General features: G+C 42.1%; 2 protein-coding genes and 2 pseudogenes across 16 annotated transcripts in view; 3 read left to right on the top strand and 1 right to left on the bottom strand.

Annotated features, from left to right (window-relative positions):
* The window catches only part of ZNF350 (zinc finger protein 350), a 31,188-nt gene extending 8,758 nt beyond the window's left edge, over nt 1-22,430 (top strand). For 3 of the 13 annotated variants that reach the window (XM_060289192.2, XM_060289193.2, XM_060289191.2), the window contains 3 exons: nt 843-969; nt 2,781-2,873; nt 8,044-9,882. In XM_060289192.2, the coding sequence (XP_060145175.1) occupies nt 843-969; nt 2,781-2,873; nt 8,044-9,404 (1,581 nt within the window). In that variant the 3' untranslated portion in view covers nt 9,405-9,882. Of the gene's footprint in view, nt 1-842; nt 970-2,780; nt 2,874-8,043; nt 12,238-16,267; nt 17,594-18,148; nt 18,276-18,499; nt 18,645-20,851 lie in introns of those variants that run through there. The other 10 variants (XM_060289199.1, XM_060289198.1, XM_060289204.1 and 7 more) reach the window with 10 other exon arrangements.
* A 5,333-nt stretch (nt 22,431-27,763) lies between these two features.
* LOC115847702 (zinc finger protein 350-like) lies at nt 27,764-49,986 on the top strand. 3 transcript variants are annotated; one of them, XM_030847812.2, is made up of 5 exons: nt 27,764-28,551; nt 33,756-33,935; nt 42,128-42,254; nt 42,990-43,085; nt 47,006-49,986. In XM_030847812.2, exons 2-5 carry the CDS (start codon nt 33,921-33,923, stop codon nt 48,346-48,348), a joined length of 1,581 nt encoding a protein of 526 aa, XP_030703672.1. In that variant the 5' UTR covers nt 27,764-28,551; nt 33,756-33,920; the 3' UTR covers nt 48,349-49,986. The 3 variants fall into 3 exon arrangements, with proteins under 3 accessions (XP_030703672.1, XP_060145177.1, XP_060145178.1); XM_060289194.1 differs by having other exon boundaries at nt 33,749-33,935; XM_060289195.1 differs by lacking the exon at nt 33,756-33,935.
* LOC115847718 (translation machinery-associated protein 16-like) lies at nt 39,360-40,988 on the bottom strand (annotated as a pseudogene).
* On the top strand, nt 48,481-51,411 carry LOC115847762 (ferritin heavy chain pseudogene; annotated as a pseudogene).
* The last annotated feature ends 20,358 nt before the right edge of the window (nt 51,412-71,769 follow it).

Here is a 71,769-nt window from a genome sequence, read left to right as displayed (position 1 = left end):
GCCACCAGGGAAGTCCCCAAATCTGAATTCTTAATCTACAGTTTTCTTTTCTTTTGTTTCTTTTTTTTCCCCACACCACATGGCTTGCAGATCTTAGTTCCCTGACCAGGGTTGGAACTGGTACCCGCTGCAGTGGAAGTGTGGAGTCCTAACTACTGGACTGCCAGGGAATTCCTGGCAGTTTATTTCCTGGCAAAATCAATATATTGCATTTATTTTTGTTCATTACACAACTGACTTAATATATTTAAAGGCTGAAATCATAACAAAGTACACATATCAAAAAATAAGTTTCTTCTTCATACACTTTAAACATGCTTATTAAACATTTAGTTTCTCATAATTCTGGCTTCTTGAGTCGCTTCCCAGAAGATTCTGATTGACTGGCTCTAAAGACACAGTCATCCCGATTCCACTGGCATATATGTTTGTCCCATACATATATATGTATGAATGTGGTGTTTTCGAGGTTAACAAGATGATTTAACTTCTACATATTATAGAAACGTCTATGAGAGACTTCACTGGTGGTCCAGTGGTTAAGACTCTGTGCTTCTACTGTAGGGAGCACAGGTTCAATCCCTGGTTGGGGAAATGAGATCCCGCAAGCCACGCGACGCGGCCAAAAAAAAAAAAAAAAGAAATGGCTAATGATAAATGGATGGATGACTGACTACACAATTACAGTTAATTGAATCCTAGTATTTTATTAGGCTTTTGCTTCTTCCATGTGTCTAGATATACAGATCTAGCCTATAAAGTGGAAATGAGAAGACAAACTTTAACATTTCTTCCATATCATCAAAAAGAGATCAGTTCATTAAACACCACTGTTATTACAGGAAACCCTGACATTTGAGGATGTGGCAGTGGACTTCACATGGGAGGAGTGGCAGCTCCTGGCCCCTCCTCAGAAGGACCTGTATCGGGATGTGATGCTGGAGAACTACAGCAACCTGCTCTCCGTGGGTGAGGACGGCTCCCCTGGGTCCCTGAGAGGGTCCCCAGTCAGTGAGGTTTCCTTTCTCAGCTTCTGAAAGCTTTGGATTGTCTGTGATTCTCTGAAGCAGTAGATTCTCGGTCCTGTCTCTGACCCAAGAGAAGTGGGTATATTCTCCTTTCTCTTGAGAGAAACGCCTCTATTTTGTAGCTGTGTATAATGCTGTGATTTATATTAAGAAATATATATATTTGGTCTTCATCCCCAATTCTGGCACAGAGCTCCTAAAATCCATGGAATTTCCTAAGTTATAAGAGGGTAAAGGAGAAATGGGTGTCTTTTGTTATTAATATAAGGGACTCTTACCACGGCATGTGAGTTTATGTTAATGAGGTGATTTTGGGAAGGCCACTCGATAACCTAAGATTGCGGGCTGGTCGCTGAGCTCACCACCCATGATTTAGAGGGTTGCAAATTTCAGTCCCGCCTCCACCCCACCTCTGGGGAGAACAAATGGCTGGAGATTAAATCATAATCACCAAAGCCCGATGTTTTTTTGTTTTTTTGACAATTAGAACATAGTTTAATAAGTCCTTGGTCAGAGGAGTTTGATTCTTCTCTGCATACCTGTATATGCATACTGCAAACAGCAATGCTTTAAAAATGATCAACACAGTGACCACAGCTTGTACCATTTTAACTACAATAATGAATAATTTCCATATCTGCTGCAACATATAGAGTTTCTACTAAACAATCAGTCATTTATAATTAAAAATTCAGCAGCAGCTGTGAGGGTCTCTTGTCACACCCATCTTCTCTGTGCATTTACCATTTTCCAGCTCTCTCCCCCGTTAAGTCAGTGGTTCTCAACTGGGGCCAATTTGGTTCCCAGGGGACATTTGACAATGTCTGGAAATATTTCAAAGCCTCATGATTTAATCCATCATGGCTATATAGTGAAGCCTCCATGAAACCCCACAGGGGCAGGCTCGGAGAGCTTTCAGATTGGTGGCCACTTGGCGGTGCCAGGGGAGGGGTGCCCCCAGAGAGAGCATGGAAGCTCTGTGGCCTTTCCCACATGCCTTGTACTGTATTCTCTTCCATCTGGCTGTTCCTGAGTTGTATCCTTTTATTTTTTTATTGATTTATTTTTAAGTTTTTAATTTTTATTTATTTTTTTATTGTAGTAGAATTGCTTTACAATGTTGTGTTAGTTTCTGCTGTACAATGAAGTGAATCAGCACTGTGTATACCTATATCCCCTCCCTCTTGGACCTCCCCCCCTTCCCCACCACATATAGGTCATCACAGAGCACTGAGCTGAGCTCCCTGTGTATCCTTTTATAATAAACTGGTGACCTAGTAAGTAAACTGTCTTCTTGATTTCTGTCTGCTGCTCTAGTGAATTAATCGAACCTGAGAAAGGGAGTCATGGGAACTTCTGATCTATTCATGGTTGATCAGAAGCCCAGGAAACAGCCTGAATTTACAGTTGGTGCCAGAAGTGCAGGAGCGGAGCCGAAGTCTTATGGGAGTGTACCCCTAACCTGTATTATCTGACCCTATCACCAGGTAGATCGTGTCAGAATTGAATTAAATCGGAGGACACCCCGTCAGTGTCAGTTGGTGTTGCAGAATTCCTTGATGTGTGGAAAACCCACATATCTGGTGTCAGAAGTGAAGTAGAAGGATTGACAGGAGAGGAGACTCACAGAGGGGTGTGTTTTTCCTTCAAAATGTGAAAACCGTATTGTCCTCAGAGGTAGGATTCTGTGGTTTTCATCGACCCCATGCGCCATTCACTGCGTCTAAATCTTGTATCATTTTCCATGAATAGGTTTTCAAGCCAGCAAACCAAATGTACTGTCCAAGTTGGGTCAAGGAGAACCATGGACGATGGAAGATGAAATCCACTGTCAAACCCGTTCAGGTGAGTGAGAGACCAGCAAGGTGACAGGCCGTGGAAATCCCGGTGCCAGACCTCTTTTTCTTTGTAGGAGTTTAGAGAAAAATGTATCCCATCTTAGGGAAGATTCTATCTTTTCTGGGATTTGTTCCTTCTTTATTTTACCCCCATCTTGTTTTTTGTTTGCATAGTTTTCTTTTTCCTAGGGTTCTCATATCTTTTTTTTTAAATAAACTTATTTATTTTTTGGCTGCACTGGATCTTCGTTGCTGCATGCAGGGTTTCTCTAGTTGCGGCAAGTGGGAGCTATGCTTCGTTGCTTCATGCAGGGTTTCTCTAGTTGCGGCGAGTGGGGGTTACTCTTCGTTGCAGTGCATGTGCTTCTCATTCAGCTTCTCTTGTTGCGGAGCACGGGCTCTAGGCACGTGGGCTTCAGTAGTTGTGGCACACAGACTCAGTAGTTGTGGTTCGCGGGCTCTAGAGCACAGGCTCAGTAGTTGTGGCGCACGGTCTTAGTTGCTCTGTGGCATGTGGGATCTTCTCGGACTGGGGCTCGAACCCGTGTTCCCTGCATTGGCAGGCAGATCCTTAACCAATGCATCACCAGGGAAGTCCCCGGATTCTCATATCTTTTCCTTCTTCTTCATACACTTCCACCTCCTTTTCTATGAAATTCCACCTTCCAAGGCCTCTCTCCAAAGAGAAAACTTTTGAATTCCTCAGTGTCTTCTGGTTACTGCACCTTTCTGCCCCACTGGTAATGTTGATTTCCTTCCTCACATCCACCCCATCTTGGATGCCGAGCCCCAAAGTAAACTGGTCTTCACTGTGCCTTGTCCCCGCTCTGAGGTTTTCCAAAGGTTTTGTTTTCCATTTTACTCAATGATCTCCTAACCTTCCAAGTTTTCTTCATTCTAACAAGCTAATAAACTCCTTCGGTTCCCTGGAGAAGACTCCCAAATTGATCTCTCCCCCATGTTCTCCACCACAGACTTGGCTTCTATATAATTTACTCATCTCAATGGCAGCTCTCCTGAGTTTCCAGTAGCTGCAAGGACCTAAGATAATCTTCCCTCCCAGGAAACCCTAGAGGTTTAGGTTCTCCCTTATTCCTGTGCATCCTCCATCCTGGCCATTCAGGCATTACCTCACATGTTCCCCACCAGCAGAGCTCTCTTCTGTTAAGGGATCTGCTGCTCATGATGAATTTTTTTTTTTTTTTTTTTTGTGGTACGCGGGCCTCTCACTGTTGTGGCCTCTCCCGTTGCGGAGCACAGGCTCCGGACGCGCAGGCTCAGCGGCCCAGCCGCTCCACGGCATGTGGGATCCTCCCGGACCGGGGCACGAACCCACGTCCCCTGCATCGGCAGGCGGACTCTCAACCACTGCGCCACCAGGGAAGCCCCATGATGAATTTTTAACTAGAAATGTTATTTTAACATCCTGTGTTCTCAGTTCCAACCTCAACACAATCATAACTCTTGCCTACTTTGAATTATTAATTCCTTTGTGTATTTACTGATTTTGAACTTTCTTCTCGTTGATTGTTGACATTACTATTGTCTTCATTTCCCTAAAATTTTCATTTTTCTTCCCACTGGATCCTGATGACATTTAGTCTCCACTAACCACATTTTCTGGCAGTTAAAATTCTTCTTTCCATGATCTCCATGATATGATATCATCTTGCTCAGAAAGAGATAGATTTCCATCTTCTTTCCTAAATTCTCCCCAATGTGTTCCATACATGTAATTGCTTCTTTGATTCATTCCTCTATTTTTCAAAATCTTGTTTCTTTTCTTTTTTTCATTCCTCTGTATTTTCTGATTGCCTAGTGCATGCTGGAAGGTAAGAACAGTGGAAAAAAGTATAAAAATGATCACGAGTTTTTAGTCTATGAGAAAGGAGGTAAGGAATTGATAACAATAAAGAAATAATATACCTAGGGAGTGAAAAGTGCTGTGATAAAACTTTAGTCAGCATTATGGAAGAGTAGATGCTGGGGCTCCTCTTTTAGGCAGGGAACACCTCTCAGGTAAGGTGCCTCTGAGCCAAGAAATGCGGGAAGTTAGTAGGCTGCCGGGTTAGGAGTTTTCCAAGTACAGCGGCTAGCAAACTTAAAAGGCCACGCCACGAATGAGTTTAAGAGATATTAAGGAGCCCATGTGGACAGAGCAGAGTGTGCTTTCAGGAACGTGATGGGAATAAGCCGAAGAGGCAGTAGCAGTGGGGACAGGCAGGAGCGGGGGGTGGTGGATAAGGTTGGTCATGTACTCAATTTCAAGAAATCGAGATTTTATTCCTAATAAGATGAGAAAACACGAGGAGTTCTTGAGTACTGGAATGACATGAAATAATTTACATTTTTCAAGAAATCCCTTTGGCTTCTGTGTAGAAAGCAGACCATAGTGGGCAGGGGGCAAGCAGGAAAGCCTTGTAGCAGGCTATTGCAAAAAACATGGTGACAGGGAGAATGGTTGACTGCAGCATGGGTGGAGGGGTGAGTGTTTGTTGGATTCTGGATATGCTGCTTATAGAGGGCAAATGAGAGTTGACATTTAAATAAATATGGGCTGAGCGGAAAAAACAGATGAAGGTTGATGTTAAGGTTTTGGGGTCAAAATTACTTTCAGGGATGTAAAGCAGCATGACTACATCATGAGTGCTTGGACTTGGCCCTGTGCTTTAGGAATAAGAAGTCTTGATTTTTTTTTTAAATTGAAGTATGGTTGATTTGTATTAATTTCTTTTTTTATTAATTTATTTAATTTTTTAATTTTAATTTTATTTTTGGCTGTGTTGGGTTTTGGTTGCTGTACGCGGGCTTTCTCTATTGCAGCGAGCAGGGGCTACTCTTCATTGCAGTGCACAGGCTTCTCATTGCAGTGGCTTCTCTTGTTGAGGAGCTCGGGCTCTAGGCGCGCAGGCTTCAGTAGTTGTGTCTCGCGGGCTCTAGAGCGCAGGCTCAGTAGTTGTGGCTTACAGGCTTAGTTGGTCCGTGGCATGTGGGGGTCTTCCCGGACCAGGGCTCGAACCCGTGTCCCCTACATTGGCAGGCGGATTCTTAACCACTGCGCCATCAGGGAAGTCCCTATCACAGGATATTGAATATAGTTCCCTGTGCTATACGGTAGGACCTTGTGGTTTATCCATTCTATATGTAATAGTTTGCATCTGCTAATCCCAGACTCCCAATCCATCCCTCCCTAAAATCTTGTTTGTTAAGGTGAGTTGAGCAGGTCGATGAGGGATGCAAGCAGTAGTTTCCCTGGGTGAGGAGTGTTCCAAAATAAACCTGGAAATTTCAAAGGCTTGAAGCAAGAGCATGTCTGAAGAACTTTCGGAAGCCTTGTTTGGATGGAACATAGAGAGCATGACTGGAGACATAGGGTCAGTGGGGTAGAGGCTGGGGGCTGGGGAGCAGGTCACGTAAGGGCCTTTCAAGGATACATCAAGACCTTGATTTTTTAACAAATTAATTTATTTTTTATTGGAGTATAGTTGATTTACAATGTTATGTTTGTTTCAGGTGTACAGCAAAGCAATTCAGCTATCTGTCGATCTATCTATATTCTTTTTCAGATTCTTTTCCTTTATAGGTTATTACAAAATATTGACTATCGTTCCCTGTGCTGTACAGTAGGTCCTTGTTGTTTATCTATTTTATATGTCGTAGTGTGTATATGTTACTCCCAAATTCCTAGTTTATCCCTTCCCCCCACCTTTCCCCTTTGGTAACCATAGTTTGTTGTCTATGTCAAGACCTTGATTTTATTCATAATGAGATGAGAAAAGATTAGGGAGTTTTGAGTAGAGGAGGCTTGATGTGATATAATTGGTGCTAAAAGGTTCCGTTTGGCTAATGTGTAGAAAATAGACAGGCACTGGCAGGGGAGGGACAAGAAAGCCAGGGAGGAGGCTACAGCTGTGGTGTGAGAGAGAGTGATTGGCTTCGTGAGGGTGGAAGGAGTGGGTGCCTGTCCCTTTCTGGGTGTATCTTAAAGGAGGCCAGGCAGGATTGATCATTGTGCTGGATATTGTGTGTGAGCGAGAGAAACAAATGCTGAGGAGTTTTGTCATGGTGAAGGAGAAGAGTGGAGTTGGCAGTGACTGTGCCGGAGGTGGAGGAGACCTAGCCTGGGAAACCAGTTCTGTTTTGGAGATTGTAAGTTAGATGTGCTTGGAGTTCTGTGCTGTGTCATTTTCTTCATTCCCCTCATGGAGACCACAACAATGGATCCATGGGGAGGCCTGTCTCCCTCCAAAATGAGCCCTGGTTTCCTCCACCTCTCTCCCTCTCCATTGCTCCTTCCCACCAGGTTTTCCAACCTGCAGCTGTTTTCCTTGTGTCTATCTCTGCCCTGTAAAGTGGTTTTACCCACCTATAGTATGGGCTCCGTGAACACGAGGAGTACGTTTGCGAATCCCCAACACTAGCACCGTTCCTGGTACACAGAGGTGATCAGTAAGGATCTGTGGAATGAATGAGTCCATCCCTCCCCAGTTTGGATGAGGTGGCCCTGCAACCTGTGGTCTCCTGCTCACAGGAAATTGCGTGTATTTTACAGTCTCTCCATGTTTTGCAAGGTTAGTATTTAGAAAGTATTCAAATCTATATTTATTCATTTTGAATTGTCCAACCCTGTGTTTTACACAAACTACGTTTACCTTTTGGTTGGTTTGTATTGTTTGTTCCAATGTGCAGGGAACATTAAACATGGAATTTTATTTACACTTATATAATAGGAACATCACTAAAACGACTCCTCGCATCAAGGTTTTTTTTTTTAATTAATTAATTAATTTTTGGCTGTGTTGGGTCTTTGTTGCTGTGTGTGGGCTTTCTCTAGTTGCGGCTAGCGGGGGCTACTCTTCATTGCAGTGTGAGGGCTTCTTATATGTGGTTTTTGTTCATTTACAGTGTCTTCTCTTGCTGCAGAGCATGGGTTATAGGTGCACAGCCTTCAGCAGTTGTGGCCCATGGGCTCAGTAGTTGTGGCTCGCAGGTTCCAGAGCACAGGCTTGGTAGTTGTGGCGCATGGGCTTAGCTGCTCCGCGGCATATGGGATCTTCCCGGACCAGGAATTGAACCTGTGTCCCCTGCGTTGGCAGGAGGATTCTTAACCACTGCACCACCAGGGAAGCCCTGCATCAAGGTATTTTTAAGAAATTCATTGTTCTTCTCTTTCCTAGAAATCTGGAAAGTTGATGATCACCTACTGGAGCACTTACAAAATGAGAGCATGGAGAAGAGACTAGAACAATGGCATGAACAGAACCCACTGGAATATTTTGTTCATCAGAGCAGAACTCATTTTCTGTTCAGGCAAAATCATGATGTGTTTGACTTACATGGAAAAAGTATGAAATCAGATTTAACTTTACTTCCCCAGAGCAGGAGCTATGAAATAAAGATCCCTGCTGAGTTTACTGGCGATGGGAAATCCTATCTCCATGCTGACAATGAACAATTTCATACTGAAATTAAATCTCCCGAAAGCCAAAAACCCATCAGCTCTAAGACCCAATTCAGCAAGCATCAGAAAACCCCAAAAATAGAGAAGCCTCATGTATGTGGTGAATGTGGGAAAGCTTTCATCAAAAAGTCTTGGCTCACTGATCACCAGATAATTCATACAGGAGAGAAGCCCCATCGATGTAACATGTGTGGGAAAGCATTCTCTAGAAAGTTCATGCTCACTGAACATCAGAGAACACATACAGGAGAGAAACCTTATGAATGCACTGAATGTGGCAAAGCCTTCCTCAAGAAATCACGGCTCAATATACATCAGAAAACCCATACCGGAGAGAAACCGTATATATGCAGTGACTGTGGGAAAGGCTTCATCCAGAAGGGAAATCTCATTGTACATCAGCGAATTCACACAGGCGAGAAACCTTACATATGCAATGAATGTGGAAAAGGCTTCATCCAGAAGACTTGCCTCATTGCACATCAGAGATTTCACACAGGAAAGACTCCTTTTGTGTGCAATGAATGTGGAAAATCCTGTTCCCAGAAGTCGGGTCTCATTAAACATCAAAGAATTCACACAGGAGAGAAACCCTTTGAATGCAGTGAATGTGGGAAAGCCTTCACTACAAAGCAAAAGCTCATTGTTCATCAAAGAACTCATACAGGAGAGAGACCCTATATCTGCAATGAGTGTGGGAAAGCTTTTGCCTACATGTCTTGCCTCGTTAAACATAAGATAATACACACAAGAGAGAAACGTGGAGATTCAGCCAAGGTGGAAAATCATCCCTCAGAGAGTCACAGCTCCTCACAGACTAGTGATGTTATGCAGGAGAAAACCCCTGTAAATTCAGTGACTATGCAGGTGCCTTCAGTGGCCCCTCAGACATCAGTAAACATAAGTGAACTCCTAGCAAATAGGAATGTAGTCATAGTGGGACAACCTGTGGCCAGATGTGCACCCACAGGAGATAACAGAGGTTTTGCACAGGAGAGAACCCTTATGAATGCATTGAATGTAGTCGTGCCTTCAGTGGTCAATTACATCTTATTTTATGTCACAGAAAACCAGTAGAAAAAAAACTCAGAGACATACTATGTGAAAAAGATATAAATTATTGAGCAAAAAATTTTAGCTTATATGGTGGCTGAAAAAGTATATACTGAGAGAAATTGTATAAATGCTGAGACTGGGAACGCATGATGTACCCATCCAATTAGATACATGCATTGATACAGAGACATAATCTGATGTTAACCCAAATACATACACATCAATTGCTCTGTTGTGTCAGTCGAATGAATGAAAGAAGGCTGAGTTCAACTAAGTGGAGAAAATAGTTGAAGTTTTTAAACATATAATTTGTATGTGGAAGGTTGTTATGAAAAAAAAAACACAACAGGGCTAATATTGGATTGGTGGGATACTGGGCGTGTATATATCAATTCAGTTTCTGGAAGGCCAAGGTGAAGCATTAATTGAAAACTGGGATGTCTGTCTTAAACTCTGAGAAATTTACATTGTGCAAATAGATTGAGCCTGTTTGATTGAGTCTCAGATTGAGTCATTTTGTTCATTTACTGAGTATTTTTCGAATACTTCCTTTTTACTGGGTCCTGTTCTAGGAGCTGAGGATACAGTGGTGACCAAACCCAAAAAAGCCCATGGTCTCCTGGAGAGAGCTTTGAGGTAACTGGATTATCTTTAAGTGGTACCTTTACACACCAGGTAATCTAATAAGAGGATGTAAATAGGTACACAAGGTGAAATAGACATTTTCTTAGTCCCTTCTGGTTACTATAAGAGAATACCATAGCCTGGGTAGCTTATAAAAACAGAAATTTATTTCTCACAGTTCTGGAAGCTACAAAGTCCCAGATTAAGGTGCCAGCAGATTCGGTATCTAATGAGGGTTCCTGGTTCATAGAAGACAGTCATCCCACTGTATCCTCACATAGGGGAAAGGGCAAAGGAGCTGTCTGGGATGTCTTTTATAAAGGCACTAATCCAGTCATGAGGGCTCCACCCTCTTGAACCAGTCACCTCTCAAAGGCCCCACTTCTTAATACCATCATATTTTGGGTTTTGTTTTTAATATTTTAATTTTATTGGAGTATAGTTGATTTACAATGCTGTGTTAGTTTCAGGTGTACAGCAAAGTGATTCAGTTATACATATACATATATTCATTCTTTTTTAGATTCTTTTCTTCTATAAGTTGTCACAGAATATTGAGTAGAGTTCCCTGTGCTATACAATAGGTCCTTGTTGGTTATCTATCTTATTTATAGTAGTGTGTGTGTGTTCATCCCAAGCTCCTGATTTATCCCTCCCACCCCCCCACATTTCCCCTTTGAATACCGTCATATTTTGGATTAGGCCTCCAAATATGAATTTTGGGAGGCATAAACATTCAGTCCTTAGCAGATATGGAGTATTGGTTCAAGGGGTTATGATAATTTCTTGTTTAAGTTGTATATTATTTTGAGGGACGGCAAGGGGTACTCTTAACGGACTTTAAGCACTTCAGGATACAAGTTATTTTTTTAATGCCCAAGTCTTATCCCCCCAGTAGATTAAAAATCCCTTGATTTTGCTATTTAAATGTTAAAGTTTTAACAACAGTCTGTTCCTCAGTTGCACTAAACCACATTTCAGGTGGTCACAATGTAACTAGTGGGTACCACATTGGACAGCACAGACAATGAGCAAAACTTTGTAGCTGACTATGTGGCCGAAAAGTATATACTGAGAAATCTGTCATCATTTCCATCATCCTAGAAAGTTATACTGGAGAGCCCTGGTTTACATGATTTTATATTTCCCAGCACAGAAAAATAAAAACCAATTATCTATTGATTTGGAAAGTGAATGAATGAGCTAGTGGACTAATCAGAGTGTTCTGTCACTGAAGGGAATGAGCCATTGGAAGGCAGTCCTAAAGAACACAGCTGTCTTCCCCAAATTGTATGTGATTAGAGACCCAATAACAATATAAACTGGGCAAAGCAAAAAAGGAAAAAGGATCTTCAGAATACAAAGGATAGGAATCTTAGTCTCTAAGAATGGAGGAGAAAATAGGAGATGGGAGGTGACATTCTTTTTTTTTTTGCGGTACGCGGGCCTTTCACTGTTGTGGCCTCTCCCATTGCGGAGCACAGGCTCCCGACGCGCAGGCTCAGCGGCCATGGCTCACGGGCCTAGCCGCTCCGCGCCATATGGGATCTTCCCGGACCGGGCAAGAACCCGCGTCCCCTGCATCGGCAGGCGGACTCTCAACCACTGCGCCACCAGGGAAGCCCTTTTTCTGTTATTAAAAACAACTTTCTACAAACTATTTTCCGGTCAGAAGCTTTCCGTGGCGTCCGTTTACCGGAGGTTATTATCTTTTCCCTCTCTAGGAGTGCGTTCTCCGCTGCCATGCCAACAACTCATACTTGTCCGTTTGGAAACTTTTTTTTTTTTTTTTTAATACAAAGTAGATAATACACGCCGCGGCCGTATTACTTGTCTGCCTAGCCTGCTGAAAGCAACTTAGCCTTGCATCATTTTTGCCTCGCGAAGCTTGAGACTGAAAATTTACCTATTTTCTGCAGGAGTCGGAGTACCAGGAAATTAGATAATTTCACTGGCTTCTCACCTTCCCGGCCATCCCTGGCTCCTGGTACCCAAACCCGCCCCTTGGCTTTCTGTACGTCAGGTGTCCCAACATGGCCTCCCCCTGGCGCCGCGGAGAGCTGGGCGCGGACATATTGCCTCTCTAGGAAATCCCGGAAATCCGGTCGTCTCGTTTCCTCAAACACCGCATATCCACTTCGGCTGCCGTAGAAGGAGCCGGACAGGTCTATACGTCAAAGCAGTTCACAGAAGTACGACGTTTAGGCTCCTTGTAGGTTGGGGAAATCAGGTTAGTGTGTGGTTTTGTCCCTGGATTTTTTTGTGTGTGTGTCACAGTGGTGCTTTTGTTTCGCCCAAGGGTGACGCGTGGACTTGGTGCAATCTGGACCCATGAGATTTTTGCCGGATGGCAGAGGGGGAGGGTAGAAGTGCGGAGGTGGATGTATTTAACGCGAACCAGGAGAGTACCTGCTTTGAGGTACTTGAAGGGAACCGGACGCGGGTTTTGTCTATGGTTTATGTTGGGGAGTGTCCTGGGAGTCAGTACGATTAGCTTCTGTAGAGATCATTGCTCTTCCAGCTGTCAGGGCTTGCGGTTCTGCAGATCACTCCGCTTGCAGGGCTTACGTGTGGCATTGACGATGATCGCAGTGTCGGGTTCAGGCTGGCGATTTAATTTGGGGCTCAGTGGTGTTGGGGCCTGGCTGGATGGTCATCATATGAGGGTGTCTGGCCCAGATTTCAGATTAATAAGGAAGTGTGTAGTCAGTGTCTGTGGTACAGAGAGGCTGTGAGGGTTGAGGCTTTGGACGCCGAGGACCCCTGGCAGTAGTTTTTGGGTTGAGGTTCCAACTTCGGCTGCTGGGAGGGAAGATGGTACAGCCCAGGGCAGTATTTCGAGACCATCTGGTTTTCAGCTTTTTTGTGTGGGGTTTTTTTCTTTTTTAATACATTTTATTGAAGTATAGTTGATTTACAATGTGTTAATTTCTACTGTACAGCAAAGTGATTCAGTTATACATATATGTACATTCCTTTTCGTATTCTTTTCCATTATGATTTATCACAGGATATTGAACATCCCTGTGCTATACAGTAGGGCCTTGTTGTTTATCCTGGGCTTTTAGCTTTTAATCAAGGAGTTGATTACAGACTGAGAGACTAAACCAGCAATTTCAATCTGTTTTGTATCGTCTCTGATGCTTTCGCACAGCAAAGGCAGAATATAGTCGTGACAGAGACATTTTGGCCTGCAAATTTGAAAATCTGTGTCTGTTCTCTTTGCAGAAAATGTTTGCCAACACCTGCACTCACCTTCTAATATTGATATATTGTAACAGCACCGTTACTTGCTTCCCTGACATACATGAACACTTTGTTCTTTGCTAACAGAATCTCCATTTTGTTTAATTATGTATCCCTATGGCATGGTGACCTATATCCCAGTTTATTAGTAAGTCCCGGTTGGTCTTAGTCAGTCATGTGGTTCGAGTTCCCATTGCTAGTGATTGAATTAGTACTAAGAAATGAGCTTATGTATATGGGGCATTTCTAGCCAACTGTGTATGTAAAAATCTGCTTTGGGGTTTCTGGGGGAGCATTTTCTCTTTTAAATAAGTAATGCCTTGAATCTCTTTTTTCGTGTTGATAACGATACTGATGAAAATTTTCTGCCCTATTTTCTAATGTTACCTTATTCTTATTTCAATGCATTGGCTCAACTCTGCAATACAAAATTGAAAAGTGGGGTGGTAATGGACATTTTTGTCTTGTTGCTTACTTATAAATTCACTTGCTATATTTTCTGAAGTCAACATGTTTTCAAGAGGGTAAATCTAGTATTTCAAATTTAATGACAGGAAGGTATTCATAGTATTCTTTCAGGCAAAAAAAAAATCTGTATTTTATCTGAGTCATAACTCCCATTAATTCCTTTTTCTTTTTCTTTTCTTTCTTTCTTTCTTTTTTTTTTTGCCCACGTGTAGCATGTGGGATCTTAGTTCCCCGACCAGGGATCAAACCCGTGCCCCCTGCAGTGGAAGTGCAGAGTCTTAACCACTGGACCACCATGGAAGTCCCTCCCATTAATTCCTTCTGTCCTTTATTTGCACTTTCTGTTTTGACTCTAAATATTTATATATTATTGGTCTTTTCAAACAACAGGCTTTTAGTATTTTTGAGCTCTTCCATTTCTTTGTTAAATTAAAAGCTCTACAAATGAGTCAGTATAAAAGGAATATATAAATATAGGGACTTTCCTGGCGGTCCAGTGGTTAAGACTCTGCGCTTCTACTGCAGGGGGCGAAGGTTCAATCCCTGGTTATGGAACTAAGATCTCACATGCCACACAGCATGGCCAAAAAAAAAAAAAAAGAGGAATATATACATATATACAGACATAACCTACATCGAAAACAGAGCATTGCCAGCACCCCAGTGGTGTTCTGTGAACCTCTTCCCAATTATATTACATCCTCACACCCGAAGGTGAATACCATCTTCTCTATTAGCAAGCACTTTCAGACTTTTCTTTATGGTGTTATAACAATCATTCATTCCTCATCATTATGGTTTATTTAGTTTTGCGTATTTTCAACTGTGTTTCAATGTAATTATACATCATGCATTTTTAAAAACTGAGTGTAGGGCTTCCCTGGTGGCACAGTGGTTGAGAGTCCGCCTACCGATGCAGGGGACACGGGTTCGTGCACCGGTCCGGGAAGAACCCACATGCCGCGGAGCGGCTGGGCCCGTGAGCCATGGCCGCTGAGCCTGCGTGTCCGGAGCCTGTGCTCCGCAATGGGAGAGGCCACAACAGTGAGAGGCCCGCGTACCGCAAAAAAAAAAAAAAAAGAGGAAAAAAACCCCAAAACTGAAGTGTAGTTGATTTACAGTGTGTGTTAGCTTCAGGTGTACAGCAAAGTGATTCAGTTATACAGAATCTTTTTCAGATTCTTTTCCATTATAGGTTATAAGACATTGAGTATAATTCCCTGTGCTATGCAGTAGGTCCTTATTGTTTGTCTCTTTTATACACAGTAGTGTGTACATGTTCATCCCAAACTGTTAATTTATCTACCCACCCCCCATCCCCTCTGGTAACCATAAGTTTGTTCTCTATGTCTGTGAGTCTATTTCTGTTTTGTAAATAAGTTCATTTATATCAGTTTTTTAGATTGCACATATAAGTGATATCATATGATAGTTGTCTTTTTCTGATTTACTTCACTTAATATGATAATCTCTAAGTCCATCCATGTTGCTGCAGATGGCGTTATTTCCTTCTTTTTATGGCTGAGTAATATTCCATTGTATGTATACATACCACATCTTCTTTATCCATTCATCTTTTTTTTTTTTTTTTTGCGGTACGTGGGCCTCTCACTATTGTGGCCTCTCCCGTTGCAGAGCACAGGCTCTGGACGCGCAGGCTCAGCGGCCATGGCTCACGGGCCTAGCCGCTCCACGGCATGTGGGATCTTCCCGGACTGGGGCACGAACCCGTGTCCCCTGCATCGGCAGGCGGACTCTCAACCACTGCGCCACCAGGGAAGCCCTCCATTCATCTATTGATGGACACTTGGGTTGCATCCACGTCTTGGCTATTGTAAATAGTGCTGCTATGAACATTGGGGTGCATGTATCTTTTCAAATTAGAGTTTTCTCCACATCATGCATTTTTTATGTCAGGCTCAGTATTTCTGAGAAGTATTCACGTTTTTGCACGTAGGTGTACTTTTTCTTCCCCTCTGTAACAAGGGTCAGACAAATATATAAATATACACACAGTAAATATTTTAGGATTTGTAAGCCACAGTTCTCTCACATATACTTCTTTATTTTTGTTTTACAGTCCTTTAAAAACAAAAAAGTCATTCTTAGCTTGAAAGCTGTGCAAAGACTGTAGTTTTTCCACAGCATTCCATTGTTTGAATATTTGGGTTTTCCTAGTATTTATTAAACTTGTGTTGTTTGCATTTTGGTTTATTATGAGTAATGGTGCTATGGAAATTATTGAGCTGGTTCAAATATGCCCATATTTTTGGAGGGATGTATTTCTTAGATGTATTCTCAGAGTGAAATTGTTTCTGGCTTGGTGAACATGTGGAGATGCAGGGAGAGTGACGCTCCTATAGGGGTCACTCCTTGCCCTTACACACATACCCTGCCCTAGGCATCTCTTCCATCTGGCTGTTCCTGAGTTACATCCTTTTATAATAAGTAAATATAATAACTAAAATGTTTCTCTGAGTTCTGTGAACCGTTCTGGAAAATTTTTGGTTTTTGTTTTGTGTTTCGTTTTTTTGTTTGTTTTTTAGGTCATGCTGCGCGGCATGTGGGATCTTAGTTCCCCGACCAGGGATCAAATCCATGCCCCCTGCAGTGGAAGCACGGAGTCCTAACCACTGGACCACCAGGGAATTCCCTGCTCTAGCAAATTAATCAACCCAAGGAGGGGGGTCATTGGAACCTGCCATCTGTGGCTGGTTGCTTAGAAGTACACGTGACAATCTGGACTTGTGTTTGCACATGAAGTAGGAGGTAAAAGCCAGTCTCATAGGACTGAGCCTTCAACCGGTGGGATATGATATTATCTCCAGGTACATAGCGACCGAATTGAGATAAACTGTCGGACACCCAGCCAGTGTTGTAGCATTGCTTGGTGGTGTGTTCAAAAAACCCACATATTCAAATTGGTGTCAGAATCGTACCTTCTTCTGGATGAGTTTCTTGTTATTACGTTTCCCTCTTCTGGTAGCACTGCAAATTATGTACTTTAAGAAAATTATTAGTGTTCATTACGACACTAGAGATTACACATCACATGTAATTATTCTTTGTCAAATTCTTACGTTAATTAGTACTTCTGCACTTTCCTCTGACAATACAGTAGTCTTAGAGCACCTCAACTTCATTTCCCACCTTCTAATTTATGCACTGTTATTTTGTATTTTAGTTTTTTATGTATTTAAAACCTCCTAAGATATTACCATTATTGCTTACAAGACATTGCTTCTGGTTTGCCCAGTACATTGGTTTTTAAACTGAAGTGTGTGTACTCACAGGGTGTATAAAAACGCTTGAGGAGGTTCCTGAGCGCACACGGTTTAAAGGAAAGCAGTGCCCAGCGCCTCTCCTCCCATACGGTCCCTTTTGTATAATTGAGCTGCCTGAGAGTCTCCTGCTCCTGAGGCCTGCTGCTGGGATGATTCTCTTTTCCCTCATTCCCTCTGACAGTCACCGCACTTCAACTTCACGAAATAAAGGAATACCCCCACCACAGTCAGAATCTTAGGCTTTTTGGGCAGAGGAATAAAGTCGTCTGGGGCAACAGTCTTCTGGGGACACTCAGCAATGCTGTGGACATTGGGCTAAGGTGAGCGCCCAGAAGCAGCGTTAGCATCTGAGCCCAGAAGAAATGTACCCTCAGTTTGAATTTTCTCCTCAACCCACAGGTCCTGACTCTCTAGGAGCAAAAGAATCAGTAGAAGGAGGAAGAAGTTACAGGATTTGGTATCAGCATTTCTTGGGACACACTTGATTGAAGACAGAACAGAATTTAGAGCAGATCCAGAAGACACAGCGACAGAACCTCCCTGTTGCCAGCTGTTTTCAGAAAACCGAAGAAAATGATCAAGGCCCAGGTGACTCTTGTTCTGTTTTATTCTTTCCTTTGTTCCCTGATGGATTTGTAGAGGCCTGTAAAAAATCACTTCCATTATTCTGTAAAGTATAAATATGTGTATCTTTTGTCTGTCATTCATATATATATATATGTCAGACCTCTTTTTCTTTGTAGGAGTTTAGAGAAAAATATATCCCTTCTTAGGGAAGACTCTTTTCTTTTCTGGGATCTGTTTCTTCTTTATTTTACCCCCATCTTGATTTTTGTTTGCAGAGTTTTCTTTTCCCTTTCTTTTCATATATATATATATATGAGAATGTGGTGTTTCTAGCTTAACAAGAAGATTTAACTTCTACACGTTATAGAAACTTCTAATTGGATAAATGGATGGGTGGCTGACTACACAATTAGAGAATATTTTATTAGACATTTGCTTCTTCAGTGGTTTATTAAAATAAAAACCCTGCTAGATATCTCGATGCAGCCTATAAAGTGGAAATGAGCAGAAAAACTTTAACATTTCTTCCATATCATCAAAAGGACATCACTTCATTAAACACCACTGTTATTCCAGGAGACCCTGACATTTGACGATGTGGCCGTGGACTTCACGTGGGAGGAGTGGCAGTTCCTGGCCCCTCCTCAGAAGGACCTGTACCGGGACGTGATGCTGGAGAACTATAGCAACCTGTTGTCTGTGGGTGAGGACGGCTCCCCTGGGTCCCTCAGAGGGTCCCCAATCAGTGGCCTTTCCTTTCTCAGCTTCTGAAAGCTCTGGAGTGTCTGTGATGCTCTGAAGCAATAGATTCTTAGCCCCTTACCCAGATACGAGGGTATATTCTCCCTTCTCCTGAGAGAAAAGCCTTTACCTTGTAGGTTGTAACATTGTTTTGTCCTCAAATGTAACACTCTGCTGTCTTCACAGATCCCAAGCCCAATTCAGTGGGTCTAAATCTGCTGTCATTTACCACGAATAGGTTATCAAGCCAGCAAACTAGACATACTCTCCAAGTTGGATCAAGGAGAACCATGGACGATGGAAGATGAAATCCACTGTCGAACCCATTCAGGTGAGTGAGAGACCAGCAAGGTGACAGGCGTGGAAATCACACTGTAGTTGGTCAGAGAAGAGTCACAGCTGTGAGGGGGTTGGACGCTGGGTGAGCAGTGCCTCCGTGCATCTCTCTCCCGATGTCAGACCTCTTTTTCTTTGTAGGAGTTTAGAGAAAAATATATCCCTTCTTAGGGAAGACTCTTGTCTTTTCCGGGATCTGTTTCTTCTTTATTTTACCCCCATCTTGATTTTTGTTTACATAGTTTTCTTTTCCCTGGATTCTCGTATCTTTTCCTTCTTCTTCGTACACTTCTACCTCGTTTTCTATGAAATTCCACCTTCCAAGGCCTCTCTCCAAAGAGAAAACTTTGAATTCCTCACTGCCTTCTGACTACTGCGCCTTTCTGCTCCACAAGTAATGTTGATTTCCTTTGTCACATCCACCCCATCTTGGATGCCGGGCCCCAAAGTAGACTGGTCTTCACTGTGCCTTATTCCCGCTCTGAGGTTCTCCAAAGATTTTGTTTTCCATTTTCTCCAATGACCTTTTAACCTTCAAAGTTTTCTTCATCGTAATAAGCTAAGCTCCTTAGGGTCACTGGAGAAGACTCCCAAATTGATCTCTCCCCAGTGTGCTCCACCACAGACTTGGCTTCTATATAACTTATCTTGATGGCAGCTCTCCTGAGTTCCCAGTAACTGCAAGGACCTAAGATCATCTTCCCTCCCAGGAAACCCTAGAAGTTTAGGTTCTGCCTTACTCCTGTGCATCCTCCATCCTGGCCATTCAGGCATTACCTCAAATGTCCCCCACCTGCAGAGCTCTTTTCTGTTAAGGGGTCTGCTGTTCATGATGAATTTTTAACCAGGAAAGTTATTTTAACATCCTACATTCTCAGTTCCAGCCTCAACCAGACCGTAACTCTTGGCTACTTTGAATTGATTCCTTTGTGTATTTACTGATTTTGAACTTTCTTCTTGTTCACTGTAGACCTTACCATTGTATTCACTTCCTGAAAGCTTTCATTTCTTTCCCCTCATCTTCTGATAACATTAAGTCCCAGGTAGGGACTTCCCTGGCAGCCCAATGGTTAAGACTCCACGCTTCCACTGCAGGGCGCGTGGGTTCAATCCCTGTTCGGGGAGCTAAGATCCCATGTGCCATGTGGCACAGCCAAAAAAAAAAGTCCTAGGTAACCATGTTACCTGTCACATGACACAAAAATTCTTCTTTTAGTGATCACCATGACATATCATCTTGTTCACACAGAGATTTCCATCTTCTTTCCTAAACCTCCCAATCTGTTCCATACGTGTGATTGCTTCCCTGATTCATTCCTCTATGAATTATTTTTTTTGATAGTCTAGTGTAAGCTGGAAGGTAACAGTAGTTGAAAAAACAAATAGACCAAGAGCTTTCATTCTAAGAGGACGAGACATCAATTTAATCAAAATTTAAAATAAATAATATGTCTAGGGGGTGAAACGTGCCGTGATGGAATTAAGTTGCATACTGGATCTCTCTGAGGTGCGCATTGTAAGTTAAATGTGCTTGGAGTTCTCTACTGCGTCATTTTCTTTTCTTTTTTTTTTTTCTTTTCTTTTTTTTTTTTTTTGTCTTCTAGTTTTTTCTTTCTTTCTTTTTCTGCCGTGTCATATTCTTCATTCCCCTCATGCAGACTAGCACAATGGATCCTTGGGGAGGCCTGTCTTCCTCCAGAATGAGCCCTGGTTTCCTCCACCTCTCTTCCTCTCCATCGTTCCTTCCCGCCAGGTTTTCCAACCTGCAGCTGTTTTCCTTGTGTCTATCTCTGCCCTGTAAAGTGGTTTTACCCACCTACAGTATACGCTCCTTGAACACGAGGAGTATGTTTGCGAATCCCCAACACTAGCACCATTCCTGGTACACAGAGGTGATCAGTAAGGATCTGTGGAATGAATGAGTCCATCCCTCCCCAGTTTGGATGAGGTGGCCCTGCAACCTGTGGTCTCCTGCTCACAGGAAATTGCTCGTATTTTACAGTATTTAGAAAGTAACCAAATCTGTATTTATTCATTATGACTGTTTTTTTCCAATGTATAAAGATCATTAAACATGGAGTTTTATTAACATTCATACCATAGGGTCATCACTAAAAAGACACCTCACATCAAAGTATTTTTAAAAATACCTTTATTCCAAATCTGAAAGATGGAGGAATTCATTCTTCTTCTCTTTCCTAGAAGTCTGGAAAGTTGATAATCACCTGCTGGAGCACTTACAAAATGAGAGCATGGAGAAGAGACTAGAACAATGGCATGAACAGAACCCACTGGAATATTCTGTTCATCGGAGCAGAACTCATTTTCTGTTCAGGCAAAATCATGGTATGTTTGACTTACATGGAAAAAGTATGAAATCAAATTTAACTTTACTTTCCGAGAGCAGGAGCTATGAAATAAAGAGCCCTGCTGAGTTTACTGGAGAAGTCAGATCCTGTCTCCATGCTGACAATGAACGGTTTCATACTGAAATTAAATTCCCCAAAAGCCAAAAACTCATCAGTACTAATTCCCAATTCATCAAGCATCAGAAGACTCAAAAAATAAAGAAATCTCATGTATGTGGTGAATGTGGGAAAGCTTTCATCAAAAAGTCTTGGCTCACTGATCACCAGAATCTTCATACAGGAGAGAAGCCCCATCGATGTAATCTATGTGGGAAAGCCTTCTTCAGAAAGTTCAAGCTCACTGAACATCAGAGAACGCATACAGGAGAGAAACCTTATGAATGCAATGAATGTGGCAAAGCCTTCCTCAAGAAATCAGGGCTCAGTGTCCATCAGAAAACCCATACTGGGGAGAAACCATTTATATGCAGTGAATGTGGAAAGGGCTTCATCCAGAAGGGAAATCTTATGGTGCATCAACGGATTCACACAGGCGAGAAACCTTATATATGCAATGAATGTGGAAAAGGCTTCAGCCAAAAGACGTGCCTCACAGCACACCAGAGATTTCACACAGGAACGACTCCCTTTGTGTGTGGGGAATGTGGAAAAACCCTTTCCCAGAAGACAGGTCTCATTAAACACCAAAGGACTCACACAGGAGAGAAACCCTTTGAATGCAGCGATTGTGGGAAAGGCTTTATCGAGAAGCCGCAGCTCGTTATCCATCAGAGAATCCATACAGGGGAGAAACCCTATAGATGTAGTGAATGTGGGAAATCATTCAGAGGGAAGTCAGTCCTCAATAAACATCAGAAAACTCACTCAGTCAAGGTGGAAAATCCTCCCTCAGAGGGTCACAGGTCCTCACAGAGTAGTGTTGTCCTCCAAGAGAAAAACCTGAATACAGTGACAATGCAAGTACCTTCTGTGGTCCCTCAGACATCAGTCAACATCAGTGGGCTCCTAGCAAACAGGAATGTAGTCATAGTGGGACAGCCTGTGACCAGATGTGCACCCGCAGGAGAAAGCAGAGGGTTGGCACAGGAGAGAACCCTTATGAATGCAGTGAATGTGGTTGTGCCTTCAGTGGTCAATTATATTTTATTTTATGTCACAGAAAACCAGTAGGGAAAAAATTAAGACATTCTCTGAGGAAAAGGGTTGAGTGAAAATTTCTAGTTCATATGGTGGCTGAAAAGTATACACTGAGAGAAACTGTATAAATGCTGAGACTGGGAGCACGTGACCTACTCATCCAATTACATATATGCCTTGATACAGAGGCATAATCTGATGTTAACCCAAACACACAAACGTCAGTTGCTCTGTTGTGTCAGTTAAATAAATGAAGGAAGCCTGTGTTCAACTAAGTGGAGGAAATAAGGAGGTGAATTTTTAAAACATATAATTTGTTTCTGGAAGGTTGCTATGGAGGAAAAATCACCAGAGGGCTAATATTGGATTGGTGGGATATGGGGCGTGTATATATCAATTCAGTTTCCCCAGGCCAAGGTGAACAATGAATCTGAAACTGGGATGTCTTCCTTAAACTTTCAGAAGTTTATATTATGCAGATGGGCTAATGAAACAACGGCCTTAGACTGAGTCAGTTTGGTCTTTCACAGAGTATTTGTCAAATACATCCTTGGTATATGGTTCTGTTCCAAAAGCTGAGGATATTGTGGTGATCAGGATAGAGAAAACTCATGGTTCCCTAGAGAGACCATTGAGGTAGTCGGATTATCTTTAAGTGGCATCTCTACACTCAAGCTAATTTAGTGAGAGGATGTAAGTATCCATAGTAAGTGAAATGGACCTGGACTAACTGGCTCAAGGGAATATGACAATTTGTTGTTGAAGGAGCATATCATTTGGGAGTTGGGGAAGGAGTTAATAATGGTATTTAAGCACCATAGAACACAAATAAGTTTTTTCTTTAATTTATTTTATTGAAGTATAGTTGATGTACAATGTTAATTTCTGCTGTACAGCAAAGTGACTCAGTTATATGTATGTATATATATTCTTTTTCATATTTTTTTCATTATGGTTTATCACAGAATAATGAGTATAGTCCCCTGTGCTATACAGTAGGATCTCGTTGTTTCAAGTAAGTTATTTTTTATTTTTGTTTATGTATTTATTTGGCCACATCACACGGCTTGTGGGATCTTAGTTCCCTAAACAGGGATTGAACCAGGGCCCTCAGCAGTGAAAGTGCGGAGTCCTAACCACTGGATCACCAGGGAATTCCCCAAATAAGTTTGTTTTTTTTTAATGCCTATTTGTTATCTCCACGAGGAAATTACAAATTCCTTAATTTTAGTGGCTTTCTTTAAATTTTAATGTTTAAAAAAATTGAAAACCAATAAGATGAAATATCAGTTCTTCAGTTACACTAGTCACATTTCAAGTGCTCGACAGTCATGTGACTCGTGGCAATAGAATTGGACAGCACAGACAGCAAAGTGGTGAGACAATGGGAAGATGCTCTACCGTCATTTCCATTGTACCAGAAAGTTATATTGGAGAGTGCTGGTTTCCATGATTTTCGGTTTCCCAGCACAGAGGGGGGAAAAATAATTATCAGCTCCAGATTTGGAAAGTGAATGAATAAACTAATGGGCTAATCAAAATGTATTCTGTCACTCAAGGGACAGTTCTAAAGACCAAAATTGACACCCCAAACTGTTTGAGGTTAGAGAGACTTAACTGATTATAAAGGGACAAAGCAGAAAAGGAAAATGATTCCTAGAATAAATAGAACAAATGCAAAATGAGAGCCTTAGTCTTTAAGAATGGTGGAGTGTATAGGGAGTGGGAGGAGGTGAGATCTTGGAATGTCTTGGAAATGAATCCTGAGATTTGTCCACAGGCCTAACACCTGTGAAGAGTTGCCATTTAAAGATCCTGGCTCCTCTGTGACCTGCTGAATTGAGACAGGTGTCTTCTATCTCCCTCATTCCTTCCGGCTGTCCTCAAAGTGGGGTCTTTGCTTTCTCCTTTATCCAGAGTTCTTTCCCATGATCCCATGAGGATATAAGATCCCAATTACAAACAGTCCTACGCATAAAAGACATGGAAATTTGCCGTGCTGTGGCCCACTCAGAATTCAACCAAAATCCTTTGTCTGGGTAATTTACTCCTCCAGAAACGTTTTAAAGCACCATCACTGTGCAAATCACTGTTTTACACAGTGAGAAAACATCAGTGAGCAAAACAGGCAAAGGAACAGCCTTTATGATGGACCATATAATCTAGTAAAGGAGAGAGATGGTGAGATTACAAAATGTCAGGAAGTGATAAATCCTATGAGGAGAAATGAAGTCTAATAATAGATAGTAATTTATAGTAATCTGTAGGTAGTAATGAGGGAGATTTCCCCCTCCCCAATGAAAGGCTTTTCTGGATATAATTTGAGCCAAAATCGAAGTACTGAGGGGACTCACCCTTCAGAATATTTGTAACCAGAGAACATTCCAGGACTGTTTGTAATAATTGTCTATAACAAACTTCCTGCCTCAGATTCTCTGAGAAACTTAATGCAATTCCTGAGTCACACCCCACACCTCCTAAACCAGAACCTCTGGGGCTGGAGTCCCGGACTCTGCATTTTTAACAAGGGCCTGATGCACACCTAATTTTGAACATATTTGTCCTAAATCCTGGGCTACGGTCCCCATCACCACCCTCACATTATAATGGGATGGATTCAGGACAGAGAGTCTCCAGCAAAGAATCAGTCACGAGGGTTCCAGCAACCTGACCCTCAGCTCCCCTCCACTTCCTCTCCTGTGACTCTCCACTTCCAGCCAAGGCATGGTCAGGCGGGCTCACTCCTGGAACTGATCAGTTGGGGCCTGGGACGGGCTGGCTGGGCTGCCCTGAGCTTTGAGGGCCACGTGCTGAGCTTACCTTTCAGAACTTGGCATCCCCAGGTAAAGGAGGCCCAGTGCATGCCTAAGCCTGCTTCCACACCCAGATCATCCTTCACCTCAAACAGTGGTTAGGAGTGGGCAATGAAGTCATACTGCCTGATTTTTTAAAAAGAAATTTATTTATTTATTTTTGACTGCATTTGGTCTTTGTTGCTGTGCCCGGGCTTTCTCTAGTTGTGGCGATCGGGGGCTACTCTTTGTTGCGGTATGCAAGCTTCTCATTGCGGTGGCTTCTCTTGTTGCGGGCACAGGCTCCAGGCATGCGGGCTCAGTAGTTGTGGCTCCAGGCTCTAGAGCACAGGCTCAGTAGTTGTGGTGCACGGGCTTCATTGCTCCGTGGCATGTGGGATCTTCCCGGCCCAGGACTTGAACCTGTGTTTCCTGCATTGGCAGGCGGATTCTTAACCACTGCACCACCAGGGAAGTCCCATACTGCCTGATTTGAATCCTGCCGTGCCAGCCGTGAGCTGTGTGCCTCTGAGCAAGTTACTCAACTCACCTCAGTTTATCTTTAATATCTGCCTGGGTAGGTTTATTGTGAGAAGCAGATGTAGTTAAAATAGTGCCTGCCAAATGCAATGAATAACAGTATTATCATTAGTCCTAGTGAGGGAGGACTTTCCTTTCTTTCCTCTTATCTTCTGGGTCCCTCCTTCATTCTTCATCATCTTCAACAATCACTTCTTCAGTGAAGCTTTCCCTCACTTGGCCAGGTTCCCCAATTTCTGGCCCTCCATAGAACTATGTTCCTCTCCTTATAAGCCCTTTATAGACTTGCAGTTTTACTTTTCCTGGATTTAGATGTGTATTGCCCATCAAGATTGGATTGAAATTGTTTGAATAGGGCACAGAGTCATGTGGTTCAAAACTTAAAACTATATAAAAAGGTGCATTTATGAGTCTCACTTTTCCCCTGTTCTCAGCTTGTTTTCCCTTGACCTTCTGGCTCCCACAGGTAAGTTTTATTGTGTCTCCCTCCAGTGTGTGTGTGTGTGTTTTTGGCAGTACAAGCAAGTAGATACTACTTTTTGTCCCTTTTTTCAAAAAGCAACACATATATACATTCTCTTGCACCTTTGCTGTATTTAATTTTCACTGAGCAGCATAGAACCTTGATGAAGAGAATACTGTATCTTGCAAGCCAAATTCAGTTATTCATTTAATAGTCCGTTATTGAAAACTTCTGTTCAACTTTTTGTTCTGAGCACAGTGGATACAAAAATATTGCAGAGTTTCTGTCTGAGGAACTCATAGTACATTTTGGAGGGCAGTCAAATTAGCATATTATGATGGTCTAGAAAGATAAATGATCCTCAGTCATCCCTTGTATAGACATGTTTTCTCTATTGGATGCCTTTTTATACTTCCTATCGTTAGCACCATGATACAGCTGCAATTTTATATTTAATAATAACTGTATTATTGTTTTTGAGACTGACCTGGAAGGTGTCCGAGAATGCTATCCGAAGAAGTGACATCTAAGATGACTCATGAAAGAACAGCCATAGTAACTAATATTCTCTCATTGCTTCCTGTGTGCCAAGGACTTCAATGGAGGGAAAGTATTTGCAAATTCCTGGTAGCATATGAGACCACAGGGCATTGGGAAGTGGAAGGCAGGGTGTAATGGAAGATGATAATGGAGAATCCGTTTGATGTTTGCTTGTATACAGTCTTAAAAGAATTCTCTTGAGATCTTGCTTTAGTCTGTAATCAGTATACTAATTCAGAGCTTCATGGAGGGTATGGTAATAAACATGGTGTGGTACGGAAGAAAAGGAGGTGGCTGGAGAGACACCTTCTTAGAAGGGACCAGTGCGGTGGCAAATTCAGTAGTAATTCAGATAAATGGACTAAAGCAATGAGGGCGAGTACAGGGAGTGATTCAGAAGTTATTTCTGAGACAGCATAACAGGAATTGGTGGCCAGTGTGACAACGACATATAAGTTTTGTTTTGGCTTCGTCCTCTGACCTTTTCACAGCAACCTCCAGTAACCTACAATCCAGTTAACATCTCTATTCTTAATTTATTGTGTAATAGTGACTGCTAGATGAGAAACAGAATAAGGGAAAATTCAGTCTGGAAGGGAGAAGGACTTCCATTTTAGAGTTGTGTAGTTTGAGGAGCTGTGAGACTGGAGCAGGCAGTATGTTTTGATGCTGTGTTAATAAAATCTTTTGAGTTTAGTGGGTACTTAGTGAAGAGTCCATCTCCAAGCCCAAACCCCAAATATAATCGAAATTGTAAGTTTTACTTAATCCATTCAAAAATTTGAAATGCATATATTTATTAATGTTTGCCATGTGAGGATCATATTATAAATACTGTTCATCCTTTTGAAGTCACTTAAAAAATACTGGTAATTCTATAATTGGCTTTTTAATGGCTATAAACCGTTCTGTTGAAGGAATGTGTTTAATTTACCAAACTATTCACCTGCTGATTGTACATTCAAGTTATTCCTAGTTTTTAAAAAATTTACCAAAATTTCCGTGGTTAATATAAAGTTTTTAACAAAGATTCTTAGCATTGGAATTTCTACATCGAGAATGAAAAATTTAAATTATATAGATAATTCTAATAAATTGCTCTCTAGAAAGAATATATAGATAATATCCTCTACTACTCCTTTGCCTGCATAAAATAGTGGCTAATATTTCTTAAGTGTGTTTATTTTATTTGGGAATGATGCCAAACAATATAACAGCACAGTTCACCATTTAATTACTCTGAAATGCCCTTCGTTTTTTAAGGAAACATTTGCATACATTTGAAGCCTCACCCCTCACCCTTCCCTACCAGAGGCAGCCACATTCCCAGGCCCCTATGGGCATCGGTGTTCACAGAGCCCCGCTCTCAGCATCGGCCCCGCCCCTTCAACAGGTCTCAGACCAGCCGTACTCATTCCCATCCCCGCTTTAACTGTTTTCCAACTTTCACCAGCACTCGAAGTTTCCGTGTTTTGTCCATGACCTGACCGCCGCCTTTACAACGTGTCTCAACTCCTACAAACTTCGTTGACAGTCCCAAGTTTCCTCCTAACACTAGCTCCTCGGGTCTCTGCCGAACGGAACTGCACTTCCTGTAAGATGGCCGCCCCCTTGGTGCTCCTCCGTCGTGGCTCACGGGCGCCGCCATCTCTCTCGTTTTGCCCAAAAGACAAAATAGAATCCAGCTCGCGCCGCCACGGCCTTGGATAGGGCCCAGCCTCTCAAAAATTATTCAGCCTAGTGCTTCTGACCGACAACGAGGAGGGAAAGGGAAGGAGGTGTCCAAAAGTGATTTCAATTCTTCCTTCTCTGAGCCGTAGCCTCCATCATGACAGTTTCCTCCCCGATCGCTGAGATGGGCGTGGCCACGTTACGTCATAGAGCTGGTCGTGGGGCCCGAACTCCAACACGCCGAAAGGCTCTGAGGTCGGGCAGGGCCGGAGGCGTCCCTAGCGACAGCCAGCGAGGGGATTTGGGCGCCACAGCGGAGGAGTGGGAATCATTTTGGAAGTGAATTCAGTCTTCAGCAGCTGGCGGGAACCTTGAGAATCTCAGCAGCAGGTGGGTCGGGGTCTGCACGTGGGTCCGGAGTGAGGGGCCTGTGAGGCCAGTGAAAGGCCTTCTGGGGGTGTCTTTAGGTTCAGTCACTGGGGAGGCTTCGCTTCAGTAATAGGCCTTTTGGCGGTCAGTGTTATTAAATGTATGAAGAGAGAAACGACCGAGGCTCTGACTGAGGATTTTTGTCGATGTGGGTATTTTGAAACCCAGCCCTCCTAAAATTTGAGTTCCCCCGCTGACTTTATATTTAACCTCTCTATCCCAAACTTTATTCTTTTTCTTGTCTCACCCTTGTTCCCCTCAGGATTGAGGAGTATCAAAGAAAGGGGGAGATTGAAACTGAGCAGGACCCTGAAGTACCTCTTGGGTACAAAAGCCCTTCTGTGTCACCCCATTTCTAGTTTGTAGAAAAAGGCTTTGGTCTCTTGGGGCATCCCTGAGTTCCAAAGATCAGACTAATTAGGGAAGTGAGGGAATATAGAAACAGGAAAAAGCAGACAAGAAACAATAGTTCACAGAGTCCTAGTTCCTCCTCAAAGGATGTGCATAACGATCTGATGCATACCTTTAAGTTGTTCTGCAGAAACTAAGACACCTTCCAGGGTGGAGGATGGTGACTACTTGCTGAGCATAAGCATGTAGACCTCAGACTGGTTGGAACCAGAAAGTTGATTAAGGTTCCTGAAACACTCTGTTACCTCACCAACAACCAATCGGAAGAAAGTCATCCCTCACCTGCATCCTTCACCACAGATGTTGCCTTTAAAAACCCTCCCCTGAGGGCTTCCCTGGTGGCGCAGTGGTTGAGAGTCCGCCTGCCGATGGAGGGGACACGTGTTCGTGCCCCGGTCTGGGAAGATCCCACATGCCGCAGAGCGGCTGGGACCGTGAGCCATGGCTGCTGAGCCTGCGATCCGCAGCGGGAGAGGCCGCAACAGTGAGAGGCCCGCGTACCGCAAAAAAAAAAAAAAAAAAAACTCTTCCCTGAAAGCCATCAGGGAGTTGAGTCTCCTTGCTGGGCCCTGTAGTAAACGCTGGACTTGCCTTCACACCAATGCGGTGCCAGTAAATTGGCTTTGCGGCTCAGCGGGTGAGCCGACCCAAGTTTGGTTTGGTAGCAACTTCTGCTCGTGAAGCTCAGTGATTAAGACCTGGAGTGGTAGGTGTAGATCAGTGAATTCGATGTCTCATGCAGGTCTGCGATTCACTCAGACGTGGGGAAGCCTGGGATGGGGGACGGGTGCTAATGAATGGGGGTTTCTGGTTCAGATTTCGGATTTAACTTGGAGTCATTTTTTGTCGTTGTTGTTTTGTGGGGGAGGCTAGTGTATGTGGAGGGGCATGAGGCTGGCGCTTTGGAGACCCAGGGTCCCTGGAGAGTAGGTAGGTTGAGGTTCAGATGGCGATTCCGGGGCACAGACTTGATGATAGATTCATTCAGCTGATCCAAATCCAGTTCGCTCCTTCAAGTCCATACCTTCATCAAGGCGCTAATTAAAAACTCTCTTGTCGGGCTTCCCTGGTGGCGCGGTGGTTGAGAGTCCGCCTGCCGATGCAGGGGACGCAGGTTTGTGCCCTGGTCCGGGAAGATCCCACATGCCGCGGAGCGGCTGGGCCCGTGAGCCATGGCCGCTGAACCTGCGCGTCCGGAGCCTGTGCTCCGCAACGGGAGAGGCCACAACAGTGAGAGGCCTGCGTACCGCAAAAAAAAAAAAAAAAACTCTTTTGCCTTGCCACATAAACACTCTTGTCATTGTCTTCCCAAACAAAAATGTAGTTAGATATGATCTAGTGATGTGTTATAAAAGATACGTTTTATTATTCTTGCCTCCAACTTTACTCCACAGTTTTCTTGGATATTTCCTTTCAGGTTCATGCTACACAAGTGAAAACATCTCTGTTACCCGAAACGCTGATCTCCAGTGCAAACCATTGTGTATGTTTAATATTTTTTTGTTACCTTTGCATTTGGAATGACCTGTATAACAGATATAATTTGGTTTTATCACTTCATTTCTAATTATAAACACTTCCATAGTATAAAAGGATTACAGATTTTCTTAATGGCTGCAGTAGTGTCACATCAGGTGGGTGAACCAGTGACGAGGTTACTAGAGTCCCATTAAATGTACGTATACATTAATTTGGATAGGCTTGACATATATCTATACTTTTCTGCAACATGTTATGATTCTATGCTTATCCAGGTTCTCTCACCCACCCACAGGATTTGCTGCCATTTACTACTGAATAATTCAGGGTGTTCATTTATATTGCCTTTTTAGTTTGAAGGTTTTTCTTGGGTTTTTTTCCTGGATGTGCAGGGTTTTGTGTAAAGTCGGATCTTAACAAACGGCACCGCGAAACAGAGGAAAGCTTCAAGTGAGCTTTATTAGGGAGCGCTTCTGGGCGAGGTTCACTGGTCCGAGAGAAAGGGGCCAGAGAAGTCGCACCGGGCGAGGGTTGGGCAAGATTTTATAGGGGAAGAAGGGAAAGGGGTGTGGTGAATCTGGGAGGGCGCAGGGTATTCCTTATTTGGTGGTCTTTTCGGGTATCCTGGGGGACGGTTAGTCCCGCCCCTCGAAAGCGGGAAGGCTGGGCTGGGTTCAAAGTCCCCAGGTCAGTTCCTGGAACTAAGTGGTCCGGAATGTCTCCAGGGCACTTTCTGGAACTGGGTGGTCCGGAGAATTTCGGTCTGATGCAACCTGTGAATCTGATAGTGTTCCCCTGCCTCGGGCCAGTTGGCCTTACATTTTGTTTCTATTTTGATTAATGTGTTGAATTTCTCGTTACTGTTGATTTCTAGTTGTGTTGCATTGTGGTCAAGGAATAAGCCTCTTTGATATTGACTTGTGAAACTTACGAAAATTTCTTTCTATGGCCTACTTTGCTCTGTAAAGCTTTATTTTTTTTATATTTACACATAGGTGTATTTCTGGAAAGGCAGGTGGCCCTTCTAGGGCAACACAAGTGATTCCATAAAGTGAATGGGTGCAATGCCAAGAAATCATCAGCAGGGACATGAGGGCTCATGGACAAGGAGTCATGAAATTGGGATGTGGCCAAGATGTTGCATTCATGTTCTCCTCCCCCATGAAGTTTTATAGCTATAGTTTTATAGTCCTAGATAGTCCTATAAATAGTTTTATACCGTTTCTCTTGTGCAGATCTCTAGTCCTGGTGCCTAAAGTGATTCTAGGCTGGAGACCAACGGGGACTGCATGTACTCAGGGGTCAAAGAACAGTTGCAGTAGGGGCAGGGCGGTGTCGGTGGGTTTGGGGGTTTAGAAAAGCTACCGGGAAATTATCTTAGAAAAATTTGTGGCCAGAAGGAGTGGAAACAAAAACTCAAAGTAATCCCACTGAATCAATGACCTTATAATGTGAGTCTTTCTGACTCCTTGTCTCTCTGATTTGCTGCTTTGGAGTGAGTATTGGAACTTGCTCCTTTTCCATTTCTCTGTTTGTGGAAGAAGGTTGCTGTCTGTGTGTATGCATTGAGTGTTCTAAGAGCTGTTTCACAAGTCCAGTTTATGCATTGTGCTTATGTGCTACCTTCTGGTGTGATATGAAACTGTCTGAAAAGTAGTAAACTTTGCAGGAAGTTCTACAGAGAACTAAACTTTTGGAGGTTGTCTGGTTAAGAAGGTACAATGGTTAAGGTGATGAGCTTTGGAGAGAAAAGGCCTGGGCTTGAATTCTAGCCCTGCCTCTTAGAAAGTATGTGACTCTGGACAAGATACTTTATCTCTAGGTTTTAAGCTTCACTTCCTTCGTTCTAGTGATTTGATACTTCTAGATTGGTGGTGAGGATTAAATAAGAAAGTGCTTAGGATTTGCTTAACACATTACTCTTTATAATGTTTGCTCTGCCTTGAGGTCTAGATGTTGTGGTTTTTTATTTTTATTTATTTTATTTTATTTATTTATTTTATTTATTTATTTTTTTGTGGTACGCGGGCCTCTCACTGTTGTGGCATCTCCCGTTGCGGAGCACAGGCTCCGGACGCGCAGGCTCAGCGGCCATGGCTTACGGGCCTAGCCACTCCGTGGCATGTGGGATCTTCCCGGACCGGGGCACGAACCCGTGTCCCCTGCATCGGCAGGCGGACTCTCAATCACTACGCCACCAGGGAAGCCCTATGTTGTGGTTTTTTAAACAAAAGAAAACTCTTAAGTATTGGGATTTGATGTTAGAGGACGCCTATATTGGTTTTTTTTTTAATATATATAAATTTATTTATTTATTTTTGGCTGCGATGGGTCTTTGTTGCTGCGTGAGGGCTTTCTCTAGTTGCGGTGAGTAAGGGCTACTCTTCGTTGCGGTGCGCGAGCTTCTCATTGCATTGGCTCTTCTTGTTGTGGAGCACAGGCTCTAGTCATGTGGGCTCAATAGTTGTAGCTCACGGGCTGTAGAGCACAGGCTCAGTAGTTGTGGTGCATGGGCTTAGTTGCTCCATGGCATGTGGGATCTTTCCAGACCAGGGCTTGAACCCATGTCCCCTGTGTTGGCAGGTGGATTCTTAACCACTGCGCCACCAGGGAAGCCCCCATATTACTTTTCTGTTAGTTCTGTGATAAAGTAACATAAATTAGTGGCTTAAACAACACAAGTCTGTTATCTTACAGTTCTATGGGTTAGAAGTTCAACATGGATCTTACAGGGCTGAAATCAAGGTCTCAGCAGGAGTGTGTTATTTTCTAGAGGCTCTAGGGGGAGAATCTGTTCGTCTTTTCCAGCTTCTAGAGGCTGCCCACACTCCTTGGCTCCTGTTTCCCTGTCCCCCCATCTCCAAAGCCAACAATGGTGTGTAGAGTTCTTGTCACATCACACCTCTCTCTGGTCTCTTCTGCTTTCTTCCATGTATAAGGATCCTTGTGGTTATGTTGGGCCTACCTGAATAATCCAGGAAATCTATTTTTAGGTCATCTGATTAGCAACTGTCATTTCATTAGCAGCCTTAATTCCCCTTTGCCTTGTGATGTAACATATTCACAGCTTCCAGGGATTAGAACGTGGATATCTTTGTGAGGGCCATGATTCCGCCTACTGCAGCACCTTTACTGCAGGACACCACCGCAATAAATAAATAAATTTATATTAAAAAAAACTAATATAGGCGTCCTCTAACATCAAATCCCAACCGACAAGGTGTATGGCTGAGGGGAATGCACAAATTAAAGTGAATTTGCTTTTGAGTCCTTAGAATCAAGTGAAGTAAGGAGAAGGAAGTTCCAGAACCAGGAAAGCGTCACTTCTGGGGATGCCATTAATTTGAGATGTGAGAGCTATGAGCAGAATTTGAGTGACAATCTAGAAAAGTAAAAAAAGAAGAAGCCCAGTTCCAGTCATTTTCTAAGAACAGAAGAAAATGACCAAGGCCCAGGTGAGTTTTACATATTTATTTATTCCCTCCTTTTCTGTTGTGTTTGTAGAGGCTTATACAAATTGACTTGATTAATTGGAAAGTGACACATTGATAAGAGCCTGAATCTGAAGACAAATAAATATCAACCATAACGTTGATGTCACGGTAAACTAGGAATGGTGGGAATGCAGGTCAGAGATTCTGCTCAGAATTTTGAAGTCAGAATATTAATGAAAAACTGTAAGACCTGAGGGGTTATTTATGTTGCGCTAGCAGATTATCTCCAATAATTTTGGTAGCCAGTGCCAGCAAGAGAAACACAAAACATTACACGATTCGTGCTTTTGTACAGAGAAAGTAGATCATTTCCTCAGAAAAGTAAGTATTTCCTGGTACTGAAGTTTTAATAAATTTCTTGATGACTTTTCCTGCAGGGTGCAGTGGCCTCAATGGCAGCCTTCTGGTATATGCAAGAAGAGGTTCCCATTTCTCTGTTTCATGTGTGTGTGTGTTTTTACACTTTCTTATGGGGGCATAACATACATATAGTAAAGTGAATTTTTACACAGTTGTACACCTGTGGTTGTTTCTTATAGGGTTCCTTCAGTACCCTTCTGGTATTCTGGCTTTCTTCAGCTATAAAAACCTAGATTTATCTAGACAAATGCATGGTTTAAATGGCCTCTCAAGCCATTTTTGCTGAATTGGATTCCGGGTACAGACCTACCAGCAGAGTTTAAAATCACATTCTCTGCTAAAGACTTGGGATGTAGGGATCCATGATGTTGTCTTTGTCACTGCATCCCAGCCTTAGAAATGTAGTATTCTTCCCGAATTATTCGTTGTCAGTTTTTAATCTACCTCCTTGTATTAGTTTCCTGTGGGTGCCGTAATACATTACCACAAAGTAGGAGGCTAGAACGACAGAAGTGTATGTCCTCACAGTTCTGGAGCCCAGAAGTCTGAAATCAGGTTGTCAGTGAGGCTGTGCTCCCTCCAGAGCTCCTGTCCCTTGCCTCGTCCAGCTTTTGGTGGCTGTCTGCATTCTGTGGCTTGTGGCCTTATCGTTCCAATCTCTGTCTCTGTCTTCACGTTACCTCCCCCTCTTCTGTTTGTCTGTCTCCTTCTGTCTGTCTCTTATAAAAACACTTGTCATTGGGTTTAGGGCCCACCCAGACTATCTGGGACTATCTTCTCATTTTAAGATCCTTAATTACTATATCTGCAAAGACCCTTTATCCAGACAAGGTAAAATTTACAGGTTGGGGATTAGGAAGTGGACATATCTTTTAGGAGGCCACCATCCAACCTGCTACCTTCCACTTTTATCATCTTTTGTTGTTATCAAATGAGTCATATACAAATCATTTGTTTGTGAAATATACAGAAACAATATGGAAATAAATAGAGCAAAAGAAGAAAGTGGCCCTGTCAAACCCTTCTCTACTCATCACTTAGAGAAATAATTCTGTTTTTATTAACACTTATATGCACATAGATATACATACATTATGTACACTTAGGTGCATATACACATATTTTTTGTGAAAATATTTTTGCATTACTGAGATCATAATAAACACATTACTTGCTTTATTCCTATAGCAACCTGTCCTGGAGAACGTTCCATTCAAGTATTTATGTATCTATTTCATTGCATTTAGGTTTGCATGATATTTCCTAGCATGTATATGCCTTAATTTATGTACTCTGTTTATATAAAGGTACTTTTTTTTTTTTTTGGCCCGCCGTGCAGCATGGAGTCTTAACCACTGGATTGCCAGGGAAGTCCCTAAAAGTACATTTTAGCCATAAAATTTCTTCACAATACACACTCTGAATATGTGTGAAATTTTTTTTAGGTTAGATTCCTAAAAGGGAAATCTATGAGTCAAATGGTACCTGGACTTAAATTTTTCATGGTTGCTACAAAATTGCCCTTTTTTAAAGTCTTCAGCACTTCCTCTCAGAGTTTATGAAAGTCTCTATTTTTCCCACATTCTTGCTATTATTTAATATTGTATCCGTTTTTAAATCTTACAAATCTGAAATATAAAAGCTATATCATTTTTTGAAGGTTGTAGAGCCTAGTGTTTAGTTTTTTTTAATTAATTAATTTTATTTTGTTATTTTATTTTATTTATTTATTGTTTCTGGCTGTGTTGGGTCTTCATTGCTGCACGTGGGCTTTTCTCTGGTTGCAGCGAGCGGGGGCTACTCTTCGTTGTGGTTTGTGTGCTTCTCATTGCGGTGGCTTCTCATTGTGGAGCACGGGCTCTAGGCGCGTGGGCTTCACTAGTTGTGGCACGTGGGCTCAGTAGTTGTGACTTGTGGGGTCTAGAGCACAGGCTCAGTAGTTGTGGTGCATGGGCTTAACTGCTTCATGGCAATGTGGGATCTTCCCGGACCAGGGCTTGAACCCGTGTCCCCTGCACTGGCGGGCAGATTCTTAATGACTGCGCCACCATGTGAAGCCCCTAGTGTTTAGTTTAAGAGCACAAATTCTGTGGTCAGATTCACTCATTCATATCTTGCCTTGGTCTATAATTACCTGCTTGATCTTATTCTGTTTATTTAACCTATCTGCAGTCCTTTCTTCATCTGAAAAATGGGAATTGTAATAGAATTTACATAAAAGGATTATTCTGAAGATTAAATAGGTTAATATATATCAGAGTTTTTCAACCTCAGCACTATTGACTTTTTTGGTGGAACAACAAATTCTTTGTTGAGGGGTTACCAAAGATTATAGAATATTTAGCAGTTTCCCTGGTCAGTACCCATTGGATGTCAGTAGCACCCTCCCACCCCCAAATTGTGATAACCTAAAATGTCATATGTCTGCTGTTGTAAAATAATTGTTGGCCAGTTGAGAACCACTGATCTATGTATATACGTATATAGATATGTAGGACATAGCTTAGAACATTGCCTGTTATTTAATAAGTGCTATCAGGGCTTCCCTGGTGGCGCAGTGGTTGAGAGTCCGCCTGCCCATACAGGGGACACGGGTTCGTGCCCCGGTCCGGGAAGATCCCACATGCCACAGAGCGGCTGGGCCCGTGAGCCATGGCCGCTGAGCCTGTGTGTCCGGAGCCTGTGCTCCACAATGGGAGAGGCCACAACAGTGAGAGGCCCGCGGACCACAAAAAAAAAAAAAAAAAGGTGTTATCAGAATTAGTTTTACTATTATTTTTACTTGCATTATTATCAGTGACTTTGAACATATTTTAATGTATTTATTAACTGTTTGTATTCTGTGAATTGCCTAATCAAATCCTTTGTGCTGATTTTGTTTTTTCTGATCTCTAAAAAAAAAAAATAGGTTTCAGGGATATTAATCTTTATCTGTTTTTTGCAAGACATTTTCTAGTTGGTATTGTTAGTATGCTAGTTCGTGTGAGTAGTAAACTACTCATTTCTACATATTGATCTATCACAGTCTATCTTCAAGTAATATTATACCACTTCATTCATGGTATAAGAACCTTAAAAGAGTGTGCTTCCATTTCTTCTCTACCAGCCTTTGTGCTATTGTTGTCCTATATTTTACTTCTTTGTATTTTAGAAATCCCACAATACATTATTATCATTGCTTTAAACAATCAGTTATCTTCTGAAGGTATATAAAAATGTAAGATTTTATATTACTCATAGGTTTTTCATTTCTGCAGCCCTTCATTCATTTGGGTAGATCTAGATTTCTATCTGAAGGACATCCTTTAACATTTTTGCTAGTACATGTATGCCGCTGCTGACTTGCTTTAGCTTTTGCATACCTGAAGAAGGTTTCATTTTGCCTTCTTTTTTTTTTTTTTTTTTGCGGTACGCAGGCCTCTCACTGCTGTGGCCTCTCCTGTTGCAGAGCACAGGCTCCGGACGCACAGGCTCAGTGGCCATGGCTCACGGGCCCAGCCGCTCCGCGGCATGTGGGATCCTCCCAGACCAGGGCACGAACCCGTGTCCCCTGCATCGGCAGGCAGACTCTCAACCACTGTGCCACGAGGGGAGCCCCTCTCTGGCTGTTTTAAAATGTTTCTCTTTAGGTCTTTTTTCTGTTTCATGATGAATAGTTTCTATTCCTGTATCTTCAAGTTCACTAATCTTTTCTTCTGCAGTGTCTAGTCTGCTATTGATCACATCCAACTAGTATATTGTTCATCTCAGACATTTCTAGAGTTGGAATTGGGTCTATTTGATATCTTCCATATTACTCCGTATCACGTTCATGCTTTCCTCCACCTTTTTAAACATATGTATGTATAATATGTATTTTACTATCCTTATCTACAAATTTTATTATGTATGTCATTTCTGGTTTTGTTTCTGTTGATGATCTTTTCTCTTTGTATGAGTCATATTTTCTGTCTTTGCATATCTGGTAATTTTGATTGAGTACCAGGCATTATAAATTTTTCATTGTTGAGTGATAGACTTTTATTCCTTTAAATATTTTTCAGTTTTATTCTGGGATACAGTATAATTTACTATACCTGTTTTTCAATGAGAGGGAGGCTTTGGGTACTATTAACATTTTGAGCTTGACAATTCTTCCTGTATAGGACTGTCATATGCTTTACAGGATATATAGCACCCTTGGTCCCTGACCATTAAATACAGTAGGCACCTGGTCAGTGTGACAATCTGAAACATTCTCACAAATTTTCATATGCCTCTTTGGTTTTTAAAAAATTAATTAATTAATTAATTAATTTTGGCTGCATTGGGTCTTTGTTGCTGCATGAGGGCTTTCTCTAGTTGCGGCAAGCGGGAACTACTCTTTGTTGTGGTGCACGGGCTTCTCATTGCGGTGGCTTCTCTTGTTGTGGAGCATGGGCTCTAGGTGTGAGGGGTTCAGTAGTTGTGGCTTGTGGGCTTAGTTGCTCTGCAGCATGTGAGACCTTCCCCAGCCAGGGCTCATACCTGTGTCCCCTGCATTGGCAGGCAGATTCTTAACCAGGGAAGTCCCGTATCTGTCCTTGATATGACATCTAAAGTTGGAACAAGACAAGGATGTCCAGTGACACCACACTCTTTGGAAATATTAGTCAAGAAAAGAGATAAAAGAGATATAAATTTGGAGAAGAGGATTTAAAATTTTCCATACAGATAATTTGGCTGCATACTTGGAAAAATCTGAGAATCACTACAAGCTTATTAGAAACAATAGGAAAAATCCATATATAATATTAAGATATACTAATAAGTATAACATTCTTTTTTTTCATAGAAATAAGTTTTACTTTTAATTTTCTGAAGTAAAATAACTGTTAACAAGACTTAGTTGATAACCTAGTTACCTCATACAGCTTTTTTTTTTTCCTTTAAAATACTCAAATGCTCTTGCATTGCATTCTTTAGAAAACAGACCAGAAGATACTTGCATTTAACAAGTTCTGTGAAGAACATTCAACCACATCCATGTTTTTCATGATACTGGAAATACTGTTATATGATATGTCAATTTAGCCTATCTCTTAGAAGAAAAACTAAGACAATCGAAGTAACTAGTTTTCTAATCTTTAGTTCTGTTTCCACAAATAAAACCTATCACTTTTCACAATGAGAAAGCAAAAAATAATATACAAGCCAAAAGAGCTAACCTGAAATCATTTATCCCCTTTATCAAGATAATAGATTAAGTGCAAGAGATCAACAAAACAAGAATAGTTACTGTTTTTTTAACCATTTAACTAACTCTGGCTCAAAGTTAATAAATAACAGCAATGTACAACCCATAAATGTATATAAATTCCGTATCATATTTTCCCTATTTTGTAAGGAAAGAAAATAGTTTTAATGTGTAAGAGGAAGAATAGTAAAACATATTACTAAAAGGCAATTTTGCCATTGTCACTGCTCAAGAAGTACCACAGTAACCTTCTAGCAAACAGCTGCTGCCCATTCCCCAAAATGTGAGATTAGGTGATTCTAAGTAAGCATGAGGAAAAAAATTACAACACTTTTTGTCCCCATTCATACTGCTCTCCCAGCCCCAGAAATTCAGATTAAATGGATTTTGCAGAGCATTTCTACCTAGTCTAACAACTTAATGTAAACAAAAAGCAACATTCATTTTTAAGTAAAAATCATAACACTGTTTTTGAAACTGAAAATGGGATTCTCATCATATAAGAGAATAAGCTAAACAGCAAATAAATTCTTGTGTAGAGACAGTTATTTACCATAATCAATTCAAGTGTAACTTGAAGTTCTCAAATTATTTATTTTCAACTCAAGTAAAGACAGTTAGGCCACTGCAGTCAGTTCCTCGTCTGTGTCCGTTGCTTCAACTTTCAGGTCCAATTCTCCTAAATCTCTGTCTACAGCTGTCACAGTTTTCTTCTTACACTTCTTAGGCGCCGCATCATTAGCACAGATTTTTCTCATTTTAATGTTTGGCAGTTTCTTCAGATTAAAATCCCATTCCCTGCATTTAAAATGTCTGGAATCTCGGGCTTCCCTGGTGGCACAGTGGTTGAGAGTCCGCCTGCCGATGCAGGGGACACGGGTTCGTGCCCCGGTCCAGGAAGATCCCACATGCCACGGAGCGGCTGGGCCCGTGAGCCATGGCCGCTGAGCCTGCGCGTCCGGAGCCTGTGCTCCGCAACGGGAGAGGCCACAACAGTGAGAGGCCCGCGTACCGCAAATAAATAAATAATAAAATAAAATGTCAGGAATCTCAAGGCCGCAGCCCCCCGTACTGCTGCCGCTTTCGCTCCATGGTCTGCTTGATGACCGCCTCGGGAGCAGAGCTGCCTGCCCTCGCTGGCCTTGATGCTGCTGTGTAACTCAGTCTGCTCCAGCTCACTGCTGAACTGATTTAAATACGTTTCAGTTAATTCACAAGCGTCTCTCTTTGAATATTCTACGTTTTGGGGATCAAGATAATTTTGAAACCGCTGCAGTTTTTCACAAATAAGGTTGAGATGCAATGCCTTTTCATTCTTCAGTTTTTCCTTTTTTTCTAGTTTGTGGGCCTCTCTCGTAATTTGAGCTGCTTTTCTACTATATGGATGGATGACTTTTTTTTTCTTGTCCTACACTTTTTCCCTTTGGTGCTTTAGGCATGGCGACGTCCTTGCGACCTGGGACCTCCAGACCTCCGACTCCACGCTGTGGGACCTCAGGGTCTGCGGCAGCAGCAGCTCACGAGGCAACTCCCAGTATAACATTCTTGATTGAAAGTTATTTCACTTGGCACTTTGAAAATACTATTTCATTCCTTTTCAGGCTTCCATCACTGCTGTTGAGGACTTAGAGGCTATAAATCATATTTGTTCTTTTGTTAGGTATATGTCATTTCCCTTTGGATATTTTTGAATTTTCCCTTTGAGTTTGGTGTTCTGCAGTTTTACGTCCATGTGTCTAGGAGTGGATCTCTTTTTCCTGATCCTGCTTGAAATTGTGGGATTCTCTCATCCTGAGGTTGTGTGTCTTTTACCAGCTCTAAAATATTCTCTGCCCTTACATCTTTGGTTATTACCTTCCCTCATATTTTCTGTTCTTCCCTCAGACTCAGAATAGGTGTAAATTCAACATTCTCACGCTACCCTTCATATCTCTCAACCTCGCTTTTGTATTTTCCATCATTGTCTTTTGCACTTCAGATCTGTTGTCTAGTTCACCATTCGCTCTATGTCATATCAAATTGGTAGTCAATCTATAAATTGAAATTCCTAATTTCAATTACTGTATTTCTTGTTTTGAGAATTCATCTTTGTTTCTTCAAGTTAGCTCACTCATCTTTGAGACTGTGTTATGCCTTTGCATATATTAAACTTTGTTTATATTCTGTGTCTTACAATAGCATCATCAGGTTTTTCATGTTTAATTCTAGTGCTTATTGTTTCTGTTTAACTTGTGCACAGTGAAGGCTTCTTGAGAGCAAGAATACATGTGTTTGTTTTGATATCACCTGCATGTAGTTCAGTGCATGCACATATGCCCACAGGTGGCAAATCTATCAAGGTTAACAAGAGGTTTTAATGACCGCATTTCAGAAAACCTTCTGAATTATTGAGGGGGTGGGTGGCTGAATCACAGCAGCAGGATATCTGTATAAGACTTTCCATTCTTCCACACTATATAATGTAAATCACCTATATAGATACAACCTACGCAGTAGAAATGATTAGAGTAGACTTCTATACTTCTCTTCCAAACCATCAAATGATCACCCCAGATTAAAGAAGAATTCATTACTACAGGAATCATTATTATTTGAAGATGTAGCTGTGGAGTTCACCCGGGAGGAGTGGAGGCTACTAGACCCTGCTCAGAAGGACCTGTACCAGAATGTGATGCTAGAAAACTATAGCAACCTGCTGTCCGTGGGTAAGAACTGCTTCCCTGTGCCACTCAGTGTGCCCAATCAGCAGTCTTTCCTTTCTCAGTTGTGCAGTGATTTGGGGGCAGGTATCTGAAGTGTGAATAATGTAAGAGAGATTGTCAAACTTTTTCTGCAAAGGGCCAGATACTGCAGGCTGTTTGGGCTACTTACTGTCTCTGTAATTATATTCTGGTTTTTCTTAAATAACACTTTTATTTTATTTGTTTTTTCAGCACACACATATTTTTATTTATCAATTATATAAGTATTCTACTAAATTTATTGCATGCACTATAAAATATACTTAAAAATAGAAACATCAAAAGAATGAAACATCAGTGAGATAAATATTTTTAAATGGTTTTAATTTTTCAAATTTAATGGTACAAAACACTTTTGCTATCATGTGTTAGAAGTTTGCCCTCACTTTTCGAATACTCTGTTTTGTAAGAGCACCTTATTCTGAATTAATAATGCTTTTAAAATGTAAAAAAAATGCCTTAGTTACAGCCACGGACCATAGTTTGCTGGCCCCTACATAAGACTTGAATTTTATAAGTGACAGATTCTCCGTCTCCTCTCAGGCCTCAGATAGAGGGAGGAGTATGTTTTCCCTACTCCAAGGGGAAAACTCTTTTCCAAGGTATAGTCACACAATCTATAAAAGGTATCATTTAACAATGTTTAGATCTCACGCCCAAAGATATTTTCCTAAATATTCTGTTATTTTTCGTGAATAGGGTATCAAAGTCCCAAACCAATTCAAATCTTCAGGTTGAAGCAAAGAGACAAACCATGGTTAGAAAAGGAAAATATCCACGGTCAGAACTTTCCAGGTAAGTGAATGAGAAACATCCAGGTAGAAAAGAAGTAAATTCCTAGATTTGTGGAGGCCTCACACCTTTGAAATAGTGTTGAGGTGACTCATCTTCTGGTTTCTAACCTTTTGACAGTATCTAAACAGAGCCTCTGAGTATTACTCTCCTATGTTAATATTCATTGCTTAAGCATTTAGAGGAAAATACTCCTGTGTTCTCACCCCTGGATTTGATACTGATTTATTTCATCTAGGATCTTGATTTGTTTTGCTTAGATATTTTTCTTAGGATTCTCAAATTTTTCCCTTCTTCATTGACTGCCATAGTATCACTGCTTGTTCCTTCCTCTTCCCTTGCTTTGAAAATTCAGTCTTCCACGCCTCTGTGCAAAGAGAGAACTTCAAATTCCCCATCATCTTCTGACTACTGAACCTTGGGTAATATTGATTTCCTTCCTAATATTCAGCCCCACCCAGGGTGCTGTGTTCCCATGGTAACCCGGTCTTTTAATGTGCATCTGTCTGTTTCCTTATTCTGACTGGGCAAATATGAGCTAAAGCAAATGTAGCAAAACATTAACTATAGAATCAAAAGAGGTGGATATATGGCTGTTCACTGTGTAATTCTTTCAATTTGTTTGTTTGAAAATTTTTATAGTAAAATGGTAAGGGAAGAGCTATAAGTTTTGTAATTTTCAGAGTGAATTATGCCTCCCACATACACTGAAATAAAGGAATTCACTCAAATAAAAAAACAAAAACAGAAAATTCACAATCTTAGACCCCACCTGAAATCAAACCATAAACCTCATGCATACATTGCTGATTTCTCTGTATATTTGCTGGATGAGGTATTTATCTTGATTCATCTTAGTTACTCTCAGTTTAATTTCCCGAGTCTAAACAATCCTAGTTATAACCCTACTACCAACTATGGGATATTTAAATCCCTCTGTGATCAAGGGACTGCAAGATACAATGTGATGCTTACATAGAATTTTCTTTCCATTCCCTAAATTCAAAGTCAGCTTCATTTAAACCAGTCTCTACAATGCCCGCTACACGTATGATTGTTTCATTGATTCATTCCCTCAGCAAGTATTTTTAATGCCTAATACATGCTGCTATGTAGTGTGCTTTATATTATGTGGCTACAGCAGAGAATAAAAGGGATTAGGTTATTACTCTCACAGAACTTGCATTCTAAGTGAGGGAGGTACACAAGAAATATACAGATTTTTCTGGTGGTAATTAGAACCGTGGAGAACAATGTAAGGGGTAGTGAATGTCAAGCAATAGGAGGGCATGATGTTTTATACACAAGGGACAGGGAATGCCTCTCTGCTCTGCTAGGGTGGCTGAGTGGAGTGAGGGATGATCCATGGGTAGGCCTGGGAAAAGTGTACCAGCAGTGGTGGTCCTGAGGCAGAGGTGTACCTGGCGTGTTTGAGGACTGTCCAGGAAGCCTGTGTGGGGAGAGCAGAGCGATCAAGTGTGGAAGTGATACTCATGAGGTGAGAAAGGGGCCCACACGATGCAGGGCACTGCAGGCCATTTTAAGGACTTAGGATTTTTTTTCAGAATGACAGTTATTGAATGGTTTGGGGCAGAAGAGTGACATGATCTGGCTTGTGTTTTTGTTTGTTTGTTTGTTTTGGCCACGCCGCACAGCCTGCAGGTTCAGTCCCCCGACCAGGGACTGAACCCAGCCCTGGCAGTGGAAGTGCCGAGTCCTAACCACTGGACTGCCTGGTAATTCCCTGTCTGGGAATTTCTATACAGGCACAGCTCATTTTATTGCGCTTTGCTTTATTGTACTTCGCAGATAGTGTGTTTTTTGCAACTGAAGGTTTGTGGGGAATTCCTTGGTGGTCCAGAGGTTAGGACTTTGCACATCCACCACAGGGGGCACGGGTTCGATCCCTGGTCGGGGAAGTAAGGTCCCGCAAGCCTCGTGGTGAAACCAAACCAAACCAAACAAAACAAATTGAAGGTTTGTGGCAGCCCCGTGTCAAGCAAGTCTATCAGCACCATTTTTCCCAACAGCGTTTGCTCACTTTGTGTCTGCGTCACATTTTCGTAATTCTCTCTATATTTCAAACTTTTATTATTATTATATTTGTTATGGTGATTTGTAATCAGTGATCTTGGATGTTACTTCTATGACTTGCTGAAGGCTCAGATGATGGTTAGCATTTTTTAGTGAGAAAGTATTTTTAAATTAAGTGTACACTGTGTACACTATGTACACTGTTTTAGACACAATGCTATTGCACACTTAATAGACTACAGTATTGTGTAAACATAACTTTTTTTTTTTTTTTTTTTGCGGTACGCGGGCCTCTCAATGTTGTGGCCTCTCCCGTTGCAGAGCACAGGCTCCAGACGTGCAGCCTCAGTGCCCATGGCTCACGGGCATAGCCGCTCCGCGGCATGTGGGATCTTCCCAGACCGGGACACGAACCCGTGTCCCCTGCATTGGTAGGCGGACTCTCAACCACTGTGCCACCAGGGAAGCCCTAAATATAATTTTTATATGCACTGGGAAACAAAAAAATTCACGTAACTAGCTTTATTGCACTATTTGCTTTATCATGGTGGTCTGGAACTGAACCTGGAATATCTCCAAGGTATGCCTGTACAGATAATCCCAAATTTGTCCTCTAGCCTAAGTCTTCTCCAAATTCCTCTCTCCAGTTGAGTTCTTCATGTCTGCACCAAGATATCCATCTCAAAATGTTTATGTCAAAATACACACCTGATTTTCCCACATTCAAAACCTGTCTCCCTGATGTTCCTCAACAACTTAGCTGGTACGTCTAGTCATTTAAGCCAAACACCTAGGGAAAACCCTTGATTCCTCCCTTTTACTTACATTGAATTCAATGCTGAATGTTGTTTTTTCCTTCTCCTAGATGCACCTTGAGTTCATCCGCTTCTCCACACGTACACTATTGTTGCTCCACACCAAGCCACCATTATCTCTTCCCTGGATTACTTCATTAACTTCCTCTCTCCTACACTCCTTCCTCTCCCATCACTATCCATGTAGCAGTTGGCAACCTCTTGGAAATATAAATCAGAACCCCCCACCTTCTCAAAACTTCCAGTGGCTTGCCACTAGTCTTAACGTCAAATTCAGCTTCTTCCTACCAGATCTACGTGATATGACTTCTGTCTACCTTTTGAACTTCAACACTTCCTTCTCCCTATATAGCTATTCCACTCAGGGCCTACTGGCTACCTTTCTATTTCTTGACCTGGCCAAAACCTTTCCTGTCTCAGGGCTTTTGCATTGCTGTTGTACTTGAATGAAAACTTGCAATTCTTTACATGAGGTTGCTTATTCTTTATTCCTGGTTTCTTGGCTCAACTTTTATTTTCTCACAGGTGTTTACCTATTTAAAGTTGACCAACTCCCACTGTTCTTTTTCATGTGCCAGGAACCAGTTTTCAGTCTGAAGTTGTCTTATTTCTTTGCTTCCACTTTGTTCTCTTTTGCCTAGTGGGATGCATTTGTATTCAAGTGCTAGGACAGTGAATGATACATAGTAGACATTCAATGAGCATTGGGGGAATGAATGGCTATATCCTCCATCATGCTAAATCAGATGTCTCTCCAACATACTTTATCTTATGTTAATGAGACACATTTCTACTTCATCCTCTTTGCCCATTTTGTGAGGATCTATTTGGAGAGCAGCAAAAACTTTACTAATTGAGAATTGTCTACCATTGATTCTGAATCAGCTGGGTTTTTTTTTTAAGATGTTATGGCTTTATTTCATTGTGTTTCTTCTCATATTCAAGAAGTAAATTTACACTTGATGGTTTTCTTCATATGACAGAATTGTCACAAAGAGCCAGCCCAAACCGTGGCATTTTAGAAGCAGTTTTACTACCATAACCTGATTATGAAAGAATTAATTTTCTTTCTAGAAGTTGGAGAAATTGGTGATCATATGCAGTGGTCTTTGGAAATCCAAAACAAGCGTAAAAATATGGAAAGAGGCCGTGAACACAGTTCATCGGGAAATGTGTTTCATCTGCGCAGAAATCTTGTTACTTTAAGGCAAAGCCATGAAAAGTTTGATGTACTGAACTCTAATTTAGATTTAGTTAACCAGAATAAAAGTTGTGTAGCGAAGAATCCTGACAAGTTTAATAAATATGAGAAATCGTTTCTTCGTACTAAGCATGAAAAGCGTTACACTGGAGTTAAATGCAATAAATATGGAAACACCATCTGCACCAATTCGAAACTCAGTATACATCAAACTGAAAAACGAAAGAAACATGAGTGTATTGAATGTGGTAAAACCTTCATCAAAAAGTCTCAACTCACTGTACATCAGAGAACTCATACAGGAGAGAAACCATATAAATGCCTTAAATGTGGTAAAGCCTTCTGTAGGAAAGCAGAGCTCAATATACATATGCAAGTGGAAAGAGGAATAAAACCCCATGCATGCAGTGAGTGTGGGAAAACCTTCTCCAGGAAATCTCAGCTCCTTGTACATCAGAAAACTCATACGGGAGAGAAACCCTATACATGCAGTGAATGTGGAAGAGGCTTCATCCAGAAGGGTAATTTTCTTATACATCAGCGAATTCATACTGGAGAGAAGCCCTATGGATGCAAGGAATGTGGTAAAGCCTTCAGTCATAAGCCATGTCTCGTTGCACATCAGGTATTTCACACTGGAAATCCTCCCTATGTATGCAGTGAATGTGGAAGAGCTTACTTTCAAAAGTCGAGTCTGATTAGACATCAAAGAGGTCATACAGAAGAGAAACGCTATAAATGCAACGTATGTGGGAAAGGCTACTCCACGAAGTCAATACTCAGTAGACATCAGAGAGTTCATACAGGAGAGAAACCCCATGGATGCAGCAATTGTGGGAAAGCCTTCTGCCACAAGTCCTCCCTCACTAAACATAAGAAAACTCATATGAAAGAGAAATATGTGGATTCAGTCAAGATGGAGAATGATTTTCTTGGGAACCACAGCTCATTATGCACCACAGAATCCGTACAGGAGAAAAACTCTGTTGAAACAATGACAGTGCAAGGGCCTTCTGTGGCCATGCAGACATCATTAAATATCAGTGGGTTCCTAGCCCAAGGGAATGTAGTCCTTGTGGGACAGCCTGTTGCCAGATGTGTACCCTCAGGTAATAACAGAGAATTTGTACAGGAGAGAAACCTCATAAATGCAGTAAATGTGGTAGTGCCTTCAGTTACCAATTATGTCTTATTTTATGTCACAGGAAACGTGTAGGGAAGATTTGGTACGTTCAGTGTGGAAAAGCTTGTAGATCAAAGTTTTAGCTTTTTATATAGTTGAAAACTTTCACTGAGAGAATGCTAATGAATGTAGTGATAATGGGAAGATACACCTCATTAAGTATCAATGGCTCTAAGTAGGTTGAATTGTAATGAGCTTGACTTCAAAATCATCAATAAATTCACATCAGAAAGAAATTTTAGGAAGGCAGTTGTATCAAGTCCCTAAGACCACCCTCACATTTGATTATTCTCTAAAAGCAGTCACTAAACTCATAAAAGCTGCTATACTTACTGTTACAGTTTATGACAGTGAAGAGTTACAAATTGAAATTAGCAAATGTAAAAGGTGCATGAGGCAGACTTTAGGAGAAACCAGGTGCATCCAGTTGTACTCCCAGTGGAGTTGTATGGACAGTGTTTAATTCTTCCAGCAATGACCTGACAACACATATGGCATAGTGCCAACCAGAGAAACTCACCTGAGCCTTAGTGCCAGGGGGTGGGAGGGGCAGTAAAGGGGTTAGTTATGGAGGCATGGAGAAACCACATGACTGACCTTAACTTCTCAAACTCCAGCCTCCTAAGGATCAAACTGATACACAATGGCCCAGAGCCCCAGGCAAACAAAAGCAGGTGTTCACCAAAAATCATATTGCTAATGTAAACTATATGGCATGGCCGAAACCCCAGGTGTACAAAGACGCTCTTGGCAGGCAGGATATTCCAAGGGCTTAGAGGTTCCTTCTCAGGTGCCAGTCAAGGGTCATTCCTTTCATTGGAACGTGCAGGGTCTGAACACCCCAAACTTGCCGAGTCAGCCGCTAATTTGCACAGCAGTGAATAGGACAAGGTTTTCAGTAACATGATTCCTCATCACGTGTCAGAAATAAGGAACGGCTATGGATACACCAAATGTGTTGAACCTTTAGCAGAATGGCAGAGATGTCACAAAGGAGATAAGCTGGTGATTGCAATGGAAATTTGGAAACTTGTTGACGTAAGTCTACCCTCGTTTTGCATCAGATTAACACCCTTAATGTGTATTTTTTTTTTTTTTTGGCTGTACGCGGGCCTCTCACTGTTGTGGCCTCTCCCATTGCGGAGCACAGGCTCCAGACGCGCAGGCTCAGCGGCCATGACTCACGGGCCCAGCCACTCCGCGGCATGTGGGATCTTCCCGGACCGGGGCACGAACCCGTGTCCCCTGCATCGGCAGGCGGACTCTCAACCACTGCGCCACCAGAGAAGCCCCCTTAATGTGTATTTTGATAGAGAATGTCTTGAACTCTTTCTCATTGCTTGGGAATGACTCCATAACTCATTTGAAGATGGTTTATAGTCCATGTCACATTGTACCTATTATATCTAAATCTTCTATCATCTTTGCCGTATTCTCTTAGAAGCAAGTTCCTAGGCCAGCCCACACTCAAGGGGAGAGTTGAGAATCTTTGAGGGCCTTCTTAGAGCCAGCCTACCAGAATAATGATTTTCAGGGAAAAAGACATTCTCTGCCGAGAGTTGCCATGGTTTCCTGCTTAAACAGTGCTTGAACAGAAGCTGGCGCTCGCCACCCCACCCCCTCAACCTGGCCGTGCAGAGCCAGCCTTCTGCCTCCTCCTCACAGCACCCTTGGACCACTCCCAAGGCGAGTGGGAGTAGTGTGACTGCTGTGACTACCACGTCCCCCTCACAGGTGCCCCAGCACTACCACCAGGACTTGGAGGCCACAAATAACTTCCAGATCCACCGGGAGCCTCTGACATTTACCTGCCCGTGTCTCACAACTTTGATGGCCACGATGTGGCTTTGGAGAACTTTGCCAGTTGTTCTCTTCACCAGTCTCGTGAGGGGAGGGGACATGCTGAGAAGCCGATGAAGATGCAGAACCTGCTAGGTGGCCGAATCTTTGGTGTATCCTGAAACCAGAACAGGATGACTCGGAGAGTGGCCTCAAGGCAAGGCATGTGTGTTCCACTCAGAAAAAGGCACGAATCAGTCACTACTGGAACTGCACAAATTTCCTACTGCGAAAAATGACCCCTGCTCGTGTGACAACCTGAACGAGCAGGTGAAATACATCAGAGAATTGGGTGACCACGTAACCCACTTGTGCGTGATGAGGGCCCCCCAGTCTGGCACGGCAGGGTGTCTCTGACAGGCTCACCCTGATGATGAGAGCTAAGCATCAGGCTGGCTTCCCAGTGGCCCTGGGGGTGACTTCCCTGGTTACCATGACAATGCATCCATTTGGGGGTTTCCTTTACCTTTTCTGTAAGTTGTACTGAAGCATCCACTTAAGTTTTTTTATTTGTACTATTCCTTCCAATTTGTACCCAGATTCAAAAAAAAATGACAGACTCGTAAAGACCCCAGGTTATACTAGCGTTCCAGTGCCATTGAGAATACCCAGTCTCATGGTAAGAGGGCCCTTGGTTGATAAGAAAATCTCACAAATGTCACCCTGTTTTTTATGTAGAAGTGATTTAGCTAGAAGTCACTGCTCCTCAGTCATTCACGTGAAGCTTTGTGCTGGCTTGAACAGGACAAATGACTGGTACAAGGAATTAGGAGCCTGGAGGATGGACCGCCCCCACCCCCGGTCCCCTGCTCTCCCGCCATGGAACTCTTCCTCCAGTCTCTGAGGAGAGAACATGGCTGGCTGATGCTAGAATGCCTGAGGGCGTGGAATGAAGATGATTCTAAGACTGTGGACGAAAACTTAAAACAGCAACCAACTGTTTCCTCTGCAGCAAGAAGAGAAAGCAAACAGGAAAAAGCAAGTCCCATCTCCATTTTCCTTCTGCCTACCCGTTCTCTCGAGTGGCCCATGTTGGCAGAACTTAACGTGAAGCTGGCAAAAGAGAATCTGGTTTGCACTATCACAAAGCAGACAGTGGAAGAGTAGGTTGAGAGGTGAGAGACTAAATAATCAGGGGAGCAACCTACTTCAATTGAGATTAGCTGTGGTGCGTGCCCCTGGCCCCTGCAATTTACAAATCTTACAGTCCACTTATAGACAAGTGCGGATTGAAAATATATTTGTGAATAAAATGATACTTATTTAAACAGTCCTTGAATATTTGCTCTGTATAAGACAACCTGTTAGTAAAGTTACTAGTCATTATGTGTGTGTGTGGGGGGGGGTTCGTTAGTAACTTTGATGGGATTTATGACCCAAAACACCAGTACGGTTTATGCCCCTGGAATCTATAACCTGTTTTGTATGTTTTGTACGGTTTTTTTATATTCTTATTTTAGGGACAAATACACGGTCTGAAATCATGTAAAGAGGGGAGAGGGAAGACCCTTTAAGGTGCTGGAATTACTGATTATTGATATGCAAAAAGATGAAATTAGATCCCTGCCTCACATTATATATCAGTATCCATTCTCAATAGATCAAAGACCTAAATTCGAAGGGTAATATTTAAAGAACATAATCTGGGGGAGATAGTTGGATTCTGATCATTTCAAAAGCCCTCTTTCCACTGGCTTTCAACCATGACATCCTCATACTCCCAATAATTGACTCTTGGAATTGCACCCGTCGTGGTCCACGAGGACCTTCCCATCACTGGCCTCTACAGATTATTCTTGACTGACCACCCCCCCACACACAAAGGCCTACCAATCCTAGGCTACCCGGGGACCTTCGTGTACTGACCTTCCATTTCATCGATTCCTCAAACCTTCCCATCCACTGACTGACAGCCAGCTCCACCAGGTGGTGAACGAAAGGAATTTCAGTCTTCAGGTCGGCAGCTGGTTTCCTCTTGGTTCCACAGTCTTCATTGGAGAGCTGGAGGTGAGTGTGGATAAAGGACACACTAATTTCAGCAGGTGGGACTGAGGCCGAGTAGTAGTCATGTGAAGGTGTGGAGGGGAGGGGTCAGCACTAGAGAGCATCTGGCCGGATGTTGAAGAAAGGGTGGGAGCCGTTGGTGAAAGTGCTTCCTCGCCTAGGGCTCCCCTCTGTCATTGGCTGAGGAAATTAAATCAGCTGCTTCATGGGCAACTGCTCACTGGACAGGAGGCTCCCAGCTGATGAGTCATGTTTCTTTTTTTTGACTCATTGTGTGACTTACATGGGTCCCTTACCCCTCTGAAGCTTCGCTTCATAAGCCGTGTAAACAAAGGGAGCAGGCTTGTCATAATACAAGAGAGTTACAGGATGGAACGTAGAAAAAAGTTTATCCCCCAACTTCCACTCCACCTCTTGGCTTCTGATGCTGCTGGTATTTCCCAGTCGTGGAGGCAGAAAAGCCCCGCCTCTGCCAGAGGCCCCGCCCTTATAGATGAGAAGGCCTGCCCTCAACACGGACCCTCCCACGGGGCGTTCCTCCTACCTCATCTTTCTTGACCCAGCTCCCTTTGACACTCCTACATAGACCATGCCACCTCTTTTCCCCTGTTCCCCATCCTCTGTACCCCTGTAACCGAGCAGGGTCTTCTGTGCTCACGGCGCAGAAAGCGGGTGTTTGCAGCAAAGTAATGGTTTATTTGCAGGGTGCCACGCGGGGGAGTGGGAGACAAGTTTTAAAGGGGAATAAAAAAGAGGCTGGGATTAATCGTCGTCTTCTGACATTTCTTAAGCATGGTTTCAGGAGTCAGAATATCTCCGGTTTATGATTTTTCTGGCCAGGTGGTCCATGGCTCGGGGTCTTGAAGTTCGTCTTGTCCTGGAGAAACAACCTGAGTTTGTCCGTTAATGATGATGTCTACAACAGCAATTTTGTTACATTAAGGATGTTACTGACAACAATCTGACTCTGGCTGATGAGTGTTCAGCTGACTCAGGATTGAGGTCAGAGTGGGCAAGAAAGGGAATAAAGTTTTGGACAGAGAGATGAATCATAAACTCACTAAGGGAACTCAGTTTTAGGGGGACTTGGTTTCAATCCTCACTCCTGTCTTAACTTTCCCCAGATCTCTGAGGGAACAGGGCAGTGACTGCTCTGGCTATTTCCCACCTCAATTTGGGGAGTGGAAATGTTGCATACTGAGCTGGGAACATCCCCAAGTTCCAGGTCTTGGACCCGAATCTTGCATGACTAAAAGCTTAGTCCCTTGGTCCATCGTTCTGGTGCAGCAGACCAATTAGATGTAGGAGATGGAGTGAAACCCAAACTTTAATAAACCTTGGAAAATATATCTTATTCCCTGAGGAATTCAGGAGAATAAGCCTGAAAACCAGTCTGGACCTGGCATTTCTGGGGAGATGCGTAGCCAGGTAGCCAGTTGCTTAATTTTATCGAAGCAGGTTTTAACTTCTGATGTGGTATTAACATATAACAGGAGCTATTGGCCACTACATACAATATGATCTAAAGCAACTGTATTGTCTCGTACGATTCTAGCTAAAGAATCTAGTGCTTCACACCTGTCAGAATGGTTATTATGAAAAAGTCTACAAATAACAAATGTCGGAGAGGATGTGGAGAAATGGGAACCCTTGTACACTGTTGGTGGGAATGTAAATTGGTGTAGCCATTATGGGAAATAGTATGGAGGTTCCTCAAAATCTGAAAACAGAACTACCATATGATCCTGTGTATATATCCAGAAAAAAACGAAAACACTAATTTGAAATGATACATGCACCCCAATGTTCATAGCAACACTATTTACAATAGCTAAGACATGGATACAACCCAAGGGCCATCCGCAGGCAAATGGATGAAGAAGATGTGGTGCGTGTATACAATGGAATATTACTCAGCCATAAAAAGAATGAAATTCTGCCATTTGCAGCAACGTGGATGGAGCTAGAGAATATTTATTCTTAGTGAATTAAGTCAGAGAAAGACAATATGATATCACTTATATGTGGAATCTAAAAAATAACACAAATGAATGTACATGCAAAACAGAAACAGACTCACAGATATAGAAAACAAACTAGTGGTTACCAAAGGGGAGAGGGAAGAGGGGAGGGGCAAATTAGGGGTATTAATAGATACAAACTACTATGTATAAAATAGATAAGCTCAAAGGATATATTGTATAACACAGGGAATTATAGCCATGATTTTGTAATAACTAAGTGGAGTATAATCTAAAAATACTGAATCACGATGCCGTACACCTGAAACTAATACAATATTGTAAATCAACTATAATTCAATTTAAAAAAATGTTTAAGTGAAAAATGGTAGTTTGAGGTTTTAGCTTACATTTCTTTAATTATCAGGGCAAGTTTAAATGTTTTTCTATATATTTGTTTCAACTTGCTGCTTTCTGTTTAAAAAAATTATCTTCGATTGAGTTGCCTAACTGCACTGAGAATCAGTTTCTCCATCTGCAAAGTGCAGATAATATATACAGCACACTATTGCTGTGAAATCAAATACAGGCATACCTCATATCATTGTGCTTCACTGTATTGCACTTGGCAGAAATTGCATTTTTTACTCATTGAAGGTTTGTGGCAACACTGTTGAGCAAGTCTATTGGCACCATTTTTTCAACAGCATTTGCTCCTTTTGTGTCTATCGCACTTTAGTAATTCTCACAATATTTCAAACCCTCCATCAGCAGAAAGAGTACAACTTACTGAAAGCTCCGATCATGGTTACATTTTTAAGCAATCTTTTTTAATTAAAAAATAAAAATAAAGACATGTCTATATTAACCCAACAAGCTTAAGCTAACTTTAATACCAGATATTAATTTAATATTGACTATTTCCCAGATCACACGAACCTGAAATTCATTTGGGTTAGTTTCTTTTACATTTCTGAGAATTTATATAAGAACTTAACCTCCTTTAAGCCAATTAAATAGAGCTCATTTATAAATTAATTTTGGTAAGGGTAAAGACATATATTTATAATGCACGTTACATACATACATACATCCAGACAGAGATCTCATAGCTTCATTTTAAAACTTAGTCATGAATCAGGCATTATAATATAAAATTCACTACTTTATAACTAACAGTTGGAATAATTTAAAAGGCCTCTTTTCCCTTTTTTCCCCTCAATCTCAAGAACTGGAGATGGTCTAGATAAGATATGACCTCCTGAGAGCCCTGGGAAGACATTTACATCTCACAGGGAAAGAAAAGCAAGTTCTAGAAGGACTTGTTCCCTTAGGGTCAGAATTCCAAAAAAAAATGTTTTAGGCGGGCAAAACCAGTTTTGGATTGTCAAATGAGGCTTGTCATGGGCATTTTTCTTCAGAGTCTAAAGAATGTGGCTACCAGTGTTACCAAAACAACAAACAAACAAACAAAACTTTGGCTTTAGTCATGGAACCAGAACTAAAGGTGGTCCAATTTTGTAGGATGCATCCTAAAGGGCTATTTTTAGAAACTGAACCCCCCCATCCACCAATTAAAATAGTGCACCTTGTTTAACACAAATATACACTCACATGCACACACAAGACAGAAGCCAAATCAATTCCAAAAGATTTAAAGTCAAACCAGTTTCAAAAGGTTTAAAGCCAAACCAATTCCAAAAGCAACCTTAGGCGCTTTTATTAAACCCAATCCCTGCAATATGGGCAATGGGCCTAGGAGAGCACCAGTATACAAGGATAAAAGTTTTAGGCTGGCACTATCGTGCGGTTGCTTACGTCTTCCAATCGAGAAACCATTCCTTTATTGCAAGCCTGAAATATTGCTGATGCGCGGTTGAGAAGGGAATTCCCCAGCCAGATCCCCGGGCCAAAGTGGCTGGGCCGCTGCTGGATCCTCAAAAGGAAAGTCCTGCGCTGGCAGAGGGTCAGCCGACCACAGGCACTAGCCTCAGAGGAACCTTTGGGTTGCCACATTGTAATTGAGCAAGGGCTTGTGTGCCTGAGGCGCTGAAAGCCAAACTCTGACAGCAGGTGTTTGTAGCAAAGTAATGGTTTATTTGCATGGCGCCAAGCAAGGGAGGCCAGATGAGTCTCAGATCCACTCTATCTTGGTCTTTGTGTTAGGGATGTTGTAAAGGTGAAGAACAAAGAAACTAGGATTAATCATCGTTTTGTAACATATCTGTGACATTTCTTAATCATGGTTTTGGGAGTCAGGATGTGTTTATGATTCTCTGGCCAGGTGGTCCATGAGCTCATTTTGCCCTGAAGCAACAACCTCCGTTAATGTTAATTATGATATCTACAACAGCAATTTTATTACATTAAGGGTGTTATTGACAACAGCAATCTCAGTCATTTGACTCTGGTGGATTAGTGTTCACGTAGCTCAGGACTGAGGTCAGAGGGCGTAAGAAAGGGAATAAAGTTCTGGACAGAGAGCTTAATCATAAACTCAGTAGTGATACCAAGCAGGAGTGGGGCTCCTGGGCACAAAAACCTTTCCGTGTCCCCCACTTTTTTTTTTTTTAATTAAAAATATTTATTTCTGGCCGTGTTGGGTCTTCGTTGCTGCGCACAAGCTTCTCGTTGCGGTGGCTTCTCTTGTTGTGGAGCACGGGCTTGCGGGCTTCAGTAGTTCTGGCTTGTGGGCTCTGGAGCACAGGCTCAGTAGTTATGGGGCATGGGCTTAGTTGCTCCGCGGCACGTGGGATCTTCCCGGACCAGGGCTCGAACCCGTGTTCCCTGCACTGGCAGGTGGATTCTTAACCACTGCACAACCAACCGTGTCCCCCACTTCTCGCTTACAGAAAATAAGCTTAATTTTGACTTCAGGACCTTCCCTTAGTTCCAAGGGCCAGGTTTAAACAGATGCTAATTAGGGAAGGGAGGGGATGCAGAGACAAGGGAGGAATAGTCTAGAAACGATAGTGCTGCCTTGGGGCGGAGTCCTGTGCCCCTTCAAGGGCTACACCTAGCAGTGTCTTTGAGCTATTTTGCAGAGACTGAAACCCCCTCCAGGTGCGAGAAGTTAAGGCAAGCTGCTCACAGGCACGGAAGCCCCCCACCTGTTGAATTCAGGTTGCGGAAATTGACGCCCACTTACCTCACCACCGACCAATCAGAAGAAGGTCCACGCCCTCTCAGAACCATTCCTATAAAAGTCCTCACTACCCCTTCCACGTAGGGACTCACAGTTTTGAGGGTGTTGGCTTGTTCTAGCGCCCTTTGCCTGGCAAAGCAGTAGAGCTATTTTCTACTTCACCAAGAACTCTGTCTCCGAGATTAATTCGGTGTCTGGGTACAGAGACTGGATTCGGCTTCAGTAGAGGACCTCAGTTTTAGGAGGACCCAGTTTCACCACCTTAGCTCCTCCATAACCCTGTACTTTTCTCTAGAGCTTTCTCCAGCCAAAAATATTCCCACGGTTTGCCCCTCGACCAGGCTTCTCTCTGCTAAGGATAAAAGTCTGTTGGACACGTACACCTCCTTCAAGACGGCCACCACCTCCTGTGACGAGAGACTCAGTGGCCACGGCCGTTTGAAGTCTTGGGCCCACATAACTGACGGGGAAGAAGACCAAGCTGCATTGTCAAGAGTCGGCACGTGTGCCACACTTTTGATGGCATTTGGGGAGACGGACCCTCCAGAGCTGAGATGTCCGGTGGAAGAGGCAACTTCTCTGTAGAGCACAACTTGGGAAACGGCTGCTCCACAGCTGCCGCCATATTGCCCCGCAGAGCCATTCCACTCCCGCCCACCCCACGTGCAGAATCCAGGTCCCTGGAGGTGCTTCACGTGACCGGTGGCCATTGTCGGCTCACAGGTAGTACTGAGTATGCGCAGCAGAGGCGCTGTGGCGTTGCCAGGCGACCTGCATTGGAAAGTAGCCTTTGGAAACCTGTGGTTGTTCCAGCCACGTCGTGAGAAGACCCGGTAAGAGGAGAGACTTCTGTGGGGTGCAGTGATTAGGGTCGGTGGGGTCAGTGGCAGGAGTCTGTGAGGGTCAAGGAAGCAGGTGTATTGGGTTGATAGGCCATTTGTTTAGTCCATAATCGGAGAGTCTGTTGAAATCGGTGATCTGGGCAGTTTTTAATTGGGTGAATCTATGGTTCAGTGACGGAGGGAATGGGGGGTCCGCTATGGCATGATGAATCTGGGGGTTCAGAATTCATGGCCTGGAGAATAAGGGATGAAGGTTTGTGAGGTCGCTGATTGGGAAGCCTGTGAGAACTGGTAATTGGCGGAGCCTGTGTGGTCATTGATAGGACTGTAGGGTTAGTAATGGGGCGTCTTGAGGTCAATTATGGGAGAGTCTGTGGGCATTAATAATGTGGAGGTTTGGGGAATCAAGGATGAGGTATTGGGGGCAGTGATGGAGTCGTTGGGGGACATTAGGAGCTTGGAGGGGTCACTGATGGGTACAGGAGTCAATGTTTATGACTATTACTGGGGCAGGTCATGGAATGGAGTTGGTGTCTGTGACTGGTGAGCTCATGGAAGTTGTTGATTTGGGAAACCTGTGGAGTTAGTAATTGGGGAGGGACTCCCTGGAGATCCCTGATTTGAGTTTCCAACCTTTATTTCCAACCTTTATAACCAGATGGAGCTTCATATTGTGACATTCCTCCCAGTTCCTCAACAGCTTACCAGCTGTTCCCATCAACCCCCTCAAACCCATTCTTCTCTTCACATCCCTTTTTTAAAAAATAAATTTATTTAGTTTTGGCTGCTTTGGGTCTTCGTTGCTGCACGCGGGCTTTCTCTAGTTGCAGCGAGCGGAGGCTACTCTTCGTTTCAGTGCGTGGCCTTCTCACTGCAGTAGCTTCTCTTGTTGCAGAGCACGGGCTCTAGGCACACAGGCTTCAGTAGTTGTGGCGCGTGGGCTCCAGTAGTCGTGGCTTGCGAGCTCTAGGGTGCAGGCTCAGTAGTTGTGGTGCACGGGCTTAGTTGCTGCACAGCATGTGGGATCTTCCTGGACCAGGGCTCGAACCCATGTCCCCTGCATTGGCAGGCGGATTCTTAACCACTGCACCACCAGGGAAGTCCCTCACGTCCTCCTTTGCTTTGACCTCATCCCTACAAAAATTTAAAGTGTTTTTAAATGATCAGAGCCTAAGGAAATCTAAACTGATATTTGCTTGTATATTCGTAGAATATCACTGTGAGGATTCACAAAATTAGGAACAGAGGAACTGGGTGGTGGAAGGACCTCAGCTGTACCTTGTGAATGGTGAATCATGCGAACTATTACTTGTTTTACAAAATACTTTTTACTGGTATGCCTAGAGAGTTTGTCTGATGTTACATTAAAACTGTATGTTACTTGCTGAAGATAAGACATATATCAAACATTCAATTATCCTCTCTCAGAACATGTTTTTAGTTTTCATGTAGGCAAGTGATATCTTTGGTATGATCCTTCTCTTGTTTCCACCTGGTAATCATAGAAATAATCACAATTATTCTGATTATATTCATGCCTCTTCACATTTAAATATTTACTGTCATTTTACAAATATGCAGTGATTGCCAATTCTATTCTTACTTCACGTAAGAGACATTTAGGATAATTTTTAATTTTATGATTTGTTTGGAATTTTTTGGTTGCTATCTTTCTTGTTATTCCTAATTGTATTTTGAGGAATTTATCCTGCTTTTCATTGTGGTACCATATGTGGTCTTTTCTTTTAAGGCAAATATGAATAATTGAAAACCATGTATATTTTCAATATGTACATCTTTTATCTACTTTGATATATTGCTTATGTCAATATTAGTTTTAATATTTAGGCCATATATATAATCTTTTCCTATATTATTTGTCACAAAATTAGTGGTATTTTAATATCTTCTCAGTGGTGTTTCTGTCACACATCCTTGTTTTTGTCTTTTTTTTTAACAGCGTTGGTTTTATGTGATTTAGTTCCCTATTTGTTATGTAAAGCAACCACATTATAACTTCTAACTCATGTTACTCTATAAATTTCTACTTTACCCCATTTAATGGCTCTCATCTTAAATTCTTTTACCTGCTACTGTTACTATTACTCTTCCTGATTCTGTTATCTACATTTGCCTGGTCCTGATATACTTTGTTTCTTACATTTTGTCTTCCCTGGCTGGTGTTTGAGGATGTGGGTGTCTCTGAGAACCAGCCAATCGCTGGATTTTGTTTTCGTTTTATTCATTCCAGTCAGCTTTGTCTTGTCTTGGAGAGTTTTACTTTTGCCTTTGCTGCCTCAACCCTGTCCTGTGTGTCTCTCACTCCTGTTTTACTCTTTTTTAATTCTCTTTGTTTCCTTGTAGTTTAATTTGCTTTATAGTTCCTCTTACATAGATTATGTATTTTTTAGCTTTTATGCCGTGGTTTAGAAGGCACATCTTGTTTATATTTATCTACTGGAAGTTCCCTTTAAGTTTTCCAGAAATATTGTTGAATTTATGTTATCCTAATTAGCAAAGTGGCTAACAAAGATAATAGGTCTATTGTTTTATTTTATTTTATATTTTTTGTTTATATTTTTTGGTTTATTGTTTTATATGTGATCTTTCTACTTTATATTCTAGCTACCTCAGTTTTAAAATAGGAATAATTGGGGAGGATGAAATAATGTATATTGTTTGTTTAGCTTATTAACTTACACATCATTAGCCTATTACTAGAAATTGTGTGTGTGTGTGTGTGTGTGTGTGTGTGTGTTCCAATAAAGCTTTATTTACAAAAACAGGCAGCAGGCCTACCTCCTACTCCTTTTCCTCTCCACAGCTGAGGGCCTGCTTGGTATAAAATTCCATTCCTTCCATACCTCTGCCCAGGCGGATAACTTCATTCTCTGTATGGACTAGAGCACCTTCCTGCCTGTTAACAGTGTCCCTTTTCTTTCCTGACAGCCAATCCTGTTTGGGTCCAGGTAACACCACCCTAACAAACCTACATCCTTCTGCGCTGATTCACTTTTTACCTGCCCGGTTTCTGGATCTTCATGCTCCAAGAATCTTCCAACGTTTCTGTTCTCCACTTTGTTCTTGACTTTTATTGTAACTCCTTCAGTAATTTGAAAGCTTAAGCTATTGGTTCTATGCTGGTGTTTCTCAGATTGGCAAATATTCTCACATTTGACCTCTAGCCCTGCATTTGCTTCCCTCCAGAATACCTCCTCTGTGATGTTCTGCTTTCAGTATAAATGTCAGAAATAGAAATGGAAATTATCTTTTCTCCCAAATAGCTCATTTTTTTCTTCCTCTTTTTTTTTTTGGCAGTACTTGGGCCTCTCACTGTTGTGGCCTCTCCCGTTGCGGAGCACAGGCCCCGGACGCGCAGGCTCAGCGGCCATGGCTCACGGGCCCAGCCGCTCCGCAGCATGTGGGATCTTCCCGGACCGGGGCACGAACCCGTGTCCCCTGCATCGGCAGGCGGACTCCCAACCACTGCGCCACCAGGGGTATCCCTGATACATTATCTTTAACTAAAGGCCATACTGTAGTTCTTACCTAACGTCCTTTTTCTGTTCTAGGCTTGAAGTAATATTGTAGGCTAATGACTCCCAAATGTTCATTTCCAACCCAGAACTTTGTGCTCATCTCTAGTCTTATTTGAAAGACTGGTCTCTTTACATCTTCACTTGAATGTCTACAGACATCTCAATCTTGATAGTTACAAAGTTAAGCTCTTGATTCCACTCGTCTTCCCCTAGACCTGTTCCTCTCTGAGTATCCCCCAGGTTTGAAACAGTGCTGCAGTCTGCCTGGGTGCTTAAGCCAAACCCCAATCACTTGTCTTCCCCTCCATTCTTACAAGTATTTTTTCCATTTCTCCATATGCCAAATCCATTCCTGACTCAGGGCCTTTGCATTTGCTGTTCCCTGTGCCTGGAGTTTCCTTCCCCCAAGTTTTTACACTGCTGCCCCACCCTCTACCTTTTTATGGGTCTTAGCTCAAATGTTTCACTTTCAGAGGTGATCAGTTTATCTAAAATTGACTTTCCTCAGCTTCTCTCAATTCCATCTCCTTGTTTCTTCCATGGCATTCATCATCTCCTTGGTGGTTTTCTTTTTCTCGACAATTTATTTAAAAAATATTTTTAAAAATATTTTAAACTTTCTGGACAATTTATTTAAAAAATCGAAGTATAGTTGATTAACAGTATTATTTTTGTTTCGGGGTACAACATTGTGATTCAGTATTTTTACAGGTTATACTCTATTAAAAGTTATTATAAGATAATGGCTATAATTCCCTATGCTCTACAATATATCCTTGTTGCTTATTTATTTTATACATAACAGTTTGTATCTCTTAATCCCATATCCCTAATGTGCCCCTCCTCACTGGTAACCACTAGTTTGTTTTCTATATCTGTGAGTCTGTTTCTGTTTTGTTATTATATTCGTTTGTTTATATTTTTTAGATTTACATATAAGTGATATCATACAGTATTTGTCTTTCTCTGACTTATTTCACTAAGCATAATATTCTCTAGGTCCATCCATGTTGCTGCAAATGGCAGAATTTCATTCTTATTTTATGGCTGACTAATATTCCATTATGTACATAATATATATATGTAATATGTCTGTTGACAGACACTTGGGTTGCTTCCATATCTTGGCTATTGTAAATAGTGCTGCTATGAACATTGGGGTCCACGTGTCTTTCTGAATTAGTGTTTTCATTTTTTTCTGGATATATGCCCAGGAGTAGAATTGCTGGATCATATGATAGTTCTATTTTTAGTTTTTTGAGAAACTTTATACTGTTTTCCATAGTGGCTGCACCAATTTACATTCCCACCAACAGTGTACAAGTGTTCACTTTTTTCTACACCCTCTCCAACATTTGTTGTTTGTAGGTTTTTTGATGGTGGCCATTCTAACAGGTGTGAGGTGATATCTCGTTGTTTTGATTTGCATTTCTTTAATAATTAGCGATGTTGAGCATCTTTTCATGTGCCGGTTAACCACTTGTATGTCTTCTTTGGAAAAATGTCTCTTCAGGTCCTCTGCCCACGTTTTGATTAGATTGTTTGTTTTTTGATATTGATTTATATGAGCTGTTTATATATTTTGGATATTAACCCCTTGTCAGTGATATCATTAGCAAATATTTTCTCCCATTCTGTAGGTTGTCTTTCGTTTTGTCAAGTTCAGACTCCACAAGACTGCCCTCAGTTCAAATGTGAGTCTCAAGCATTGGGTGCCCGGGCTAACAACTCTTCCGTCTGACTTTGCTGTTACATCAGGGATTCCTCCACTCACTCCTCCCCCCACACACTTGAAGTTCAGTAATTTGCTAGAATGCTCACAAATGCCCGAAAACATTTTCCTTAAACCACCAGTTTATTATAAAGGACACAAAGGAATGGCCAGATGAAGGAGTACATTGGGTGCGTTCTGGAAGGAGCCCAAGTACAGGAGCTTCTGTGTCCATGGAGTTGGGTAACACCACCCTCCCTGCAGGTGGATGTGTTGCCTGAAGCTCTCTGTGCCCCATCGTTCAGAGGTTTTTATGGAGGCTTCATCCTGTGGGCATCATTGATGAAATCATTGGCAGCTGGTGAATAAGCTCAATCTCCAGCCCCTCTTCCCTTTCTGGGGCACAGGGCTCAGCCTGAAAGTTGCAACCCTCTAGTCTCCTGGTCGGTTCCTCTGGCAACCAGCTCCCACCCTGAAGCTCTCTAGGGGCCCACCAAGAGTCACCTCATTAACAGAACCTCAGACGTGGTTGAAAGGGGTTTGTTAGAAATAACAAAAGAGGCTCCTTTCACCTCTATCCCTCAAAACATAACAAGGGTTTTAGCAGCTCTGTGTCAGAAACCAGGGACAAAGACCAAATGTATCATAGCTTCCATGACAGAAATTTGTTCATTTATGTTGTACGTTGTATGTTTTGTGTATGTACAGTACCAGCCTTACGCTTCAGCAAGCTGACTTTCCCTGGACCTCAAACTTTTCACTCCTGCTACCCTCTCCTATATCTTGGAGAAGCTTCCTGAAATCAGCAATGCTGTGGGGAGAGGCTGCTCTGAATGCAGACCAGGTTCTGCATAGGTCTTGGTCATTGGAAACACCAACTCTGAATTATTTAAATGTCCCTTTCTGGGGGTTGAAACAGGCAGGGCCAGCAATTGTGTCCAGGTAATAATGTCCAAGACCCTGTTTCTCCCCTTTGGGGCATTTGATAACTCTTTACTTGCCCATCCTTCTTCATGCATGGGCTCAACACCATGGTTCATGGGAGTTCCATCAGGGCCCATAGCAAGGTCTGGTTCTCTTATTGAACACAAGTTCATGTGCCCAACACACAGTGAGGCCAAACAAACTGAAACGTCGGAGTTCAGAGCAGAGAAAGGTTTATTGCAGGGCCATGCAAGGAGACATGTGGCTCATGCCCCCAAAACCCCCAATTCCTCAAAGTTTCAGCAAAGCCCTTTTAAAGGCAAGGTGAGGGAGGGGCATGGTTAGTTGTTGCAAACTTCCTGGTGTCAGAATCCACGTAGGTTCTTGTAGCTGTCCACTGTCCACGTAGGTCAGGTCAAGATGTTTCTGAAACCTCCAACAAGACAGTTTTTATCTCTATATGAATGGACTCTTGAAGGTCAGAGTCTTGAGAATAGGCTATCTTGTATATTTCAGGCTATATGTAACATTCTTTTACAAAAAGTGCAGAGCCAGCATGACTAAGGACAGGCAACAGAGCACAAAGGTTAAAGTGAAAAAAGAACAGATCTAATATGGAGTCAGGTTTGATCTTCCTTATTATGGTTCTGGGAGGGTGTTTTATATGTGAGTGGGCATTTTTATGTGTTCAGTGTGTGCATTAATGCCTGTGAGTGTGCAGCTGAAATTACATGAGCACGTGGGTGATTGTGTATTGTGTGTGTGCATATGTGTGCGAATGTGTGTGACTGTATGTTAGAGTGTGTGAGTATGCGTGCATGTGTGTTTGCATCTGTGTAAATGAGTTGGGAGGGATGGGTTGTCCACTGTTTTGGCTCTAGCAACTGACTTGACATTGGGGAATCACCGCATAGTGAACCTTGATCAAAGAGTTGATTTGTGTGTAGGAAAACCTGAAGAATTAATTTCAACCATAATATATATATATATTTTTCCCTTCTTGACTCATCAGATATATATTTCTTAACTTAAGGGGTAACGATAATTCCTTACTCAAAGTTTTGCACAAAAGCAAGTGTGGAGGACTTTGTTGACCATTTGATGGTCTTGAATTAAGTGAGTAGCATTGACTTATCTGGCAGTAACAGGAATAGTAAAATCTCCCTCTTAAACCATCTGATCCTGGTGCTGTTATTTGCAAGGGTCTCTTTTATTATTTTTTTTCCCCAACCCACCCCACCCCCACGGGTCTCTTCTAGAACCTTCTCTCTTTCTTCTATGGATATTAGTCTGCTTCTGCTTCCTATCGTTAGTGAGGGTCAATGTCAGTAAAATTTATTTTTCTAACAATTTACAGATTCATTGATATTGAGTTGTACAAATGAGTGCAATGATATCTAATATAGACATTGGCATCGCGTTCTTGTTATTTGTATCTCTTTTTAGATCCTTCTCATATACTTGGACAAATTCCATTTCATTGCTCATACCTTAATTGATGGTCCAGCTCAGTGTATGAAATTAGGAAAGGACTGTCCTGGGTAGAATTTCTCAGTGAAGCAGAACCTGCATTGAGACATGTACTTGCAGCCAGTCCCTTACGTGTCAAACCTAAGTACTTCCTGCTCCCTACATATGAGCCCTGTCTGCCTCCAGGGATCATGGAAAAGTAAGCATCTGTCACAAACGCACCAATAGTCTCTTAAGACATATTAGCTAGAAAGTGATAATTGGTCTTGGTAATTAGCAACTAGGAAAATGTTTTAAAAAATAATCACAGCTCCCGAGCCTGTTCCTGCCAGTACTGCTCCAGGTGAAGTGATAATTGCAGTTCTGAGGGGAGGAGAGGTCACAGGATCACAAACTCATATCTCAGGGTGGAGCTACCCCTCTTGCACTGATTGCTTTGACCTTCGCGTTGAGCCCACCATCCAGGCAGCAGGAAAAAGGCGGTGGGTTTTCTCTATATTCATTAGGGAGGTGGAATCTATAAAGGAAGGATTTGTGCAGGAAATTGGGAAGTGAGTATATTGGATAAAGGGAATCTCCTGTGTATGAACCTGGTCCAGCACCAAAACGATACAGGACGGTGGGATAAATCCTAAGGCATGAACTGAGATAGTCAAGAGAGATGGGGTCCTAGACCTTTCACCAATCCCCGATGGCTCCTAACGTAATGTATGTGTTTCTCGCTGACAGGGATTGTTGTGGTTTAACGCAAGTGATGATGAAATCTGATTTTTCATGTGCTTAAGGACTGTATTTCCCAATTCAGTCTGCTTTACAAAAATTGCAGACATAAATTTCAGGTTTCGGAGGTGAGCCCGTAATACCTCCATACTTGTAACAAACACTGGGATGAATCTACAGGACTCAGCTGATGCTGTGCAGAAACAGTGTGTCTGGCAGCCATTGTTGGAATGTGAATGCGTTCTCTAACTCTGGCTGTATGAATTGCTTAGCAGATTTATTTATTTATTTATTTTTAAAAATCTTTATTGGAGTATAATTGCTTCACAATACTGTGTTAGTGTCTGTTGTACTAACACAGTGAATCAGCCATATGCATGTATATGTCCCCATATCCCCTCCCTCTTGAGCCTCCCTCCCAGAGGATTTAATAATTGCGTCTTTATTGGTTATGGAGAGAGTCTTCTCACTAAAAGTTAGGGAAGTAGCATTTAAGAAAAAAAGAACTTTGTAAGTTTCAGATACCAGTTTTAGGCTCAAATGTATCCTGTGATATTTCTGCTGCTTTTAAATATTATGATACTGATCCCAAAAATGTATGGCATTTATACAGTACACAAGTTACTCACGTTAACATTCGATTTTGCATGTGTCTTGTATTTTCATATCTTTCACAGATCTTGCCTTACTGCTAATACTTTTATTTGACGGGTATTAATAAATAGTTATGCATGTGACCTGAAATCAGTAATAATTTGTTTCTACTGTGCACTATTAATCAGGCATCAGTGTTTTCTGTCCCATAGTTCCAGTGACTTATGACATTGTACTTTTGTCCTGGAATGGAAGTAAATGAACCTTTTTGTTTCCATCCTAATATTGAGCCATTCTTGCATTTATTAAATCCAAATTGTCATGGGTGGGTACCTGCAGTTTTATACTGCAGTCGGTGCATTTACATTTTTTTTTAAGATTTTTATTTTCTTTATTTTTTGGCTGCGTTGGGTCTTTGTTGCTATGCACGGGCCTTCTCTAGTTGTGGTGAGCGGGGGCTACTCTTCGTTGCAGAGCATGGGCTCTAGGCGTGTGGGCTTCAGTAGTTGTGGCACGCGGGCTCAGTAGTTGTGGCTTGCAGGCTCTAGAGCACAGGCTCAGTAGTTGTGGCACGTGGGCTTAGTTGCTCTGCGGTGTGTGGGATCTTCCCGGACCAGGGCTTGAACCCGTGTCGCCTGCATTGGCAGGTGGATTCTTAACCACTGCTCCACCAGGGAAGCCCCCGGTGCATTTACCTTTAAGTAAGATTTCTACAGCTTTATTCAAAGTTTGTATTTGGCAATAGGATAAGTCTTAATGACAAGTTTCCACTTATTTATTAACTACATTTTTAAATAAAATATCAACAACCTAAATTGAAATGACAAGGTGTAAAAGCAAAACTAAATTTAGATCTGGTTTATTTGAAGAACACAGGTGACTAGTATTTGAGTATATTCTGGATTAAATGCACTGTCATTGTAACCAGCCCAGTCAGGGTCAAATCCCACTATCCACCTGCTCCCAACCAGTGAGTCAATTTAGACTTTAAAAAAAATCTTAAAAAAAAAATGTAAATGCACCGACTGCAGTATAAAACTGCAGGTACCCACCCATGACAATTTGGATTTAATAAATGCAAGAATGGCTCAATATTAGGATGGAAACACTTAACCTCTATGTCAGTGTTTGCTTCATCTTTATAAGGAAGATAAGTGTTTGCTTCAGGAATTTGTGAGGAATAAAGATGTTACCACATGTGTGGCTTTCATAGCAGTGAGTCATACATTCTAAGTGTTCTTTAATGGTTATAGGTTCAATCCTTGGATGACTTGACATGACAGGAAGACTATATTTCAAAGTAAGGCTATGGTTAAGTCCCGAATGTTGGATTTCAGTTGACCTGGTACATGTGGTCCATGCTTCATGTTCGCGTTCAGGATCTTCTAGCTCAGAAGACAAGCATCAGTCAGTGAGACCTGATAACATGGCTGCCAGGGATTTGGCAGCAGGATCGATCTTATTATTACCGACAGTATTTGGAATGCTGGGGAATTTCCCTCTCTCTCTCTCTCTTTTTTTTTAAACATCTTTATTGGAGTATAATTGCTTTACATTATTGTGTTAATTTCTGCTGTATAACAAAATGAATCAGCTATACGTATACATATAATCCCCATATCCCCTCCCTCTTGCGTCTCCCTCCCACCCTCCCTATCCCACCCCTCTAGGTGGTCATAAAGCACGGCTGCTTCCCACTAGCTATCTATTTTACATTTGGTAGTGTATATATGTCCATGCCACTTTCTCACTTCATCCCAGCTTACCCTTCCCCCTCCCTGTGTCCTCAAGTCCATTCTCTACATCTACGTCTTTATTCCTGTCCTGCTGCTAGGCTCTTCAGAGCCTTTTTTTTTTTTTTTAGATTCCATATATATGTGTTAGCATATGGTATTTGTTTTTCTCTTTCTGACTTCACTCTGTATGACAGACTCTAGGTCCATCCACCTCACTACAAATAGCTCAATTTCGTTCCTTTTTATGGCTGAGTAATATCCCATTGTATATATGTGCCACATCTTCTTTATCCATTCATCTGTCGTTGTGCATTTAGGTTGCTTCCATGACCTGGCTATTGTAAATAGTGCTGCAGTGACCATTGGGGTGCATGACTCTTTTTGAATTATGGTTTGCTCAGGGTATATGCCTAGTAGTGGGATTGCTGGATCATATGGTAGTTCTATTTTTAGTGTTTTAAGGAGCCTCCATACTGTTCTCCATAGTGGCTGTATCAAGTTACATTCCCACCAGCAGTGCAAGAGCGTTCCCTTGTCTCCACACCCTCTCCAGCATTTATTGTTTCTAGATTTTTTGATGATGGCCATTCTGACCGGTGTGAGATGATTCCTCATTGCAGTTTTGATTTGCATTTCTCTAATGATTAGTGATGTTGAGCATCCTTTCATGTGTTTGTTGGCAGTCTGTATATCTTCTTTGGAGAGAATTCCTCTTTTTTACTGTTATCTCTTCCCTTATTGCACTGGGTATAGGCTGCGGACCATAGGTTTGATTGTCAAGAACCTGATTGTAGCCAAAATCTTGGTTCTGTTCTCTGATGGATTTCACAATACAGTGAGAAATTATGGGTGGTACCACACGGACAGTGATTTTTGCATGCAAAATGTTCCCCTATGTTCGCGGAGTGGGCAGGGGTGTGTCCATTGCCACCACCTGCTTCTTGAGTATCTTACAGGCCATCACGTTCAGTCCCAGGGCTTCTAGGTGGGCAGAGCTTAAAGTGAAACCGCTGGCAATCGTTTTATGGATATGATCACAATGAAAAATGCTTTTCATTGAAAAAAATCCTAGTGGTGTAGGCAGATCTGCATCCCCTGGTGTTACCCCTTAGTGGTTTATATTACATTACAGGCAAAAGGGACTTTGCAGATGTACCTAGTCAACTGACTTTAAAATAGGGAGCTTAAACGCATTATCTGGGTAGACCATGTGTAGTCACATGACCCTAGAGAAGAGAAAGGCCCGTTAGATGCACCTGAAGAGGAACAGATTGAAAACAGGAGGGGGAGTCAGTGTGCTGACTCTGGCTTTCAAGACAGAGGGAGCCGCATAGAGATTGTGAAGAATTCTGCCAAAGTCGTGAATCAGCCTGGAAGGAATTCTCCCCCAGAGGCTCCCGTTAAGAGCCCAGGAGAGCGGACAACTTGATTTTGGCCTTCTATCTTACTGACCTGTGAGAAAATGAATGAGTGTTGTTTGGGGCTGCTAATATCATGGGAATTTGTTTCAGCAACAATAGAAATCCAGTCCGCATAACAACACAATAATAAAATAAACAATAGGGCTTCCCTTTTGGCGTAGTGGTTGAGAGTCCGCCTGCCGATGCAGGGGACATGGGTTCGTGCCCCAGTCCGGGAAGATCCCACATGCCGCGGAGCGGCTGGGCTCGTGAGCCATGGCCGCTGAGCCTGCGCGTCCGGAGCCTGTGCTCCACAACGGGAGAGGCCACAACAGTGAGAGGCCCACGTACCGAAAAAAATACATATAAATTTAAAAAATAATAAATAAATAAAACAATAAAGTTAAGTAAAATTCCCATTTATTCTCCCACAACTGATGCCATTTTGATCTTCAAGTGTAACAGTTTTCTTCAGTTTTATGTTTACTTTTTTTAAAATGTAGTTTTAGAGTATACTTAATATTATATCTGAAATGGCATAAAAATGAATTTTTTAAAGTATTCTGTTTTGGTCAGTGTTTACACATATATTGTCACACTGGACTTATTTTCCAATTGCTCTCCTCAGTCACTGATCTATGATGAAGATATTTTTAGTCCAATATAAGTAGATCTACAATATTGTCTGAAACATCGCAATTTACTCAATGGAGATTATTTTTCAGTTTCATTTTTATTTTTTAATTGAAGTTTGGTTGATTTAAAATGTGTTAGTTTCAGGTGTACAGCAAAGTGATTCAGTTATGTATATAGGTATATTTTTTCAGATTATTTGTCATTGTCATTTATTACAAGATATTGAATTTAGTTCCCTGTGCCATACAGTAAATCGTTGTTGCTTATCTGTTTTATGTATAATAGTTTGTCTGTTAATCCCATACTCCTAATTTATCCATCTCCCCACTTTCCCCTTTGGTAATCATAAATCTGTTTTCTATGTCTGTGAGTCTTTTTGTTTTATATATAGATTCATTTGTATTATTTTTAGATTCCACATATAAGTGATATCATATAATATTTGTCTTTCTGTGTCTGACTTACTTCACTTAGTATGATATTCTGTGAATCCATCCATGTTGCTGCAAATGGCAATAATTCACTCTTTTTTATGCCTGAGTAATGTTCCATTGTATATATGCCACATCTTTTTTTTAAATTTTTTTTTTAATTTATTTTTGGCTGTGTTGGGTCTTCATTGCTGCACACGGGCTTTCTCTAGCTGCGACAAGCGGGGGCTGCTCTTTGTTGCAGTACGCAGGCTTCTCATTGCGATGGCTTCTCTTGTTGGCAGAGCACAGGCTCTAGGCGCACGGGCTTCAGTAGTTGTGGCTCACAGGCTCAGTAGTTGTGGCGCACGGGCTTAGTTGCTCCACGGCATGTGGGATCTTCCTGGACCAGGGCTCGAACCCGTGTCCCCTGCGTTGGCAGGCGGATTCTTAACCACTGTGCCACCACGGAAGCCCACCACATCTTCTTAAGCTGGTTGTCTGTTGATGGAAACTTGGGTTG

The sequence above is a fragment of the Globicephala melas genome, chromosome 19 (assembly GCF_963455315.2).
Source record: "Globicephala melas chromosome 19, mGloMel1.2, whole genome shotgun sequence".
NCBI classification, from domain to species: domain Eukaryota; kingdom Metazoa; phylum Chordata; class Mammalia; order Artiodactyla; family Delphinidae; genus Globicephala; species Globicephala melas.
Note: the sequence above shows the minus strand (reverse complement) of the source record. Positions and strands in the feature narration are given on the sequence as shown.

What these genes read in the sequence shown, in the direction of transcription:
- LOC115847702 (XM_030847812.2), top strand. An exon ending in TAGCAACCTGCTGTCCGTGG is followed by an intron (nt 42,255 to 42,989) that starts GTAAGAACTGCT and finishes TTTCGTGAATAG; the next exon opens with GGTATCAAAGTCCCAAACCA. An exon ending in CCACGGTCAGAACTTTCCAG is followed by an intron (nt 43,086 to 47,005) that starts GTAAGTGAATGA and finishes TTTTCTTTCTAG; the next exon opens with AAGTTGGAGAAATTGGTGAT.